Source organism: Nuphar pumila, chromosome 11, assembly GCF_984573655.1.
Source record: "Nuphar pumila chromosome 11, dmNupPumi1.hap1.1, whole genome shotgun sequence".
Taxonomy (NCBI): domain Eukaryota; kingdom Viridiplantae; phylum Streptophyta; class Magnoliopsida; order Nymphaeales; family Nymphaeaceae; genus Nuphar; species Nuphar pumila.
In genome coordinates, this window is record NC_143259.1 from 27,307,889 (window position 1) to 27,379,977 (window position 72,089).

Consider the following 72,089-nt stretch of genomic DNA (forward strand, 5'->3'; position numbering starts at 1 on the left):
GGTCTCTGATAACAGTATGGTTTTTTCCAAACCATAACCCGAATTCCAATGGTGTCAAAAAATCAAATCTTTCTCTGTTTGTCACAGACATTTTTCCACAATTTCAGCCTTTTTCCCATCTGTCTTCCATTTTCCCCATGTTTTCTACCGAAACATGTCTGTTTCCCCTAAATCTTAGAGTCGCCGGATTCCGATCCGACTTGCCGGAGTGTCACAGCTCCGACCATAGGTCAAAACCAGAAAGTGTAAAAGGAAAAAATCCTTTCCTTACTGTCCTCTGTCACCCCATAAAATTTGGGAAATTTTGTATGGAAATTTGATATCCTAAATCCCCTTTAGAATCAACATTTTAGGCAAAAATCATAAAATTTAGGGTTTTTATTTGAATTTCCATATTTAAAAATACAAAAAAATTTAGATTTTCGAGCTCCATTATGTTTCTAGGGTTATTTTAGGTGTCCATGCCAAATTTGGTTTAATTCCAAGTTCATTTGCTCCATGTGTTAGTTTATCTTTAAATTCAGAAGCGAAAATCAGGCGAAAATCAGGTTAAATTTGATATTTATGATATTTTCGCCATTTTAGAGTTTTTATCATGTACATAAGCATGTATAATCATATTAGGGTTAATTTCAATCTCCTTTGCATTTCATATTTTTCAATTTTGCAAAATTTATTTCAGAAAACCTTGGTTTCAAGGCCATAGTCTTGTTATCGGGGGTATTTTGGTCATTTTGACCTAAATTTCGAAATTTCAATTTCTAATTCTCCAAAAATTCATGCATATCATCATATTATGTTTGATTTATTTCATTTGATTTTCAAAATTCCAAAATTTATAAAAATTCTTTCAGAAAACCCTGATTTCAATGTCATTAGGGGTATTTTGGTCATTTTGACCCCAATTTCGAATTTTCAAGTTTATTTTCGAAATTTATTCATTATTTATCATGTTTATATCAAAGGGGGTATGAATTTGGGTTTATATCTGAATAATATCCGATAATTTCCCATATTTTCGGATAAATTCAGAAAAACCTACATTTTTGTGCTAACCTTGTTTTCTAGTTTTGCAGGAACATTCAAGAAGAAGTCTTAGCTTTTATTTTTTTTTATTTCAATTCAATGTAACCTCAAATGTAATAATTTGGAATAAGAGTTACTTTTCTGCTTAAAATAGGGTTGCATTGCATATAGTTTAATTTATGCAAATTTCAATATATGATGTATGATTCATGCACATTATTTCAAATTCACTATGGTTTACACGAATGGCACGTGAACAAGCTCTTATGGAGTTTATAAACTCGGTGGGATTCGTATTTATGGCCATAGTCAGAATACGAAGAAAACCAAGATTTATGATCTTCATATTAGCCACATTCAGCCTACACTCTTAGGCTAACTTCAAAATGCACTGCATTTCCCAAAGTTTTAAAAGGACTTCCCAATTCCTCAATTGAAATTCCCTTTTCAAATTCACATTCATTCTTTCATATCATTCAAATTGCATTATTTTCAAATTCATTTTCCAATTTCAATTTCAGAAAAATCAATTTTCTCAAGGATTTACCAAGTCTTTCTCAGGATTGGATTTTCCCAGAATTATAAATTTTCAAATGAGATTTCAAAGTATTTCCCATGTTCAAATCAAGATTTTCTTATGTTTTAACATTCTCAAATTTCAAAATCCCAAGTTTTCAGAAATCCATTTTCTCAGAATTCCCGTTTTCCTGAGAATTCATTTTCCATTTCAAAAGTCATTTTCCAATGAATTTCTTAGATTTTCTTAGAATTCTCAAATCCATTTCCTCAGAAAAGCAACTCAAAGCTCAAAATCGATTTTCCAAAGTTCAAGTTTTCCTGCAAATTCATTTTCCAATCAAATTTCTGATTTCCAATGAAATTCAATAATTTCCCTAGGAATTCCATTTTCAAGCATTTTCCAGTCATTTTCCAAATGCATTTCAAATTTCCAAAGCAAACATCATATTTTCTCAAACTTGCATTATTTTCAAAATTTCATAGCACAAGCCTGATTCTTTGTGCATTTTAGGAAAAATAGAGCATAATTTAGCTATTTGAGTCGAGTTAAAGCACATAATTGGTCCTTGGTTTAATTACCCCTGGTAAAGGCGCCAGGAACGGTTGAACCTTGTACCGACATGCGGATCCCATTCCACAGAATTTTCCCGCAAATTTTCAAAACGGAGGCGAGTTAATTTTAAAAAAAAACCATTTTCAAAACTTTGGTCGAGTTTGACTCGCGAAATTCGTTTCTCTCTCGCAAGGGAGGGAAATTTTTTTTTTGCGATGATAACAGGTTTGGCGACCGTGATGGGACCTGTCTTCGCCTGATCAATTATGTGCTTTAACTTAGCTCATTTATCAAAATTATGTTCTATGGAATGTCAACTTTAATTCCTGATATCATGTGAACCTAGGAGCCTAGACTTGAATCCAGCTGACATGGATTGCATGTAGACTAGGCATGGTTTAGTAGGACCATATTGAGGAGAATTATGCATGCTCACTTAGACTTAGGTCTGAAATACAACACTCCTCAATCTAGGACTTGTATGAAAACAATGTTTGCTTCTTCAAATATTTCAAAATTCTATCTCTTTAGGACTTAGAGCCCTCTGTTTGCCTGCATGTGATCATATTTCAAAAACCACCCCACCTATGTCTACCCGGTCTTCACGTTGCTGAGCTCTCTTCCAGAACCATAGTTCGAGACAGAGCCTCACAACTGAGCCACTTATTTGGGCTAACGCCCCTCTGCCACGTACCAAGGGCCATAGTCCAACGTATATCGGCAGACGCTCAAGGATGTTGGGAAAACACAAGCCTAGACCCGGAGATGAGTTTTATGCCACGTACATCGAGCCTCGGCTCGAGTATATCGGCATAGCATGATTGGGCACAATTGATCTGAGCCTAGAGTCAGGATTAGGGTCCTAAAGCTCTTTCAAAATCAATGCATTTAGAGTTGGCTTCTTAGGGATTGTTGTATGTGTATAATTGTTTGTAATTGAATGTATGATATTCATTTTCGCCTTATTTTCTCACATTTTTCCCAATTTTTCTAAAATACCGAACAATTTTCCAAAATACCTCATTTTCCATCTTTTATGAAATATCTCATTTTTCTCAAAAACCCTGGACGATTTTTTTAATTATTCACCTTTTCTTCAAAACTCCAGGTTATTTTCCATTCTTTCGTTCCTCTGGACTTCGAATTTTCAGCTTTTTATTTTATCCTGCCTGCAATTTTCAAAATTCTTGTATTTTTTCAAAAGTCTAATTTCTAATCTTCCTATCTTTCAGTCCAATGGCATCCAGTCAGCTTGATTCTGTTTTTCTTGAGGGTCACATCTCCTACGAGGTGCGACAAAGTCTTCCCGAGCATCGAGCTCTCAGCACCGGACCCTTCTTCCTCCGGTGGTACTATATTTGGTTCAAAAACTTCTCTCGTATGTTTCTGGACCACTTGAGCGATTGTGGGTTGGAACTGGCATCTGCAGTGGGGAAGTTGACAGTTAATGGCAATCTGATCCATGCACTGGCAGAGCGGTGGAATCCGCGCACTTGCACATTTTGGTTCCCATGGGGCGAGATGACCCTGTTGATGGACGAATTTTCAGAAATCATGGGACTGCCCGAGCTAGCCGGTCAATCTGGAGATCCGTTAGAGCAGCAATTTCTGATCAATGTCAAGGGTCTGGACCTTAAAGATGCTGTGGCTCGCATGACAGGACGTAAGTCGTGGCCACTGATTGAAGAAAACGGGAATGAATACGTGAGCCTGATTGAGATCTACCAACAGTATGGAGAATTCGCAGAAGTCAGCTCGTTGTCCAGGACAGCTCAAGAGAGAATTCAGCATGCGATGATTCTATGTATTGTGGGACTTGCTTTCTTTCTAGATGGACAAAATTATGTGGATGTCAAAATAGTTCAGCTTCTGAAAAGATGGGGGAGTCGACAGACCAGCCGTCTCTCGATAGCTATGACCACGCTTGCTTTCCTATACAGAGGACTGACCCACTTCACACTTGGAGAGTCCATCCTAGTCGAGGGATGTACCTATGCTCTTCAGTCTTGGCTCCTTCAGCATGTGCCAACCAGAGCTAGTTCATTCAGATACAATGACAAGAAACTTCTTCCAGTTGCGCGGTACTGATTCATGATCGATTATCTGCAGGAAGAAGAAGTGGTATGAGACTATTTTGATCGAGAATTATCGCCTCCCAGATACACCTATGCATATGGCAAGAGATTCAAGTTGCTTGGTCCATTCTTCTATGCTTACTATCATCCGGAGCGGTGTGTTCGACAGTTTTCTCAGAGACAGAAGCACATAGAGATGCGGCTGCTATCAAGAGTCATGCCAGAGTTTGACCTTACATCAGCACAGTGGTCCGAAACATACCATTCTACCAAATATGGCTGAGATTCTTTCATCATTCTCATTCTTGTCTCCAGTCCTCGTGTCTCTGCTGATCATAAAGAGTGATGGCAAATTGTCTGTCTGCCCCCTCTTTCCCAAGCTTATTATTGATGCAGTCATGTTTTCCTTTCAATAAATAAAAATCTTGCAAATTCTTCAATTCTTGGTTTGACGACCTCGCCTAGGTAACAAGGCATGATTTTCAGTTGTTTATTTTCTTTGCAAAGGAATGACAACGCAATTGTCGTAATCCCAATGACGACTCAATCCCTAGTAATGGGATATTCTTTCAATTATCTACCAAATTCTCATCAAATATTTTTCCTATATCCATTTTTATCCTAAATCTTCATCATCGAAATTTAATCATCCATCTCATTCTGTAGAGAGCATCAGTATTTCCAAGTGGTTCAGATCAGATCAAGCAAGAAGACACCATTATGTCAGTGCATCAGTGATTTTAGAAGCAGGCTAGAAGAAATGGATTCTCCAATATCTGCCAAAAGACAGAGTCTGAATGATAGGGATGACATTGATCCTGCTACATATCAGATGTTCAAGAAAATGATGATTAGGATGATGTCTGAGCAAGCTGAAGACAGTCTCAGAAAGGCTCTCATCAAGGAGAAGACATCTGCCTCCTTTTCTCAGAATATTACTGGCAAGAGTAACAAGTGATTCGGCGCGTGTTTGCCTGATATTTTATTCTCGCCGATGTCCTCTATCATCGTGGATTCAGTTTTGAATATTCCAGATGCATAGACGAAGATGAATCCAAAGAAGTCATGCGAGAGGCACACTAAGGCATTTGCGGTGGTCACGTCGGCTACCAAACTCTTATCAAGCAAATCATCTGAGCAGGATATTATTGAAAGACTATGCAGCAAGATTGCTACCATTTTGTGAAGAAGTGTACTCTATGACAGATACATGCACCTTCTATTCATGCGCCCAGAACATATCTGCAAACTGCCATCTATCTATGGCTATTTTCTATGTGGGCCTTTGATGTGGTAGGCCCCATCACTCCTGCTTCAAACGGCTACAAATATTTTCTTGCCGCAATAGAATATTTCACTAAATGGGTCGAAGCTATCACTTTGCGTACAATAGAAGGTCGACACATGGTCTTATTCATCCACAAGAATATCCTATGTCGTTTCGGCATACCGCATGATATTGTGTCAGACAATGACAGTCATTTCAGGAATGAGAGAATGAGGACATTCTGCTCAAAGTTCAAAATCAATCATAATTTCTTTGCTCCTTATTATCCTCAAGGGAATGGTCAGGCAAAGGCCACCAATAAAATTCTGATTAGAATCCTGGAGCAAACTTTGGAAACATGCCGTGATTGGCATGAGAAGATCCATGATGCATTGTGGGCATACAAAACCACCACTCGGACTCCAACTAATGCTACTCCATCAGAACTTGTCTACGGAACTGAAGTAGTATTGCCTCTACATGTTCAGAAACCTGCCCTGAAGTTTGCATTACTTCTGGAGCTGCCACTTGATCAGTATCAGCAACATCGGCTAGTATAGCTTGATTTGCTCAATGAAAGGAGACTCAAAGCAGTAGAGCACGCTCAATCATATCGGTAGAGGGTAGCCAGACAATATGCAAAATTTGTCATTGAAAGGAAATTTTGAGTCAATGATCTAGGACTCAGATCCATGGCTTATCTCAAGCACCGCCCAGGTGGCAAATGGTTGTCGAATTGGGAATGACCCTATGTTGTCGAGGAAGCATTACCCCGCAATTCATATCTGCTCATCAATGCCGACGGAGTGGAATTATCAAAACCCATCAATTTTCAACATTTGAAAATTTTCTATACTTAAATTCTCTATTCCATCCTTTGTAATTCCTCAATATATTTTCTTCAATAATGGTCAAATTATTCTTTCCCAGTTACACTGGGGCATTATTTTGAAAATTGTCTTCAAAACGTCCTGTATGCAGGCAGGATCACACAAATCTCTCATTTTGCATGCATGTGCACCCATTTACATCATTTGCATTCATTTGCATTTGCATGCATGTGCATTCATTTACATCATTTTGCATACATTTGCATTTACATGCATTCATTTGCATCAAATTCATTTTCCCTTCAGATTAAGGGATAAACCTGAGTTTCCCCTTCAGGTTAAGGGATAAACCTGAACTACCCATTCAAGATAAGGGATAAATCCTGAGACCCTGATAGTTGTCAAAGTCATCGTGAGGATGAAGACTGAAAATCTCTCATCGTGCTGGTAAATTTTCAAAATCCAGTGTTCGTGCTGGTAAATTTTCAAAAATTCAGTGTTCGTGCTGGTAAGATTTTCAAAAACCAGTGTTCGTGCTGGTAAAATTTTCTAAATCCAGTGTTTGTGCTGGTAAATCTTCAAAATCCAATGTTCGTGCTGGTAATTCTTCCAAAAACAGTATTCGTACTGATCCATTTTCAAAATCCAGTACTTATACTGGTTCATTTTCAAAATCCGGTATTCACACTGGTACATCTTTCAAAATCCAATTGTTATTGGTCGGACTTTCAAAATCCAATTTTTATTGGTCAAACTTTCTAAATCTGATTTACTGGTTAATGTTTCCAAACCTAATCCATGCTAGTCTAGTTTTTCTTCGGGATTTGAGTTCCGACTCGAATTTTCTTTCCTTCTAATTAGTCATTTCCTTCGGGATTCGAGTTCCGACTCGAATTTTCTTTTCTTCTAACCGGTCTAGTTTTTCTTCGGGATTCGAATTCCGACTCAAATTTTCTTTCCTTCTAATTAGTCTAGTTTTTCCTCGGGATTCGAGTTCCGACTTGAATTTTCTTTCCTTCTAACCGGTCTAGTTTTTCTTCAGGATTCGAGTTCCGACTTGAATTTTCTTTCCTTCCAATGGATCCAGTTTTCCTTCGAAGATTCGAGTTCCGACCTGAATTTTCTTTTCCTTCTGAATTGGTCAAGAAAATTAGAGTTCAGACTCAAATTTTCTTCCAAATCTAATTCAAATGTCTAGAATTGGTCTAGAAACTTAGAGTTTCGACTCGAATTTTCTTTCAAAACCCAATTCATTTAGTTTTTCCTTGAAGATTTGAATTCTGATTCGAATCTTCCCTTAAAACTCAGTTTAGCACCTGATTCATTCAAAGCTCATAAGTTGAATCCTTACTTCTTAGATTGTGATCCCTAGGTTAAATTCCTATGAAATTGATAGTTCGTAGGTCGAACCTCTGCTGAACCGATGTGATCCCTAGGTTAAATTCCTATGGAATTGATAGTTCTTAGGTTGAATCCCTATTGAACCCATGTCGTTACCAGTGAACCAATGTCGTTCTCAATAGAACCAATGTCGTTCTTAGGCTGAATTCCTATTGAACCCATATTTTTCCCAGTAAGCCAATTCTCAATTTTGACTTTCAGGTCAATCAATTTCCAATTTCAACCTTTGGGTCAATCAATTCCAATTTTGGCCTTCGGGTCAATCAATTTCAAAATTTCTAATTTTCAATTTCCAATTTCCAATTTCCAATTCCAATTCCAATTCCAATTCCAATTTCGGCCCTTGGGCCACCCAATTACCAATTTCAGACCTCCGGGTCAACCAATTTCCAAATTTCTAATTTCGACCTTCGGGTCAATCAATTTCCAAATTTCCAATTTCGACCTCCAGGTCAACCAATTGTCAAATTTTCAAATTCGACCTTTGGGTCAATCAATTCCAATTTCGACCTTCGGGTCAATCAATTTTCAATTTCCAAATATCAATTTCCAAATTCCAAATTTCCAATTTCAAAATTTCAATTTCCAATTTCGACCCTTTTGGTCACCCAATACCAATTCCAATCATTTCCTCTTGCGAGAGACCCTTTGTACAGGGAGAGTTCAAGGGAGCTCATTCTTTTCGCATGCTATCCTTTGTTCACCTAGCCCCTTTTCAGGGAGAGTTTGAAGGGACTCGTGTCTTTGTGAACCGTTTGCAAAACAAAATTCCAATTTCATACAAGGAACCCTTAGTTCAGGGAGATCTTCGACGGAAGTTCGCTTTCCTTGTGACCACAATTTCATACTAGGCCATTTCATCATGAAGGACCCTCTTTTTAGGGAGAGTATGATGGACTCGTTCCTTTATGACCAATTCACCGACCTCACCATTACCGGGCCCCTTTCCATAAGAGAAGCCTAATGTTAGGAAGTTTTGACGAAAGCTTAATTTCTCTTCGAAAGTTCGTTTTGCAAACACCTCCTCTTCAGGGAAAAGAGGAGTAATTCATATTTCCAATTTCTGAATCTTCTCCTTTGGGGAAAGGAGAAGAAATTTTTTGTCATAGATGTGTTGCGTTGTGCTTCAAATGCTCGCTTCCACAAAGGATTTCAAGAACATTTTGCCAATTTGTCATTAAATATTTGTTGATTTCAAAAATTTTATTGCACAAAAACATTACCTCAGAATACCTTCAATATTATTTTCGAAAGGTCAAAGCTTTTGTGAAAAAGGATTCAAAATTCAAATTCTTTCTATTGGCCAACCAAAAGGATGAAAAATAAATCCTCGATATGGCCAACAAAAGGAAATTCAATGTTGTTGTAAAGCCATAAGTGATCGGTATTGATCGCAGTCAATGACACATTTTTAAAGATCATTCTTGGAAAATAAAGCAGTCGAAATATCCTGGGTGATACAGAAAAATCCATTAAATCCCTATATCTCCTCAACCACCTAAGCTGCAATTAAATATCTGCAAAAGGGATCTCTCAATTGTCGTCAAGATGAAGGCGAATTAGGCGAGTCGACCCCAAGGGCCAAAGAAGATTTGAATCATCTCCAAGATGACAGAGTTTGTGACGGATCCTTTCAGGGAAAGTTTAGAGCACCGTCAAGATGAAGGCGACTGCGATGAGTCTCCCAACAAACCCTAAAGGATATTTAATTTTTGCTATCATCAAGAGATTTCCAACCAAAGAGCCAATAACCATCAATATAATCCCTGAGAGAAAAGAAGGATCTGAACATCTCTGAGATGAAGGAGTTTGTGACGTACCCTTCCCACAAAAAAAAAGAAGAAGAGAGAGAAAAGTCAGGACATCTCCAAAATGAAGGATGATGTAATCCCCAAAAACCCAAGAGAGATTTAATTCTGCCAAAAAAGAAAAAAAAAGTGGGCAGAAAGATCATCATGAGAAAAGAATCCCAGGATATCAGACTGCCGAATCTGTCAAGAATCTTCTTTAAAATTTGTGAAATTCTATTATCAATATTCCTTCACCAATTGCTTTCACAATATCAAGAATACTCTATTTTCTATTCATATCAAGAAAATTGATAGCCTCCTTGAAAAAAAGTCAATTGCAAGAAATTTGAATTCGAATCCTGATTCTACGGAGTTAAGCCCAGTTGGAGGTAATACTTTAGGTAGAAAAGAGGGAATATTTTCAAAACAATATGCATCATTTTAAATTATTTTGAATCAACAATAATTTTCAACATTTTGACAATATTTTCTAGCTATCCTGGCGTGAAGCGAGAGCTTGAGGTTCATCTTTGGCGCATCCTGACATCAGTTGTTATCCATTTTAAGGACTTGATAACGGGAGTTTTCAAGGTTCCTTCCCTTCTGTTGGTATAATCTGAGCGCCTGGGCTCTCAGATTCGCACACTTCCCTGTGTCCCCACTGTCCCACCATAGACAGTCCAATTTCGGCTTGAGGTTAAGCCACCAATTATTTTCTCGCAAAAGGTCACCAATTTCAAAAGTTATTTAGTCTCAGCAATGAGGCGCCCAAAATCAAACCCCTTTTTAAGCTTTAGGGTCCCCAATTTCATCCTTTTGCAAAACCCCTATTGAATTCATTGTGCGGAAATCCGAAGGTTCCATCATGGTTTCTTCCTTCGAGGAATCTATTTCATCTTCTGCCTAATCAGGATAAGGGTACAAACCTGAGCCTCCTTTGATGAGGTATTTCATTTTCCGCCCAATCAGGATAAGGGTACAAACCTGAGCCTCCTTTGATGAGGTATTTCATTTTCCTCCCAATCAGGATAAGGGTACAAACTTGAGCCTCCTTTGATGAGGTATTTTATTTTCTGCCCAATCAGGATAAGGGTACAAACCTGAGTCTTCTTTGATGAGGTATTTCATTTTCCGCCCAATCAGGATAAGGGTACAAACCTGAGCCTCCTTTGATGAGGTATTTTATTTTCCGCCCAATCAGAATAAGGGTATAAACCTGAGCCTCATTCAAAGAGGTATTTCATTTCTGCCCAATCAGGATAAAGGTACAAACCTGAGCCTACTTTGATGAGGTATTTCATTTCCCGATCAGGTTAAGGGTTAAACCTGAGCCTCATTTTGATGAGATATTTCATTTCCCGGTCAGGTTGAAGGTTAAACCTGAGCTTCGTTTCTACAAGAGGTATTTTCTGTCCCATCCAGGTTAAGGGCAAAACCTGAATCTCACTTCTTTTGAAGTAAAATTTTCTTCTTCATTCTTCATTTCATATCTACCATTTTCATCAGGGCTAATATTTTCATATCCAGTCAGATCCTTCTAACTCGAGCATTTTTATAGCCCAAATTTGGTGTGTTTTCTTTGCCACTAAGCTCGTCTTCAAGCCGGCTTAGTAGCAAAGAGGGGCATCTGTAAACACCCTAAAATTTTCACATCCATTCTCAAACAACCCTCATCGTGCAGTGCCAACCCTGTTAGGTCAGTATAGGAGTCAAACCCCGAGTCAGTTTTAGAAAATTACCATTTTACCCATTTTTCATTAGGAAAATTACCATTTTACCCTAGGTCATCCCGAACCTTAGTCAGTCGGAGTCAACAAAGCTCATTGGTTAGTTCAGAACATTTAGAATATCAGTCATTTCAAATTCATTTGAGCTCACAGTGAGAAAGTCATTTTCATTTCTGACAATTCCTGCCAAAATGGGATCATTTCTTCAGAAATGAGCTCATTTCTCACTCAAATCTAAGCCAATTGTCTCTGAGTCAGTCATTCACAGTCAGTCATATTCCCCAGAGTCTAACTTTAGCTCACCAGGAGTTCAAGCGCTCCAGTTTCAGTTCAAAACCATTTCTAAGTGTCCAGGAACCCATTTTAGTCCATTTCAGCTCTTTCAGCTGAAATTGAGTTGAGTTCAGTCAATTGAGCTAGTGTTCAAGCTTTGATTTTAGTTCATGTCAGTATTACTGACTTTTGTTCTAGCTCAAACCCAGCTCTAGTCTGTAATTCACTTCAATCCAATGACCATTTCGTACCATTTCTCTAAAAATGGCAGCTTTTCTTGAAAATTCAGTCGGAAAGGTCAGTTGAGTCAGTATCATTGTTAGCTCATTGGAGTTCTGAAACTCTAAAACCCAGCTCAATCCAGCTCATCTCAGTTCAGTCCAGCTCGAACCTTAATTTTCAGTGTCACTCTAACCTAGTAGAGTCCCGAAAACCATTTCTTCAACCATTTCGCAAATTTTATCAGTTTTAATGCTTTTTAAACTGGTACAAGTGTTAATCGGGGTCTAACATCCAAAATTCTTCATTCAGGGTCTGCATTTTACATAGCATTCATGTCATTTCTCATCATTTCATATCATTTCTCAGCATTTCATAACATTTCATCACATTTCATTCCATTTTTGAAGTCCAAAACTCAAGTTTTATAAATTTTAATCTAGATCGAGTTTTAAAAGCTTTTAGAAATCAATTTCAAACCCTGGGTTTTCAAAATTAACAATTTTACACCCGAGATTCTAAATTTGGAAATATTTTCTTGAGAAAAACAATCTGGATTTATTTCAAACTTAAATTTTCAAATTCTACACTGGATTTGCTTCGCAACGGAGTATTGAACTTCAAAATCCGAGATCGTTTCAAAAACTGCCCAAAATAGCTTGTTTCGTTTTGAAAATATTTTCTCGAGAAAAACAATCTGGATTTCTTTCAAAATTAAATTTTCAATTTCTACACTGGATTTGCTTCACAACGGGGTATTGAACTTCAAAATCTGAGCTCGTTTCAAAAATTGCCAAAAATAGCTCGTTTTGTTTGGAAATTTTCTGAAAAGACTATTTTACCCCTTTAATCGTCAAAATGAATTTCAAAAGTGGAATTTGGACCCGCTCTGAGATGGCCCATTCATTTACTTTTCTATTTTATAAAAAAAAAAGATGTTTCTTTTTATTTGTTTGTTTTTGTTTTTATTAATTTTTATTTATTTATTTTATTTTAGAGAGGTGGGACCCACAAGATGGTCACCCAAACCTCCAGCCCCTCTTTTCTTCTTCTTTCCTTTCTTCTCTTTTTCTTTCCTTTTCTTCTTTTCCTATTCTCTTTTCTTTCTTTTTCCCTTTTTCTTCCTCTTTCCTTTTCTTTTTCTTCTTTCTTTCCTTCTTCCCTTCCTTCCTTCCTTTCCCTCTTGCCCAGCCATTCACGTAAACTCATTCCCCTCTCTTTCATTATCCTCTCTAAAACCCTAAGTCCACTCTCATTAAAGACCTAAGTTTTGTTTTAACCAAAAAAAAAAAAAAAGCACAAAGAAACCTACGACTGCCTCTTCCCATCTCTCTCTCTCTCTCTCTCTCCTTTTGTTCCAGCTTTTCCCTAAGTTTTGAGCTGTGACATCAAAGAGAAGGGACTCCAATCACAACATCCATTGCTCCAGCTTCCCCTTACACAACTGCAACCACTTTGACAGCCACTCCTCTCACCACAGCCGGTGCAGCCAAGTCCTCCTCTTCAGCTCCTCCTTCAAGCATTGGCACTACCTACCATTACAGCCGGCAATCGAGTCTTCATCTTCAGCCACCACACAAGGTGACGCCCAACCGATTGCTCCAGCCTCTTCCATCACTGCAGCATCTCCAGACTTCAAGACCTCCAGCACAGCCCGTGCCACCTCCTCCAACTTTGAAGTAGCTCCAGCCGGCGCCCAACAACTAAGGCAGCCTCCACGGCTCCCACAACCCCTCTTTCAACCAGATCTAACAAGGCCTCCCTTTCCTAAGGTAAGATCCCTCATTCTATTGAATTTTTCATTACATGCTATATGTTTGTCTTCCTTTCTTTTATAGATTTTATGCTTTGGCTATCAAGAGAAAATGATTCGTCCAATCAATGGATCGGATCCTCCCGCCTCATAGCCAAAAAAAAAAAAAGGATGATTCATATGCCCTTTTCATCTTTGTTTTTTATTTTTTTTAACATTCTCATATAGGTAATATGTGCTAGGGATCATGCGTAATTCATTTAGTTGTTTGACATTGATTCCAATAGTTTCATTAATCTATGTTTTTTTTTAGTTCGTAAAGGTTGATTTGGGTGTCCAGTCCAATTATGATTTCATGCTTAAATTTTTGCTTAAAATTTCTGAGTTTTTCGTGATAGATGTATTTTTGTGTTTGTGATTCTCTGCAAAAAACCCAGATTGATTTGGGTTCTGCAACTTTATTTCAAAAATCGAACCCCAATTCGGGTTTTGAACTTCTCTGAATTTTCAATTTCTGCTTTAGCAGACAAGAACCTACGGTACCACCCTTTTGGAAGATTCGGATTGATCTCCAAAAATCACATTGGATTCATGATTGAATCTACTAATGATCTGGAAATTTTTAGGTTTTTACAAACAGTTTTGATCTCTGTAAAAAATCGGATTTCTCAGACCTCTGGGAAAATCTTGATTTTCTTTTGTCAGGGTATAGACAGACTCTAATGCACCAATTTCGCCCAATACGTAGCCCGTATGAAAAAACGTTCAACATGAAAATTGTTCCTAACCTAATGTCCTGTTATTTCCCAAAATTTGGGAATTTTTGGATCTGTTTCATTATTTTTCCCGGATTTCCACTTTCTGTCTAACAGATTCCAATGTCCAAAAATCTCAGAGATTTAGGTCTCTAATAACAGTATGGCTTTTTCCAAACCATAACCCGAATTCCAATGGTGTCAAAAGATCAAATCTTCCTCTGTTTGTCAGGGACATTTTCCCACAATTTCAGCCTTTTTCCCATCTGTCTTCCATTTTCCCCATGTTTTCTACCGAAACCTATCTGTTTCCCCTAAATCCTAGAGTCGCCGGATTCCGATCCGACTTGCCGGAGTGTCACAGCTCCGACCATAGGTCAAAACCAGAAAGTGTAAAAGAAAAAAATCCTTTCCTTACTGTCCTCTGTCACCCCATAAAATTTGGGAAATTTTGTATGGAAATTTGATATCCTAAATCCCCTTTAGAATCAACATTTTAGGCAAAAATCACAAAATTTAGGGTTTTTATTTGAATTTCTATATTTAAAAATACAAAAAAAATAGATTTTCGAGCTCCATTATGTTTCTATGGTTATTTTAGGTGTCCATGACAAATTTGGTTTAATTCCAAGTTCATTTGCTCCATGTGTTAGTTTATCTTTAAATTCAGAAGCGAAAATCAGGCGAAAATCAGGTTAAATTTGATATTTATGATATTTTCGCCATTTTAAGGTTTTTATCATGTACATAAGCATGTAGAATCATATTAGGGTTAATTTCAATCTCCTTTGCATTTCATATTTTTCAATTTTGCAAAATTTATTTCAGAAAACCCTGGTTTCAAGGCCATAGTCTTGTTATCGGGGGTATTTTAGTCATTTTGACCTAAATTTCGAAATTTCAATTTCTAATTCTCCAAAATTTCATGCATATCATCATATTTTATCATATTATGTTTGATTTATTTCATTTGATTTTCAAAATTCCAAAATTTATAAAAATTCTTTTAGAAAACCCTGATTTCAAGGTCATCAGGGGTATTTTGGTCATTTTGACCCCAATTTCGAATTTTCAAGTTTATTTTCGAAATTTATTCATTATTTATCATGTTTATATCAAAGGGGGTATGAATTTGGGTTTATATCTGAATAATATCCGATAATTTCCCATATTTTCGGATAAATTCAGAAAAACCTACATTTTTGTGCTAACCTTGTTTTCTAGTTTTGCAGGAACATTCAAGAAGAAGACTTAGCTTTCATTTTATTTTTTTCAATTCAATGTAACCTCAAATGTAATAATTTGGAATAAGAGTTACTTTTCTGCTTAAAATAGGGCTGCATTGCATATAGTTTAATTTATGCAAATTTCAATATGTGATGTATGATTCATGCACATTATTTCAAATTCACTATGGTTTACACGAATGGCACATGCACAAGCTCTTATGGAGTTTATAAACTCGGTGGGATTCGTATTTATGGCCATAGTCAGAATACGAAGAAAACCAAGATTTATGATCTTCGTATTAGCCACATTCAACCTACACTCTTAGGCTAACTTCAAAATGCACTGCATTTCCCAAAGTTTTAAAAGGACTTCCCAATTCCTCAATTGAAATTCCCTTTTCAAATTCATATTCATTCATTCATATCATTCAAATTGCATTATTTTCAAAGTCATTTTCCAATTTCAATTTCAGAAAAATCAATTTTCTCAAGGATTTACCAAGTCTTTCTCAGGATTGGATTTTCCCAGAATTCTAAATTTTCAAATGAGATTTCAAAGTCTTTTCCATGTTCAAATCAAGATTTTCCTATGTTTTAACATTCTCAAATTTCAAAATCCCAAGTTTTCAGAAATCCATTTTCTCAGAATTCTCGTTTTCCAGAGAATTCATTTTCCATTTCAAAAGTCATTTTCCAATGAATTTCTTAGATTTTCTTAGAATTCTCAAATCCATTTCCTCAGAAAAGCAACTCAAAGCTCAAAATCGATTTTCCAAAGTTCAAGTTTTCCTGCAAATTCATTTTCCAATCAAATTTCTAATTTCCAATGAAATTCCATAATTTCCCCAGGAATTCCATTTTCAAGCATTTTCCAGTCATTTTCCAAATGCATTTCAAATTTTCAAAGCAAACATCATATTTTCTCAAACTTGCATTATTTTCAAAATTTCATAGCACAAGCCTGATTCTTTGTGCATTCTAGGAAAAATATAGCATAATTTAGCTATTTGAGTCGAGTTAAAGCACATAATTGGTCCTTGGTTCAATTACCCCTGGTAAAGGCGCCTGGAACGATTGAACCTCGTACCGACAGGCGGATCCCATTCCACAGAATTTTCCCGCAAATTTTCAAAACGGAGGCGAGTTAATTTTCAAAAAAAACCATTTTCAAAACTTTGGTCGAGTTTGACTCGCGAAATTCGTTTCTCTCTCGCAAGGGAGGGAAAATTTTTTATTACGATGATAACAGTTACACACCTTGAACAATAAGTATATTCATTCCTTTACGCCCCCGCCATATAAAACACAGGCTTCTGCTTATATTATATATATGGCGCGTAAATGAGCGTTCAAATGGAGATCAACTCTAAATCGTCAATGTGATTCTCTTACCGCTCATCGATCAAGATTTTGCTTGACGAATAAAGCCCTTATGGGAAAGGCTTTGCTTTTGAGCAAAACCACTTTTTGTAAAGACTAAGTTATTTGTGTATGGCCTGGCTATGGCCCAAGGTTCCAATCAACCTTGATGGATGCGGGGTAGGCACGACGGTGTGCATCCATCCCCGAGTTAAGCGTAACAATTTCCCCACCAAAGAGAAAAGGTGCCGCTGAAATGGTTAAAAGAAATACATGCTTTCTCCATCAAAGAGAGAAAGTGCTGCTGGAATTTCTGAAGAAGCTAGAAATAGCTTAGAGCAGGGTACTTCGTCATATAGAGGAGTTGCTACCCAGTTTGTTGAACACTTTCTACAACGTAGAAATGATCATCGCATTCCTGCCGTTGGAGCAGGAGAGGTGCTGGCGGACTGGTTGATAGGAGAGCTGCCAGAACCGGTTAAATGACACAACAATGCTCGTTGTTGGAACGATGCCAGAATGGGTCGTCTCCCTGATACCTGTTAGAGCACCTTACTCGTAAGGGCCGCTGCGTCAAAGTAGTGGCTGTGCTTTGACAAGGTTATGAGCTTGTTGCGTAAAAATACGTCGAGCGACCGATCCGTTGAGATTAAGTCATATGCATGCTCATTGAGAACTGTTATACAACCAGATTCGTAAGGGCCGTAGAGCCAGAGTATGTTGTTTCCACCCAGAAGAGGTGAGATGCTCGTGATGGCTGCAGTGTCGAGAGCAGAGTTAAGCATGCATATGAATAAAACTTAAGGTTGCACATACCCCGCGGTTGATGATCGTGTTAGGGGTATCCCCTCGGTTGATGACCATGATTAGGGCATACTGAATAGGGTCAGGTACATATCTTCATAGTGCTGAGGCACATGCTGCCTAAAATGGCATGCAATATCTGACCAAGTAATCGTAAGACTGGCAGACCCCTTCAGGAATTATGCTCACTGTGGAATGACAGTGATGGTACAACCTTGAGTGACACGTATTGACTTTGGACCTGATAGAGTCCATGAGGGCCTCAATCACTAATGGGTTTTGAGGTCGTGGTTATCCTTAAGATCTAAGGATTGAACCCACTACTGCAAGTAGAGGATGCATCTGAATATGGGCTTAGTAGGGTTCTCTCGGTTGAAATACACCACCCTACTATGGATAGGGTCAACAAGCCTCTGGAGTATCTAAAATACATGAAATAATAAACCCTCAGAACGTCAAGTTGATGCCCGGACAATGCTTCGCCTGCGTACCAAGGGTGGAAGAGGTTAAATATCGAAACAATGCATTAGCTCTAGGTTCAGCGATGCTTGAATGTATGAGTGGATGGACATTGTTGAGTCAGTCCTGCATAACTTTTGTGAAGGTGTCATGATCGGTATACGACTGGACCGACTGGGCAAAGACCCATGTATCTGCACGACTAAGTGAAGCTCGAGGAGCTGTCCTTAGATGCGTGGGATATAGATGTGCCAAGTATAAAGACTTGAGCACAACATTAAGCCTGAAAGAGGCTTGCGCTAAGTCATGAAGACTTGAGCGAGAGATTCAAATTACAACCCTAAAGAGGCTTGCGCTAAGTTATGAAGACTTGAGCGGATGTTCAACTCATAGCCCTGAGGAGGCTCTTGCGTTATACGCCAAGTCGTGGTGACTTGAGCGTCATTATTATGAATTGCGACCCTGAGTGGTCAATGCATTTACTTGAGTTGAATGGAGGTATGATTGCTTACTTACCAGACCATCAGTGGTTTTGACTCCGTTTAATGAGGATTTCAGGTGTTGAACCTGCGTTGCGATATGCGGAGCAAGGCGGCATCAAGTTCTTGGGTTTCTCTATACAGAGTTATACTGTTTCTTTTTATTGAACCTATACTGTTTTTTCAACTAATGATGGTGTAATAAACATGTGGTTTTCGATAAAATGAAACACTTTGGTGGTCAATGAGTTGCTTGGCCACATACCTGTAATGTGCCTGGAGTTTTCTAAAACTGATGACTCATTATCATCTGATTCCGCTGCTGAAAGCTTTTCCAGGTTCCGCTGCAAAGAAAAAAAAAATTCATGAAAATTTTAACTTAGCTTTGTTTTGGAAATCCGGGGCGTTACAAAATTGGTATTAGAGCATGTGTCTGAGAAACCTGGTTCAAGATCCGTCATGTTCACGGTATCGCACTGTAAGTATAAATTTTATAATTTTTCTTATCTGGGTGCATCTTTGTATAGATGACAACTCACAACTCACGCGGATGCGGCTATCGTTGCGAGATCATGCACGATGAGTGGGTATGCCCGTTGGAAGTTCAAGACTGCCAGTATTATGGCGAAGATAGGCATTTCGTCAACGAATTCCAAATGATGTATACCACCGATATGGGTTGACGAGAGTTGCTTGGTCTCAGGGACGAGACCTCGCGCATTAGTGGATCACATCACACAAGTGTTGGGAGTAACCATACCCCATTGACTTTAGATGAATTGCCACATCTGGTGGAGTTTAACTTGAACTTCCTTGCGGAATTCAGTCGCTTATAAGGCTATCAACATGCGTCATATACACCTGGCTTGCACAACAGGGATGAGAGATACAACTCCTATAATCCCATTATGATTTTGGATTCCCCGAGTCATAGTGCTATTGTATGGGGGAATGGAGCAGCATCACAAACGCCGAGCCTGGATGGCCAAGGAGAAGGATACAACCCTTATTATCCTATTATGATCTCAGACTACTCGAGTCATAATGCCACGGTATGGGAAAGTGGATCGGCATCACTGATCTATCCACAGGATTTGCTCGAGAGTGTAAAAGTGCCGCCCGAGCTGACTTCGACTATGCATAAGCCGAAGCGATGTGGTAGTCGATGATATTTTGGGTTGTTTTCGTTGAAAAAGAAATCCAGTTCTTAGAAACAGGTTGTGTTTTGGAGTCAATAGACTCATGTGTATAGTTTCTCGTCGCCTATGTCTGTTAGAGTGGCGTGATGCTTGTATGTAATGGCGATGCTTGTGTAAATGAATGTATATAAGTAAATCAAGTTTTACTTCCCTATATACATCGAGAAACTAAAACACATACTTATGTGAATAGATAAATGACTCCTACGACGAGGAGAACCATGCCGAGCGAGGAATCCCATACACAAGGATTTCTGCTAGAGACACTCAACAACCTAGTAACAACCATCCGTGAAACGAGGCTAGAACTAGTCATTCCTCGAAACAAGAACCTTGGAGGAATAACTTACGAGAAGTACATCAAGCTTGATCCATCGGTCTTCGTCGATAAAGCCAATCTAGAGCTTGCAGAAAGCTGGATCGAGGAGACAGAACTTGCCTTCCTGATATTGGGAGTACTAGAGGAGAATTTTTTTTTTTGGTACGTACAGACTGAAAGATAATGCACGAAAGTGCTAAGATACCACTAAGTTGATCCAGTTCTCACAAATCGAAGTCGTCTCATGAATTGACTTTCAGAGGACTTTCATGGATAACTACTTCCCGTTGCACTCCAGAAACAAAAAGAAGATGAAGTTTTTGGAATTGGAATAGGGTGGTATGAGTCTTACTGACTATACCACCAAATTTCAAAATCTTGGGCGGTATTGCTCCCGGTTGTTCGAGACAGACCAGGAAAGGACCGAAAAGTACATAAATGGTCTACGAGAAGGGCTACAATCTCATGTAATAACAAGCATGCCCTCGACTTTTCAAGCAGCAGTAGCGGCAACTTCAAAAATCTAAGAGGATTGGGCGCGATCTAAAGTGATCGTAGCAAAAAGACCCGTAGTTGATGGTGGGAACCATAAGAGAACGTTCCCAAGTGGCCAAGGTTCATGACAACCCTTTCGAAAGACAAAATTCTAAGGTGGGAACAATACTCAATAAGTCATGAGGCCAAGGCAGAACAGGATTCCGAATAGTCAGCAGACCAACTCCAGCTGTCCGAAGTACCATGTGAACACCCTAAGAGACCATGTCCTCGTGACATTGGTGGTTGCCTTTATTGTGGCAAAGTTGGCCAATTTATAAAGGATTGCACCAAGAAGACTGCAGATGAGCAGAGGAGGAATACCGGATCTGCCAGACCCTCTCGACAAGCGTTACAACATCTATAGTTTCAACGACCACCACCTAGAATAAAACAAAGGCCTGCTATATGTGCTGTAATGACTGAACAAGTAAAAAACGATGACCTCATTGGAGGCACTATACCTATAAATGAACATGCAGCTTACGTCTTGTTTGATTGTAGTGCTATTCATACCTTTATCGTTGATGATTTCACTGAACAACTCCATGCTTCAGTGCAACCGGTTGATAAAATGATCGAGGTATACAATCCATTGGGTTCACGCATCAAATGTATCTGATGTGTGAAGGACCTGGATATAGAGATAACAAGGCAACACTTGCCTATTGATGCCATCCTAATCGATATGGTACAATATGATGTCATTCTGGAAATGAATTGGTTGGCCCAGAACAATGCTAAGATTTTATGCCGCGAGGGCAGGGTGATTTTATTCCAATCGAGATTGACTAAGGTGGAATACCGGTTATCCAAACCTATCCCGCAGAAACAACTCATATTAGCTCTTAAGTCACAAAAAATACCTTAGAAAAGGTTATGTAGCCTTCCTATTAAGCCTCTCAGTGGAAAGTTCAAATGGCCAGTCGCTTGAGAGTTTGGAAGTAGTGTGGGAGTTTCCCAATGTGTTTCCTGAGGAATTGTCAGGACTTCCGCCACTTCGTGAGGTTGAATTTGGAATTCAATCCTTACCTGAAACAACACCAATATCAAAGGCCCCCTATTGAATGGCGCCAGCAGAGCTCAGCGAGCTGAAATGTTAGTTGGAAGAACTGATGAAACACGGGTTCATCCGTCCGAGTATATCACCATGGAGAGCCCTGGTGCTATTTGTAAAGAAGGATGAATCCCTTCGGTTATGCATCGATTACCGGATGCTTAACCACACAACCGTTAAGAACAAGTACCCGTTGCCTCAGATTGAGGATTTATTCGATCAACTAAGAACAATGAGAGTATTCTCCAAGATCGACCTCAGATTTGGGTATCATCTGCTCAGAATTAAGGAGGAGAATATACCCAAAACTGTCTTTCGAACGAGATATGACCATTATGAGTTTGTAGTAATGCTCTTCGGACTCACTAATGTGCTTGCTGCTTTTATAGATCTAATGAACCAGATATTCAGACCATATTTAGACAGCTTTGTTATCGTCTTCATCGATGATATTATCGTATATTTAGAGAACGAGGAACAATACAAGAAGCACTTGAGAATCGTCTTGAAAACCCTTCAGGATAATTAAGTCTATGCCAAGTTTTCAAAATGTGAATTCTGGCTAGACAAAGTGATGTTCCTTGGCTATGTGATATCAAAAGATGGAATCACAGTGAATCCTGCGAAGGTGGAAGCTGTGATAGACTGAAAACCGCCAGAGAATATCACTAAGGTTCGTAGCTTCCTTGAACTTGTTGGATACTACCGGAAGTTCATACAAGACTTCTCCCGAATCGCCATACCCATGATGAAATTGTTGAAAAAGGGAGTCAAGTTCGAATAGAACGACCAGTGTAAGAAGTGCTTCAAGATTCTCAAACAGAAGCTTACAACAACCCTTGTCCTTACCTTACCTTCTGGCCAAGGAGGCTTCGTCGCTTATACCGATGCCTCAGGAACGAGTCTGGGTTGCGTGTTGATGCAACACATGAAAGTGATCGCTTATGCATCATGAAAATTAAGAATCTACGAGAAAAACTATCCAACCCACAACTTGGAGCTTGCCGTGGTGGTGTTCACACTTAAAATTTGGCGACACTACCTATATGAATAGAAATTTGAGGTCATGTCAGACCATAAAAGCTTAAAATACCTCTTTTCTAAAAAAAAACTCAATATGTGGTAACAGCGATGGCTGAAATTTCTCAAAGACTATAAATTCACGCTTTCCTATCACCCTGGAAAGGCGAATGTTGTAGCAAATGCCCTTAGTCGCAAGACTGTTGGCACTCTGGCCAGCCTCGCTGGACAATGGAAGTTAATGGAAGATTTCGTCAACTGGAAGCCATTTTTGGCTGATTCAGGCAGAATCCAATTGTCATGCTTGACAATCCACATCGAGATCCTTGATCGAATTGTAGCTGAATAATTCAAGGACCCCTAGTACTTGAAATTAAAAGCTCGAGCTGACAAAGATGATACCTTCTTCCATTTGAAAGAAGATGGATGAATATGGATAGAAGAGAGGATATGGGTTTCAAATAACCCTGAGTTGAGGGAAGAAATACTTCAGGAAGTGCATAATAGTTGGTACACTATCCATCCTGAAGGCACCAAAATGTTTTGAGACTTACAGAGGAAGTACTCGTGGAGGGGTATAAAAAGAGACGTGACTACATTTGTCTCGAAGTGTTTGACCTGCCAGCAGGTTAAGATCGAACATCAACGACCTGACATAAAATGCAACAGATCAAAATTCTAGAATGAAAATGGGAGGGGATTACGCTGGACTTTATCGTAGGATTACCTTGATCTAAGAGACAACACGACTCAATATGGGTGATTGTGGATAGACTCACCAAGTCTGCTCACTTTCTGCCAATCAACACTCGTTATTCAACCGAAAGATTGACAAAAATCTACATTCGAGAAATCGTCAGACTCTATAGAGTGCCGATATCGATCATATCTGATCATGACCCGAAGTTCACATATCACTTTTAGGAGCAACTGTAGAGAGCTTTGGGGATGAAACTCAAGTTCAATACCACATTCTATCCCAAACTGATGGGCAATCTGAGCGAACCATACAAACTCTTGAGGATATGCTAAGAGCATGTATGTTAGAATAGAAAGGTAATTGGGACTCTCACTTAGCGTTGGCTGAATTTGCTTATAATAATAACCACCGCGCTAGTATCGGGATGGTATCGTATGAAGCCTTATATGGACGACCCTACCGATCGCCAATCCATTGGGGTGAAGTGGGTGAGCGAACTTTGGACTCGCCCATTGTGTTGCAACACTATACTGAGCAGGTCCATATGATTAGAAAGAAGCTACTGACTGCTCAGAGTCGACAGAAGAGCTACGCAAATCAACGACGTAGGGAACTCACTTTCTTAGTTGGAGACAAGGTTTTCGCCAAGGTCTCTCCAACTAAGAGTGTATTTCGTTTTGGAAAGAAGGGGAAGCTCAACCCCAAATTCGTTGGTCCCTTCAAAGTTTTGAGTCGGATCGGAGACACTACCTACCGAGTAGCATTGCCACCGTAGTATATACAAATACATAACATATTCTATGTGTCAATGCTTAGGAAATACGTTCAGACCCTTCCCATGTCATCCAACATGAAGACATCGACATTCAAGAAGATATGACGGTGGAAGAAAGAAATATTGGAATCGTGGACCGTCGGGAACAAGTGCTCAGAATGAAGGTCATTCCACTTGTGAAGGTGAAATGACAACATCATGGGATCAATGATTGCACTTGGGAGCCCGAATCTAATATGCGGGATAAGTATCCTGAGCTACTCACTTTGTACTCTTAACTGAATTTCACAGACGAAATTCCTTTAAGGGGGTAATGATGTAAGACCCGCAATTTTTCAAACAATTCCTGAATAAAATTCATGGGGTATTCCAGGTGAAAAAATCAGTTATACTCGAAATGCGAAATGAATTGATTTCTACGAATCAGATATACTTAGGATATTCGTTGCTTCACGAATATATCTTCAAGCATTCAAGAAGTCATAACTTCCTACCTAAACGAAATCAAGAGATTTCCATGAGCTAACTTTCTTAGTTACGTCAATACGAAGAGAATGGCGTACCCAAAATTTTTAAGAAAAAAGTCACCGAAAACTCAAAATTTTTGTGGGACCCACGAAAATATTGGTGAGACCCACATAAATATTCCTCAGAAATATCTGGTGGGACCCACAAAATATCCCATGGAATTTCCATGTGGGCCCCACACCAAAAGGAACCTCTTGAAATTCTTCAGAAAGAAAGGGCAAGAAGGGAAAAGAAAGCCATAGATTTTTCTAGAAAAAAACTAGAAAAATGTAGAAAAAAGAGGTTGCTTAGGGGCTAAGCAACTTTAGCTATAAATAGCCTTGCCCCCCCCCCCCTTTGGAAAAATCGCCAACCCCCTCTCTCCCTTGCCTTCTCTCTCTCCTAAACGTCCCCCAGTGAGCCCACTTGGTCTGAACCTGGCCTGAGCCTGCCTAATCTGGTCCTAGCTCACCTGACCTGGTCCAAACCTAGTTGACTTGAACCTAGTTGGGTTTGAAGTCAAAGTCAAAGTCCATTTTGGTCTCAAACCTTGGTTTGGTTTTCTAAACCCAGACCCAACCAACTTGGGCTCAATCTAAACCTGCTGAACCCAGTTGACTTGGACCGAACCTAGTTTGGTTCAAACCACTTAGGTTGAGCAACTTAACCTACTCTTCCTCTTTCTCAACTAGGTCGACCTCATCTGACCTAGTCTGACCTCTCGAAGGAAGGTTCAAACCCCGTTTGAAGCAGTCAAAGCATTTCAGAGTCGTTTCTTTCGTGATTTGAAGTAAGTTTGCTTCGTTGATCCATCTCTCTCAAGTATTTACTTGTTTGTATATAGCATATACTTTCTGAAGTAGTATCTGATCGTAGTTCTTGGTTGAGCCCTCTAGAATACTTCAGTGTTCACGCACTCGCCTCGTAATTATTGTTAGATATATATGTTTGAATGCGCAATATATGCGTTCTTAAAAATGACATCTCGTCCTAGTTTTTGGTTGAGCCCTCTAGGACACTTCGGTGTTCACTCACTCATCTTATAACTATCGTTGGATACTGATCTTGGTGTATATCGTTTGGAAATGATCGTCGCATCTTATATCGCCAAGGCTCGTGTAATTTACCATTCACCATCACGTCGTATGATGCCAAGACTCCCTGCTTTCTGCAATTTCCAATTATGCACTTTCAATTATGCATTTAACTTACGCCGTCGTGTTGAATGACGTCAAGGCTCCTGCTTTCTGCAAATATATATGTAGAATATTTTGTTCGGTTACACATCCTGAATAATAAGTATATGCATTCCTTTACGCCGCCGCCATATAAAGCACAAGCTTCTGCTTATATTACATATATGTCACGTAAATGAGCATTCAAATAGAGATCAACTCCAAATCATTGATGCGATTCCCTTACCGCTCCTCGATCAAGATTTTGCTTGACGAATGAAGCCCCTATTGGAAAGGCTTCACTTTTTGCGCAAAACCGCTTTTCGTAAAAACTAAGTTATTTGTGTATGGCCTGGCTATGGCCCAAGGTTCCAATCAACCTTGATGGATGTGGGTTAAGCACGACGGTGTGCATCCATCCCCGAGTTAAGCGTAGCGATTTCTCCGCCAAAGAAGGAAGATGCCGCTGAAATAGTTAAAAGAAATGCATACTTTCTTCATCAAAGAGAGGAAGTGTTGCTGAAATTTCTACAGAAGCTAGAAATAGCTCAGAAAGATCATAGCAGGGTACTCCGTCATACAGAGGAGTTGCTACCCAGTTCGTTGAACGCTTTCTACAACGTAGAAAAGATCGTTACACTCCTATCGTTAGAGTAGGTGAGGTACTGGCGAAATGGTTGGCAGAAGAGCTGCCAGAATCGATTAAATGACACAACGATACCCGTTGTTGGAATGATGCCAGAATGGCTCCTCTCTCTGATACCTGTAAGGGTAGCTTACTCGTAAGGGCCATTGCACCAGAGTAGTGAGTGCGCCTTGACAAGGTTATGAGCTTATTGCGTAAAAATACGTCGAGCGGCTGATCCATTGAGATTGAGTCATATGCATCTGTGAACACCCCAAATTTTCCAAAAAAATCCAAAAATTCCTTCTTTGCCCCTGGGTCCATCTTTTGAATAATCAGGTCAATTTTTGATAAAATTTCCATTCATTTCTCGGATTTGTTAGAAACCAGGCCCAATTTTCATTTCTAACCCATTTTCTGAAGGATTTTCTAAAGAACAACGTTAAAACTCTCGAAAAACCCTTCCTTTGTAAATATTTTCAAATTTTACAAAACATTTTAAAAAAAATCCTTTTATTTTCTCGTAAGTTTCAGAGTTTTATCTTAAAAACACCAAAAAAATATGAAAAATGCCGAAAGAAAATAACAAAATCCCAAAAATCAGAAAATATGCCGTTTAAACCCCTTTTTAAAACTTGTTTTGCTAAAAAACCTCACTTGAAAAACCATTTTATGAAAAATCCCTTTTGAGGGAGCCCATTTTTGGAAATTTGGAAAATTTGCAACGGCCTCCTCCCGTTCGCAAACTCCATCTCTCTCCCGCCATCACACCCTCTTACTCCAGCCGCTCATCTCCAACAACCCTCATCCTCTCGAACCTTCCTCTCCCTCCTTAAAAGGAGGCACGCAGTGCTCCTGATCTTCATCCGTTATCACCCCTCCATTTTTCTCCTTCACGATTGCCCTTTCCTCTGAAACTTCTCTGATCGATCGAGTCTTTAGTCCCAGCAACAAAGGCAGTTACAAAGGAGCTTGGTTCATTTGAAGATCCGTCTTCACCCTTCCATGTGCTCTCCTCCTTTCCTTGGTCTCCTTCCCCACCAACTGAAGAAAATCCAATTGCAGGTAAGTAAATCATCGTTCTCTTTTGCCCTTTTATTTCGTGTAAACATTTGTTTTTCCCTTATTTACAACACTCCTCTGTTACGATTGCATTCTCATTTATTTCTTTTATTTTCATTATAAGGCATAAAGAGTGGAATCGACCTGCATATAGCAATGTCGATCCATCTACTGCCACAGTGAAGGGAATATCCAATTCCAACAATAGTTTCTCCCTTTTGATTTTTTTTTTTAAAATTACATCTAAAATTTGTTGCTATAATAGAGTTTCGGTAACTATCGTTCTTCCCCTTTGGATTTTCCCCAATTTTTCTGTTAATTTCTTTTCGTTTTCTTTTCCTCTTCTTGTTTTCTTCTTTCACTTTGTTTTTTGATTTTCTTTGATCAAAGCACACACGCAGGATCGATCTGGCAATATCAAGGGAACGATTCTATTCCCATATTTTTCTTTCTCTCGTTTCAGATTAACGTATGGCTCTCAGTCTGATTCTTAATTGTTACTTCTTCCCCTTTCTTCTGATTTAAGTTTTCAGTTTCATTATTGTTCCATCTCTTCACTTATCTTTGTTTCATTATCCCAACTCAACATGCCAAGGCATGTGCATTTAAACTAAACCCAAACGACTGAACATCAACCTTTCACAGATTTCAACATCTGTCGTGAGGTACCCTGTTCGGTTGATAAAAAAAAAAATTGGGTTCATGTTTGTCTTATCGTGAGAATGCCCCCTGCATCAATCACATTTTGGGATATTATAGCACTTAGATTTTTTTTTCTTTTCTTTTCAGCGTCATGTTGCTTCATGGAATTGGCCACCTCTTCCTGTCTTAAACTCTATTATTAACTTCAGGTAGGGTCATTGGTAATGGGAGTCATTTAAAAACACTATGATTAGCATAGTCTACGTAATTCCTTTTTTTTTATAATTTAGACATACATTGAGCCTCCCACTCATTGCGATTTGTCATTTTTTTTATTATTGCATTTTGAAACTATAGTATATTCACCCCTTGTTCATTTTCTTATTTTGGTGTTTACGTTTGATTATTTGTTCATAGTTTCATCTTCAGTTTTGATGATACCTGGTTAGATATTGTTCACTTTTTTCAATATACTTTCTTGTTAATAGTATTTCCGTTGTTCCTTGGTGTTTTATGGCATCCTCCCTCTAGCACAACCATTTCTTGTTTGAATGGCGTCTGTATCGTAATCCATTACGAATGTATGAAGTATCCTCAACGAAATAGCCTCCAGATATTGGCTTCCTGTCTTACCAGAAACGTGGAAATAGATCTACGAGGTGGTCTTTATGGAAAAGAGGGTCAGTTTTGCCTGTGCTTTGGGAAAATTGTGACTTCTAGTGATGAGAACATGATCTGGAGAGGTATAAAACAACTTGATAGGGCCCTTGGATTGTTCGCATTTGTATGGGAAGCAACAGGGGTGAAGGGGTCGTTAGGGATGCAAGGCCACATTTTTCTTGTGGATGCAGAAGAGAGGGTATTTGAGTACAGAAAGAATCCATGCTTTGTTCATAGAATTGGATTATGACTTTTATTTTATTTTTTTCTTTTTTTTTTTGAAAAAGAGAATTGGATTCTGATGAATAACGAACTTACAGTGGTTTAATTTTTTGATTGGGGTGCACTTATCAGTTTAAAATTTAGAGTAATTGAACAGTTTCAAATATTTCTCTGATATGAGCTTAGAGTAGGTCAGTCAGATGCAAAATCTTGTGTAGAAAAAGGAAGCAACATATCTACTGTCTACCAAAAGGTTTGTCTTAATTTCTTGCTACAGTCTGTTTGGTTAATCTAAGTTTCACAGATGATGGTGACAAATTATGGACACTGATATTTTTTTTTACATTGAGCTTCTTTATGAGACAATCTAGTCAATTTTTAACCCCTCTCACTACTGCTATGTTCCATGGAGTCGTGCTCCAATGATAGGCCGGTCACCTCAATATCGATGGTTGTTTATCACTAGTCGATCACCTTGAAACTAAAGATCAGTTTACTGGCTGATCGATTGAACAAGTTGAGGGGTTGATCAACTGGATTCCCCATCTGATCGAATGTGGCATTTGAAGTTAACTGATAACTGAAGTTCCTGTGTTCTCCTACATCACTTCATTATGCATATACTCTGTGTATTTTATTTCTTAAGGTTAAATTTCATATTAGGTGCCAACACCCCCCCCCCCCCATTTCAGCTCATTACTATAGTAGCCCCTCACATCCACAGTAGCTCACTAGTTTGTGGTCCACCATAGCATCTTTTCACTTCCCATTCAGCCACAGCAGTGCTAAGCACTGCTATAGCTTTCCTTACATCTACCAAGCCAATCATCGCTGTGATGATTTTTCTACATCTACAGCAACTCCCTGAGTTGATGTAGATTCACATTTAATCGCTGTGAACAACCATCAACCCCATAGTCCCACTGCACCTTAGTCATCCTAGCTATATAGCAACCACCTACAGTACCCTACCTGCCACTTTAGCCCACCACTGACCATCTCTATGGTCTTCATTATAGAGAACACCTGCAGCTCCTACAGCAGGTACACACACTCTCTGCCACACTTCACCATCACTTTGTGCTTTCACCCTCTTCTTCATCGGTACTTATGCCTAGTTGTTTGTACACAGCAACACACTGCATCCCCAATGATTATTCACTCATTCCCTACACTTACCTGCAGTAGCCCATAAAGTCACACCAGCACCTTCACTTTTCGCAGCATCATTAATTCTTACCTTCTCCGTTACTGCAATATTCTCCCTCAGCCGGCTACTCACCACATCATTTATCCCCAGCAGCACTTGCCCTTAGCCACATGCTCACCATATTACTGTTGTTACTCTCTTCTTCTGCTACATCTGTTACAGTCTAGGCCCTACGTGACAACACCATACCCAATCTACCTAATCACCCACTGTGATTCCTATAACAGCCTCTATACTGTCATTTCATCGTCAACCCCATTGTCTCATTTACATCAAACACACCACTTCACACAACCCTTTTACCACAAGCCTGTAAACACCCCAAATTTTCACTCACCTCACTAACATCGCCCTCAATCATCACATTTCAGTTCTCCGGAAGCAATAAAGGGCAAAATGGTCATTTTTTGAGATTGAACCTTGCAGAAAGTCCAAAATTTCATTCTTGAGCCTCAAAATTTCTATATTTAGGTTCAGAGACATCTTCAAACGGCAAATTTTCAAAATTCTATTCCTGACAAGAAGTTAGAATTTTCAATTCTAGATTCAGAATGACATTTCATAGAACATGTCTTTGCATAGCATTGCATGAACACTTTGCATCATTTCACTGCACAACATGTCAGTTTGAGATCGAGAACTCCTGATTTTCAAAATTGTCAATCCAGATTTGATTGTTAAACTTTTCAAAATTGATTTTCAAAACCCTGGGTATTTAAAATTACCAATTTTTCCCATTGTACCCCCAGGTCTTTGAATTACAAAAGTCTTTCTCAAGGAAAATAATCTGGATATTTGGATATTGATTTTATCTCAAAACTTTTTATAAAAAGATTTTAAATCTCTTTACAAAATTTTTGTATTTTCTTTATACATATTTTTGCCCTGAAAAACCATTTTTTTCCAAATTCTTGAAAACAAACAAAGCTTTATCTCGTAGTATAAAAAATTCCAAAAAAAGAGGTTATTTCTTATGTTTTTATTTTCCAATAAATGGAGCGGGACCCGCCTTTGAACTAGCATCATACTCAGATTCCCAGGTAAGTTTCTTATTTTCAAGCGGGACCCACCCGGAGATAGCACCAATTGGCAAATTCTTCTTTTTAATTTTTTTTTGTTATTTGTTTATTTATTTATTTTTAGTTAGTGGACCCACACACATGTGGCACCCCACTTGAAAATAGAAGATTTGCCAAAAAAAAAAACAAAAACAAAATAAAACAAAATAAAACAAAATAAAACTTTATTTTCAAAAGGATTTTAAAAGTGGATTGAGGTGGCATTTCCATAAAAGCTTCTCATTTATTTCACTATTCCTTTTCTTTTTATTTCTTTTTATTTCTTTTTATTAATTTGCTTACATATTTTTTTTTTAAGTTTTAAAGGAAACAGCTCAAAACGGCGCCACAGATACTTTCCAATTTTTTTTTCATCTTACCTAAAACTTAGGTAAATGAAACACATTTTTTTTGAAACACATAAGGAGCGCCCTTTTGAAAAATGGCTACATTGAATAATTCAGTTTAAAAAATCTTCAAAGAAAGGTAACAAAAGCTTTGAAAGGATTGCGATTTCTTTTCTTTTTGAAATGAAACTGAAAAATCTCTTTAAAAGAGGGGGGCATTGATCGACAAGAGGGGGGGAAATTGTGATTTTCTTGTCTTTTTGGGTTTTTGCAGGAGGCTTCTTCCCAGCAGCAGAGGAAGCAACAGGTTTTCAGCCTTTTCTTCAGTCCATCCTTCAGTCGCAGCCCAGCCAACGTCTCCCCATCTGCCTTCAACTCAATAGCAGGAGATCCAGCCAGCGTGTGGACCTCTCCTTCAGCCCAGCCCACGTCTTCCTCCTCTTCAGCCCAGCCCACGTCTTCTTCCTCTTCAGCCCATCCAACGTCTTCATCCTCTGCAGTGGACAACCATCGTTTTTCACCCTTTTCTTCAGTCCACTAGCAAGAGACCCAGCCATCTCAGCCTTTTCTTCAGTCCACCAGCAAGAGACCCAACCGTCTCAGCCCCTTCTTCAGTCCACCAGCAAGAGACCCAGCCCTCTCAGTCCTTCTTTAGCCCATTAGCAGAGATCCCTTGGTGCAGAAAACACAGCAGGGTCATTTACCTATTCCTTTCAGCCCGGCTGCAAAAAAAAAAAAAATTGACCCCAACTTGTTTCTTGCATTTCGTTTGGAACAAGGGATATACAAGGTATGATTCCAACGTCTTCATTGATCCAGGATAGTCATCGTGATAGGGATTTCTTCTGTATGTTTTAGGCAATCTGGTTATCATTGTTGAATATGCAATCTCTTTCTCCTCCTTGTGATGACTGTAATTTGCAGTTTATTCATCCACTCCAATTGTTGCTCCTGGAACCTGCTTGTGTAGGGCAACCTCTGAATGCTTCTAAGATGTCTGTAGAAATTAGAAGCCTATGTGATCCAATACTAATATGTAATCTAGTTATTGAAGCTTTATGATGTTTAGCAACCTTTGTTCCTGTTCATTGTTAATGCCACGTTCCATTTACTGTGTGATGAATTTTCCTTGCAATTTGCTTAATGATTTTCATTTAGACAACATCTTTATCAATTACAGCAACCCCTTCTCGTTTCCAATATCTCACCAAGACAGTCCATTTACAGTTTCATATCTTTGTTAATACTTAAAATTTTCTGCAACTAACTCGTTTTAACATAGCATACCGTATCTTGTTTTTTTTGCGTTATTTTCACTACCTTACTGTATACATTGTCCCTTTATCTTCAGCATTACAAGATAACATCATTATCTCTAAACTGCCTCTGTGTGTCCAGAATTCACGAGTCTTCACTCCTATTAGTTCATGTTGCCACTTGGTATCTCCTTTTCAAATCTGTTTAGGCCTTTATATTCTTATGGGAATCCCTTCATACAATTCATTTGTGTGTTGAATAAATATCTATGTATAATCCAGCCGTTTTCTTAAAACTATTGTGAACATAGTTGCAGCAAGTATTACTCTGTTTCAAGGAGCTATGAGAATTTTCTTTAGTGAAGCATTCATTTGAAGGCTAAATCTGGCCAATATATGCATACCCGAGAATATCTTGGATCTATGCATAGGTTGATCGGTCGAGATAATTATTCATTAAAAATCCATCACCCCTTTGCAAATAATCTGTAGCATTTGTTGAAACTGTCCCCTTTTTTGCTGCAGGTACCCAGGTTTGATAATCAGCTATATTCATGAACGAATATATCCATATCCGTTCATGATCTCTATACCATCTTTTGCACGCTTCGTTATTGATATATAGAGAAACTCCATACCCATTTTTACTGAAAATTATGTTATAATTTGAGAATTACAGCTTTGTGAAATCACCTACAGAAACTGTATACCTGTATTTTCTGATTTTACCCATTATATATGAAATTCTAATTCTTACATATATTTTCTCATTATACGTATATATATCCATATATATATATCTATGTATATCTACCCATACATATATATATACATGTATATATATATATATATATATATATATATATGTATAGAGATACCTTCATGTGCACTTGTTTTCACATGCTTTTCTTTTTCTTTTTTGTAAATACATCTTCATTATCACATATCATTTATCATAAATTCAAGCATTTAGATATAACCATGTATATCTTCATTGTATGTAATATATATACCCATTTTCTTAGTTATCGTGTACTAATTCTCATTTTGCAGGAGAATCTGGAGGATGCTAATTCTTTACATCATGTATTTTTTTTTTCCTTTATTTTGACTTATGTCAGAGATGTAACAATCAAACTTGGAATAATAATTACTTTTAGTGCTTAGATTAGGCTGCATCTCATATACTTTGATTTCAGTAATATCCTGATGCTATGATTCATATATCTCAATTTTCAAAATTCACTGTGGATGAACACGAATGACACGTGCACCAACTCTTAGAGAGTTGATGAACTCGGTGGAGTCCATATTTACGCCCCTAGTCGGAATATGGACGAGACTCAGATCCATCATCTTTCTACCAGTCACATTGAGCCTACACTCTTAGGCTATCTTAAAAATGCACATCATATTTCTAAATTTTCAAAATATTGTGAATTAACTCAAGTAAACTCTGAACATATTCATGGCCACAGTCAGAATATGTGAAGGATTTACTTTGGCTTAATCCACATTTTTCCAACAATTTTTTCAGAAATCTTTTCAAAGTGCATTCATTCATTCAAATCATCTGCATCATCTGTTTTTCTCATGATTTTCTCAAGAACTCTTCACTTCATGGAAATCGATTCCTCAAGAAACTATGAAGATTTTCGAAGTTGGATTTCCCAAATCAAAGTTTTCCCGTGATTTTCCCTGAAACTGTTATTTTCTTAAGATTCATCTTCAAAAAGGAAATTTTCATCTTTCTCAAAGAATCAAAGTCAATTTTCAGATGCTTCAAAGACAATATTCTCAGGATTTCAACTTCCTAAGTTTTGAATTTCCTTCTTCAATGAGTTTTCCTATAAATTTTCCGTCATTTTCCTAAGAAAATTCTCAAAGTCCGAGTTTTCCTGACAAGTGTTTTCTTTTCAAATATTCATCTTTTCTCAAGAATTTCTTCCATTTTCCTGAGATTCTCATTTCTTCATGGCTTTCCAAATCTTTATAAACTTTCTCAAAATTTCAAATCTTCTTCGTCTGAGTTTCCTGAGAGATTGATTTCCATCTTTTTTCTGAGAAATGCTTTTCAACTCCAAATGTTTTCTAAGCATGCATCATATTTTCCAACTTACATTTTCCAAAAATCTCATAGCACATGCCTGAATTCTCTGTGCATTTAGGATAGAACACAATTTCGATAATTTCACTAAGTCAAGCACAATTTTGGTCCTTGGTTCGATTACCCCTGTTAAAGGCGGCAGGAACGGTCGAACCTCGTACCGACAGGTCGAGCCCCATCCCATGGATTTTCCCGCAATTTTCAAAACGGAGGCGAATATTTCAAAACCATTTTCCAAAATCCGGTCAAGTTTGAATCACGAAAGCATTTCCCTCTCTCTTCCGCAAGTTAGGGAAGACGGGAAAAATTTTGCGACGATAACAAGTTTGGCGACCGTGATGGGACCTGTCTTTGTCTAACTAAAATTGTGCTTGACTTAGTTCAATTATCGAATATATGTTCACAAAATGTCAGCTCTTTTACTTTTTATATCATGTGAACCTAGGAGCCAAGATTCTGACCTAGCTGACATTGACTGCATATAGCTTAGGCATGGTTTGGTAGGACCAGATTGAGGAGATATTTTCATGTTCACATAGACTTAGGTCTAAATATAACTCTCCTCAATTTAGGATCTGAATGTGAACAATGTATGCTTCTTCAAAGTTTTTAAAATCTATCTCTCTAGGACTTAGAGCCATCTATTTCTTGCATGTGATCATTTTTTTCAAAACCTCCATTACCTATTATTACCCGACCATCACGTTGCTGGGCTCTCTTCCAGAACCCTAGTTCGGGATAGAGCCTCACAACTGGGCCAATTATTTGGGTTAATACCCCCCTACCACGTACCGCGGGCCACAGCCCGAAGTATATCAGTAGGCGCTCAAGGATGTTGGAAAACCTTACCTTAGAAGCAAAGTTGAAATTATATGCCACGTACCTCGGTTTTCGATTCAGGTATATCGACATAACTGGATTGGACAAAGATGATCTGAACCCAGAGTTAGGATTAGGGTCCTACAACTGTTTTCAAAATAATGCATCTAAAGTCAGCCTTTTAGGGAGTGCTGCATGTGCATAAATGTTTGTGCAGGATGTGATTGTTTGTATGTTACCTCTATTTCCTTACATTTTCCCAAAATATTTTCAAATATCCATATTTCTCACATTTTTTTTATTTCCTCAAACCCTTGATGATTTTCTCAAATATCCCATTTCTTTCAAAACCCCAGGTGGTTTTCCATTCTACCATTCTACTGGATCTCGAATTTCTAGCTACATTTTATATCCCGCCTGTAAAATTTTCAAAATTTTCTATATTTTCCTAAGTTTGATTCCGAGTATTGCTCTGTTTTCAGTTCGATGGCATTCAGTCAAGTCGATCCTATCTTTTCTGAAGGTCACATCTCCTACGAGGTGTGACAAGGTCGTCCTGAACATCGAGCCCTTAGCACCGGAACTTTCATTCTCCGGTGGTACTATTCCTGGCTCAAAAGCTTTTCCCGAATGTTCCTGGACCATTTAAGCGAGTGCGGATTAGAATTGGCGTCAGCAGCCGGAAAGCAGACCATCAACGGCAACCTGATCCACGCAATGGCAGAACGATGGAATCCTCGGACGTGTACTTTTTGGTTCCCGTGGGGAGAGATGACCGTTTTAATGGATGAATTTTCAGAAATCATGGGATTACCAGAACCAGCTGGTCAACCAGAAGATCCGTTAGAGCATCAATTCCTGATCAATGTCAAGGGTTTGGATCCTCGAGACTCCTTAGCTCGTATGACAGGCCGCCGATCTTGGCCCCTGATCCAGTTGGACGAAAATGAATATGTCAATCTGCTCGAGTTGTACCGCCAGTACGTGACCTTCATCGAAGTCAGCTCGCTATCAAGGACAACTAGAGAAAGGATTCAGAATGCAATGGTTCTATGCACCGTAGGATTAACCCTCTAACCAGATAGATAAAACTACATGGACATCAGAATAATCCAGCTTATGAGAAGATGGGGAAGTCGACAAACCAATCGGCTCTCCATAGCCATGGCAGCACTTGCTTTCCTGTATCTGGGTTTGACCTGTTTATCACTTGGAGAATCCATTCTCGTCGAAGGGTGTATCTACGCACTTCAATCCTGGTTCTTTCGGCATGTTTCAGCCCGAGCAAGCTCTTTTAGATATAATGGTCAAGAACTTCTTCCTGTGGTACAATACCGATCCATGATTGACAACATTCAAGAAGATGACGTTGTCTGGGACTATTTTGATCGACAATTGTCTCCTCCCAGATACACATACGCTTATGGCAAGCGGTTCAAATTGCTGGGACCATTCTTCTGCACTTACTACCAACCGGAGCGGTGTGTTCGACAGTTCTCCCAGAGACAACAGTACGTTGAAGCCCGACTGTTATCAAGAGCTATGGTGGAATTCAATCTCACTTCCGCACAATGGTCCAGGGCATATCATTCTGCCCGCTACGGCTGAGATTCTTTTGTTTCTCTTAAACTCTTTCCTGGTCCTAGAGTGTCTGCCGACTATCGTGAATGGTGGAAAATTGTCTGTCCTCCACCTCTTTGTTAAGATCAATAAAATCATATTTTTTTCTCATTTCAATAAAATTTTCTATCTCTCTATTATGGTTTGACGACCTCGCCTAGGTAACAAGGCATATTTTTCATTGTTTATTTCTCTTTCAAAGAAGGACAACACAATTGTCGTGATTTCTGCGATGATTTAGTCTCTAGTAATGGGATAACTTTTTCAAATTGTCTACCATATTTACAGCAAATATTTCTTCCAAAAGCCAATTCCTTCAGAATCTAATCAGGTCTTTGCCTTGCAGAGAGCATCCGCAACATTTGATGGTTCGAACAAGGTCAGGAAAAAGAACCACATCACCTCAGCACTCCTCAGCCATAGAAGGAGAAATGGATCATCCCGTGAATCAAGATCAGCAACAAGAGGATGATGGCATTGACCCGCAAATGTATGTCATGTTCCGAAAGATGATGAACAAAATAATGAATGAACAGGCTGAGACTAGTGTAGAGAAGAATCCATTCAGAGAGAAGTTCCACGGACACAAGAATAAGAAGACTTCCAAGAAGCAAGTTCAGCCAGAAGAAATTTCAGATGAATCAGAATCAGCGTAAGACACTGAGGAAGAATATGAGGTGCCTTCGGCATTTCAGAAACGTGACCGAGAACAAAGGAAGAGCCGCAAATCAAAGAGTCAGGTCACAGAAGAACCCATGCAGTCACAATTCAGGGAAATGGCCAGAGTAGTTAAAGATCTCTAAGCCCGCGACAAGGGCAAGAAAGTCTTCACCAGTGAGGACTTCTATGACGGCTTAGAAGGGGATGATGATTTGGAGAACCTTCCCCGAAAATTCATCAAGTTTGATGGTTCCGGCGACCCGAAAGCCCATCTCGCCACTTTCTTCGCAGAGTGCTCAAGATTCAAGAAAGATAACAGAGCACTATTCATATGTTTCCCTCGCAGCTTGGAAGGAGTTGCAGCTAAATGGTATGCTGAGCATATCAATCCCATCGAGCTCAAGGAGTTCGATAAAGTGGTGAATTTATTTATTGAACGCTTCTTGTTCAACACAGAGGCACTTCCTACACTAAGCCATCTCCGCAATTTGAGGCAGAACGAGAATGAGAAAGCACGAGATTTCATTCACAGATGGAGGTCAGCCTATAATAAAATGAGAGATCCTATTTCAGAAAGGCACGCCCTGTCCTTAATCCTCAACAACTTTTCTCAACCATTAAGAGGATTAATCTCTACTGCACCGTCTCGGACCTTCATTGAATTAACTGAGTGAGCAGAATGGCTCAAGCTGAGCGTAGAGAACGGAGTCTATAAAAGCTTCACATTTTCCAAGAACAACCCTCAAGGTTAGTAGAAGAAGAAAGCTCACTTCACCTTCTCTGCCAACAACAACAACAACAGAAATCAGTATAAAGGGCAGAAGAAAATTACTGTTACGGTGCAGGCAATTCCAACAATAAAGGAGATCAGAAAATGAAGCCTGCTCCTTAATACAATAAGCCTTCTCAGCATGATCAAGGGCCGAAACTGCGTGAAAAAGCCAAACATGAAGGATGGAGTTATGACCGAAAATTCACTCCTCTCGACCAATCACTCGAAGATGTGCTCGAGTATATGCTGTCGAAGGAAATGGTCAAATTGCCTAGGCTGGCTGATCCCCCTGTGCCTATGGGGAAATGGAAAGACCAATTCTGTAAGTTCCACAGAACAGTGGGACACAACACTGAGAACTGCTTTGTTCTTAAAAACATTGTGCAGGATCTTATTGACAAGAATTTATTGGTAGAAGGAGAAGAAGAAGAGAAAATGGATATTCTCAAGCAACCTTTTCCTTCACACACTACAGCAGTAGTATCTGAACAACCGTTCCTACCTCATGAACACATCAAGCCATGTTCTGTTGAGGATCTCCAAGTTCAACATCAGGTGTTAGTGCTACGACAAGCAAAACCATCTTCTAAGAAAATGAACCTAATCTTAGCATTCGGCAAGATGAAAGTTTCTGAAGCACCTGTAAAGTCAGTCCCCAAGTCAAAGGGAATTCCTGACTTCCTCAATCAAATCATCAAACCCAAGCTGGAGAATTCAAGTCAGAAGCCTCTGACCGCTCTGTCCAATGTTTCAATTTTGGACTTAGCCAAGAATTCTAGCAAGCATCAACAAGTACTGAATGATCTGCTCAGGAAGATTAAAGTTAAGCCCAATACCACTCCTGAAGACATGGCACAAATAGTGAATTCGGCCATGACCAATGCGCCAATCACTTTCTCGGATGAGGACCTTCCAAAGCCTCATTCCTTTCAGAATAATGGTCTCTACATCGTCGTTCGGGTAAGGGGAATGACAGTACCCCATGTGCTAGTTGATGGAGGCAGCAACCTCAATATATGCCCCGAAATGACTGCAAAGGCACTAGAGATCAAGGAAGAAGAATACATCCTGGATCCCATCACTATCTACGGATTTGACAACCATGGTCAAACGGCCAAGGGCAAGATATTTCTGGAAGTGTTCATCAACTATTATGTGCATTCAGTGCTTTTTTATGTGGTCAATGTGCCACCCACCTACAATCTGCTGCTTGGAAGAATGTGGATCCATAATGCAAATGCGGTACCTTCCACTCTTCATCAATGCGTAAAGTGGTCCAAAGGTGGAATGATTACAACTGTATTGGGAGAGTTCCCAGAAGAAAGGCTCCCACAACCCATGATCCCTCGACCATCATTCACTGCAGATATTTCTAGCATCAGAGAGAGTGAAGAGGTCAATCTCGGAGAAAGTCGGCAAATACTCCAGACATCCTCAGAATTAGCTCTGCACACTGTAGCCATGACCCGATGGAGAGGTCCCAAATTCTTTAAGGTTGGAGGACGGGTCAATTACAACACTATCAAAGATCATCCATTGTTCCCATAGTTCATGAAAGCAAGAAAGAGATTTGATTTACTTCTGAAGCATGGTTATCAACCCTTTAAAGGACTGGGCAAAAATGAAGATGGCCGCATCGAGCCAATGATCCAAAAGCATTGTCCCAATAGAGCAGAACTGGGATTTTCTGGCGGAAGCTCACCAAAGAAGACTGTTTTTGTTAAAAGGGCACATTGAGAATCGTTGTTGCATTTCCTTTCTATTCCTTTCAAAATAAATGTCTCAGTGTTTTGATCAAGTCATATCAATAAAATGTCAAGTTTCTTTGTCTATCTGGGTGCCATCTATCTTCCTTCTCTGTATCCTCATTTTATAATTCAATGTCATTTTATGCATGTTTCTTTTCAAATGATTGTTTGTCGTATGATTGACGAGTTTTCCTGAATCCAATTTTGTATACAAAATTTCAGAAATGTCTTCCGGAGCAATCAAGAAACTCGTTCTCAATCCAAAGGCTTTCCAGAAGTCGGCAGCGATTCACCGAGTCAAAGCGAGCACGGAAGATAGCAAGGTTGCAAAGCAGTCAAATGATTATGCAGAATTTGATCAGTCTCTTCAGGAATTACCAGAATTCGCCTCAGTTCAGAAGTAGGATGAACCCTATGTTCTAGTTCATGATCCTACTGAAGATGTCAATATCGGTTCAGAGGACAATCCCAAGATTCTCAAGATCGGTACCAGTCTAAATCTGAAAGAGAAAAAAAGGCTTACAAATTTTCTCAAGCAACATGAAGAAGTGTTCGCATGGACATATGAAGATATGCCAGGCTTAGATCCCAAATTGGTCGAACACCGACTCGTTTTGAAGCCAGATGTTAAGCCAGTTAAGCAAAAGCTAAGAAAAATGGATCCCAGAATAGAACAACAAGTCAAGGAAGGACTCGAAGATTTGCTCAAAGCAGGATTTATCCGAACTATTGACTACCCAGATTGGTTAGCCAATATTGTCGTTGTTCCAAAGAAAAGTGGCAAAGTGAGGATTTGCATAGACTTCAGAGACCTCAACAAGGCAACTCCGAAAGATGATTATCTACTCCCAAGCATTGATCTTCTGATTGATAGCACGGCAGGACATGCCATGTTCTCCTTTATGGATGGATATTCCGGCTATAATCAGATTAAGTTAGCTGCCCGCGACCAATCAAAAACTTCCTTCACTACGCCTTGGGGCACTTTCTGCTATACAGTTATGCCTTTTGGGCTCAAGAATGCTGGAGCAACATATCAACGAGCAATGGTCGTTATCTTTCACGATCAGATACGCAAAATCATGGATGCGTATGTTGATGATATCCTCATGAAATCTAAAGAGGAAGAAGATCACCTCGAAGCTCTTGACCAAGTCTTTAAGCGACTCATTCTTTACAAGTTAAGGCTTAACCCGCAAAAGTGTGTCTTTGGAATTGAATCAGGCAAATTATTGGGTTTTCTGGTCAGTAAAAAAGGAATTGAAGTTGACCCAGCCAAAGCAAAGGCTATCATTGATATGCCACCCCCAAAGAATCTCAAAGAATTGCGTAGCCTTCAGGGACGCATGCAATCAATTCGACAATTTATTTCCAACCTGGCAATGAGATTTGAACCTTTCAATCATTTGCTCAGAAAAGGAGTGAAATTCGAATGGGGACCAGAGTGTCAGCAATCGTTCAATCGAATCAAGAAGTATCTTCTCAATCCTTCAATCCTGAAGCTGCCAGAATTGGGAAAACCTCTTCTGTTATACATCTCAGTAAATCAAGTCGCATGCGGCGGATTCTTGGCGCAATACAAAGAAGGCAGCCTGATAGAGCACACCATCTATTATGTGAGTAAGACTTTCATAAATTATGAAAAGAAATACTCTCAAATAAAGAAGACCTACCTAGCTCTGGTATGGATGTGTCAGAAGCTAAGATACTACCTGCTGGCATCTGAAGTCAAAATTTTATCCAAACTCAATCCTCTCAAGTACATCTTGGAACAACCCTTCCTCAGCGGACGGGTCGCCAAATGACAAGTCTTACTGATGCAGTATGACTTAGAATATGTCTCACAGCAATCAATCAAAGGTCAAGCAATTGCAAATCAATTGGCAAATTTTCCTCTGGCAGAAGAGGTGAAAGCCGAAGATTTCCCAGATGAGCAAATATGCAATATCCAGCAATCTCCAGTATGGAATTTATTTTTTGATGGTTCCAAGAATATGGCTGGAATAGGCATCGGAATCTTGTTAATCACTCCAGAGAATGAGATGATTCCATTTTCTCTCAAGTTAAATTTTCAATGTACCCACAATATGGCTGAGTATGAAGCCCTGATTCAAGGTCTAAAGATTCTATTAGACTTTAATGTCAAGAGAGTTCACGCTTACGGTGACTCATTACTCGTTGTCAATCAAGTCCGAGCCGAATGGCAAGTGAAAGATCAGAAGCTATTTCCTTATCCGAAAATCGTTTCAGCTCTTGTCAGCAATTTTGAAGAATTTCAGCTATTCCATATCAAGAGAGATTTTAATCAAGTGGCCGATAGCCTAGCCAGTTTAGGCTCCATAATGGCATTTAAGAATGGAGAATCTTGTCGCTCTTTTGAAATTGACAAACTTGACCAACCTGCCTTCCTTCCAACAGAACATGTAAACCAGGTTGAGCAAAAGAAGAGGCCTTGGTATTACAACATCAAAAATTTCATAGAAACCAGAGGATTTCCCCCAGAACTCTCGAAGAAAGAGCAACGAGCAATCCAGCGTATGTCTACTCGATACTTCATTTTGGCAAATGTCCTCTATCGTCATGGATTCAGTTCAGAATATTTCAGATGTTTAGATGAAGACGAAGCCAAAGAAGTTGTACGAGAAGCACACGAAGGCATTTGTAGTGGTCATGTCAACTACCAAACCCTTGTTAAACAAATCATCAGAGCAGATTATTATTGGAAGACTATGCAACAAGACTGTTATCATTATGTGAAGAAGTGTGTGCAATGCCAGATACATGCACCTTCTATTCATGCTTCAGCAACATATCTGCAATCCGTTATCTCTCCATGGCCATTCTCTATGTGGGCCTTCGATGTCGTAGGTCCCATCACTCCCTCTACTTCAAATGGCCACAAATACTTGCCGTAACAGAATATTTCACCAAGTGGGTAGAAGCTATCACTCTTCGCACAGTAGAAGGACGACACGTGGTCTCTTTCATTCACAAGAGCATCCTTTGCTGTTTCGGCATCCCACATGACATCGTGTCATGGCAGTCATTTTAAGAATGAAAAGATGACATTCTGCTCAAAATTTAAGATCTATCATCATTTTTCCGCTCCATATTATCATCAAGGGAATGGTCAGGCAGAGGCCACCAACAAAATCTTAATTCGTATCTTGGAGCGAACTGTGGAAACAGGCCGTGACTGGCACGAGAAGATCCACGATGCACTATGGGCCTATCGGACCACCATCCGCACTCCAACAAATGCTACTCCATCAGAATTAGTTTATGGAACAAAAGTAGTATTGTCGCTACATGTTCAGAAGCCCGCTTTGAAATTTGCATCACTACTAGAATTACCTCTTGATCAATACCAGCAGCAACGACTGGTACAACTAGACTTACTCGACGAGAGAAGGCTAAAGCAGCAGAACATGCTCAATCCTATCGCCAGAGAGTAGCCAAGAAGTATGCGAAGTCTGTCATCGAAAGAAGATTCAAAGTCAATGATTTAGTACTTCGATCCACAACTTATCTCAAGCATCATCCCGGCGGAAAATGGTCGTCAAACTGGGAAGGTCCATATGTCGTCAAAGAAGCATTACCCCGCAACTCATATCGGCTCATCAATGTCGATGGGGTAGAATTGCCGGATCCCATTAATGCTCGACACTTGAAAAAGTTTTATACTTGAAGCAGTTATTTCTCCTTTGTAATCCTCCTAATTTTTTCAAATAATGATCAAACTTTCTTTTCCCAGTTACACTTGGGCATTTTTAAAATTTTGTTCTGTATGCAGACAGGATAAACAAATTCCTCATTTCACGCACTTGTGCATTCATGTGCATCAATTCACATTCATTTGCATTCAACTGCATTAACAACAATCTGGTCAGTATTGGAATTTCAACAAACCGTCCCATCACAATTTCTAATGATTCCAAGTTGAAAGATAATCACCAGTACTGAACCAAAACCCAATGCTCGAACTGGTATTATTTCAAAATCCAGTGCTCAAACTATTACATTTTCAAAATCCAACTTTTAAGTCGGTCTTTGAAAACCGAGTTCCGACTCGGGTTTTTTCAAATTATTTTCCTTTGAAGATCCGAGTTCCGACTCGGGTCTGTTTCAAATCATTTTCTTTGAAAAAACGAGTCCCGACTCAAGTTTCCCTTTAAATTATTTTTCCTTTTGGAAAACCGAGTTCCGACTCGTGATCTCTCTACTTTATTCGATCTCCAACTCGAGCCATTTATTCTCCTTTGTTAATCCAAGTCATTTCGATCCTCATGATCTGTCAATTACTCAAAATTGATATTTTGTCCACCAATTTTCAATTCGAATCTTCGAATCACCCAATTTCCAAATTCAAATTCCAATTCTCAATTCCAATTACCAAATTCTCAATTTTGACCTCCGGGTCACCTAATTTCCGATTTTGACCTCCGAGTTACTCAATTCTCAATTTCGACCTTCGGGTCACACAATGCCGACCTTTTGGTCAACCAATTCTCAATTTCGACCGTTAGGTCATCCAATTTTGACCTCCGGGTCCTTCAAACAATCAATTTTCCAATTTCCAATTTCGACCTTTGGGTCAATCAATTTCAATATCCAATTTCAATCATTTTCTCTTGCGAGAGACCCCTTTTAGGGAGAGTATGAGGGAGCTCGTTCTTTTCGCATGCTATCCAATTCGTTCACTTAGCCCCTTTTCAGGGAGAGTTTGAAGGGATTCGCGTCTTTGTGAACCGTTTGCAAAATAATTTCCAATTTCACACAAGGAACCCTTATAAAGGGAGAGACTCGACGGAGACTCGCTTTTCTTGTGACTCCCCAATTTCATACTAGGCCATTTTCATCATGAAGGACCCTCTTTCCAGGGAGAGTGTGATGGACTCGATCCTTTCATGACCCAATTTTCAGACCTCACTATTATCGGCCCCTTTCCATAAGAGAAGCCTAATATTAGGAAGCTTTGACGAAAGCTTAATTTCTATTCAAAAGTTCGTTTTGCAAACACCTCCTCTTCAGGGAAGAGAGGAGTATTTCCCATTTCCCATTCAGGTAAGGGCTAAGCCTGAGTCTCTCTTTTTGGGAAAAAAGAGAGGAGAATTTTCGTCACGGATGTGTTGAGTCGAACCTCAAACGCTCTCTTTTACCAAGAATTTCAAGAAAATTTTATCAATTTGTCAATCAAATTATTTATTGATTTCAAAAACTTTATTATACAAATCTCTATCTCAGTTTACCTTCAGCATTACTTCCAAAAGAGAGAAGCTTTTTGCGAAAAGAGATTCAAACTTCAAATTCTTTCTATTGGCCAACCAAAAGGATGAAGGATAAATCCTCGATATGGCCAGCAAAAGAAAATTCAATGTTATTGCAAAGCCATAAATGATTGATATTGCTCGCAGTTATGGCACATCTTTAAATATTATTCTTGTAAAGACAAGGCAGTGGAAGTATCCTGAGCGCTAGGAAAAGAGAGAATTCATCCAAGACCTATCTCCTCAGAATCACCTAAGCTGCAATTAAATATCTGCAAAAGGGATCTCTCACTTGTTGTCAAGATGAAGGCGAATTAAGCGAGTAGACCCTCATGGCCAAAGAAGATTTGAAACATCTCCAAGATGATAGAGTTTGTGACGGATCCTTCCAGGGAAAGTCCAAAGCACTGTCGAGATGAAGGCAGATGCAATGAACCTTCCGACAATCCCTAAAAGATATTTAATTTCCGCTATCATCCAAAGATCTCTAACCCATGAGCCAATATCGTCAAAGAAGGATCGAAACATCTCCAAGTTGAAGGAGTTTGTGACGTACCCTTTCAAAAAGAAAGAGAGAGAGGAAAAAGAAAAAAAGAAAAAGTCAGAACATCTCCAAAATGAAGGAGAATGCAGCAAAAAACTCAAGAGAGCCAAAAGAGTGCAAAAAGATTATCATGAGAGAAGCTCCCAAGATATCAAACTGTCAAATCTATCAAGAATCTTCTTTAAATTTGTGAAATTCTATTATCAATACCCTTTCATCAATTGCTTTCATAATATCAAATTCTCTTTTCTGTTCATATCAAGGAAATTGATAGCTTCCTTGAAGAAGGTCAACCACAAGTAATTTGGATTCCAAATCTCGATTCTACGAAGTCAATCTCGTTCGGAGGTAATGCTTCAGGTAAAAAAAAAAGAATACCTTTGCAATGATATGCATCATTTTTTTTTAATATTTTGAATCAACAACAAGATTTTCAACATTCTGATGATATTTTCTAGCTATCTTGACGTGAAGTGAGAGCTTGATGTCCGTTTTTTATACATCCTGACACCAATTTTAAATCCCTCTTAAGGACTTGATTCCTTTCCTTCTTTGAGAGCGTGAGCTCTCAGACTCACACACTTTTCTGTGTTCCCACTGTCCCACCATAGACAGTCCCATTTCGGTTCGAGGTCGAACCACCAATCATTTTCTCGCAAAAGGCAATTTCGAAAGCTATTTAGTCTCAGCAATGAGACGCCCAAAATCAACCCCTTTTTCAAGCTTTAGGGACCCCATTTTCCTTCTTTTTGCAAAACCCCTGTCGGATTTATTGTGCAATATCCGAAGGTTTCATCATACTATTTCATTTTTCCGCCCGATCAGGATAAGGGTATAAACCTTAGCCTCATTCAAAGAGGTATTCCATTTTCTGCCCGATCAGGATAAGGGTATAAACCTGAGCCTCACTCAAAGAGGTATTTCATTCTCTGCTCGATCAGGTTAAGGGTACAAACCTGAGTCTCATTTCGATGAGATATTTCATTCCCCAATCAGGTTAAGGGTCAAACTTGAGCTTCGTTCCATACGAAGCATTTTCTGTCCCATCCAGGTTAAGGGCAAAAACCTGATCTATTCCTCTTCATTCTCCATTTCATATCTACCGTCTTCACCGGGCTAATATCTATATACCCAGTCAGATCCTTCTAACTGGGGCATTTTTTTTATAGCCCAAATTTGGAGTGTTTTTCTTTGCCACTAAGCTCGGCCACAAGCCGGCTTAGTAGCAAAGAGGGGCATCAAAAACCTGTTATCGTCGCAAAATTTTTCCCATCTTCTCTTTCTTGCGGGAGAGAGAGGGAAATGCTTTCGCGATTCAAACTTGACCGGATTTTGGAAAATGGTTTTGAAATACTCGTCTCCGTTTTGAAAATTGCGGGAAAATCCATGGGACGGGGCTCGACCTGTCGGTACGAGGTTCGACCGTTCCTGCCGCCTTTAACAGGGGTAATCGAACCAAGGACCAAAATTGTGCTTGACTTAGTGAAATTATCGAAATTGTGTTCTATCCTAAATGCACAGAGAATTCAGGCATGTGCTATGAGATTTTTGGAAAATGTAAGTTGAAAAATATGATGCATGCTTAGAAAACATTTGAAGTTGAAAAGCATTTCTCAGGAAAAAGATGGAAATCAATCTCTCAAGAAACTCAGACGAAGAAGATTTGAAATTTCGAGAAAGTTTATAAAGATTTGGAAAACCATGAAGAAATGAGAATCTCGGGAAAATGGAAGAAATTCTTGAGAAAAGATGAATATTTGAAAAGAAAACACTTGTCAGGAAAACTCGAACTTTGAGAATTTTCTTAGGAAAATGATGGAAAATTTATAGAAAAACTCATTGAAGAAGGAAATTTAAAACTTAGGAAGCTGAAATCCTGAGAATATTGTCTTTGAAGCATCTAAAAATCGACTTTGATTCTTTGAGAAAGATGAAAATTTCCTTTTTGAAGATGAATCTTAAGAAAATAACAGTTTCAGGGAAAATCACGGGAAAACTTTGATTTGGGAAATCCAACTTCGAAAATCTTCATAGTTTCTTGAGGAATCGATTTCCATGAAGTGAAGAGTTCTTGAGAAAATCATGAGAAAAACAGATGATGCAGATGATTTGAATGAATGAATGCACTTTGAAAAGATTTCTGAAAAATTTGTTGGAAAAATATGGATTAAGCCAAAGTAAATCCTTCACATATTCTGACTGTGGCCATGAATATGTTCAAAGTTTACTTGAGTTAATTCACAATATTTTGAAAATTTAGAAATATGATGTGCATTTTTAAGATAGCCTAAGAGTGTAGGCTCAATGTGACTGGTAGAAAGATGATGGATCTGAGTCTCGTCCATATTCCGACTAGGGCCGTAAATTTGGACTCCACCGAGTTCATCAACTCTCTAAGAGTTGGTGCACGTGTCATTCGTGTTCATCCACAGTGAATTTTGAAAATTGAGATATATGAATCATAGCATCAGGATATTACTGAAATCAAAGTATATGAGATGCAGCCTAATCTAAGCAGTAAAAGTAAATATTATTCCAAGTTTGATTGTTACATCTCTGACATAAGTCAAAATAAAGGAAATAAAAAAAATACATGATGTAAAGAATTAGCATCCTCCAGATTCTCCTGCAAAATGAGAATTAGTACACGATAACCAAGGAAATGGGTATGTATATTATATACAATGAAGATATACATGGTTATATCTAAATGCTTGAATTTATGATAAATGATATGTGATAATGAAGATGTATTTACAAAAAAGAAAAAGAAAAAGAAAAATATATGTGAAAACAAGTGCACATGAAGGTATCTCTATACATATAAGCATATATATATATATATATACGTATAATGAGAAAATATATGTAAGAATTAGAATTTCATATATAATGGGTAAAATCAGAAAATACAGGTATATACAGTTTCTGTAGGTGATTTCACAAAGCTGTAATTCTCAAATTATAACATAATTTTCAGTAAAAATGGGTATGGAGCTTCTCTATATATCAATAACGAAGCGTGCAAAATATGGTATAGAGATCATGAACGGATATGGATATATCCGTTCATGAATATAGCCGATTATCAAACCTGGGTACCTGCAGCAGAAAAGGGGACAGTTTCAACAAATGCTACAGATTATTTGCAAAGGGGTGATGGATTTTCAATGAATAATTATCTCAACCGATCAACCTATGCATAGATCCAAGATATTCTCGGGTATGCATATATTGGCCAGATTTAGCCTTCAAATGAATGCTTCACTAAAGAAAATTTTCACAGCTCCTTGAAACAGAGTAATACTTGTTGCAACTATGTTCACAATAGTTTTAAGAAAACGGCTGGATTATACATAGATATTTATTCAACACACAAATGAATTGTATGAAGGGATTCCCATAAGCATATAAAGGCCTAAACAGATTTGAAAAGGAGATACCAAGTGGCAACATGAACTAATAGGAGTGAAGACTCCTGAATGCTGGACACACAGAGGCAGTTTAGAGATAATGATGTTATCTTGTAATGCTGAAGATAAAGGGACAATGTATACAGTAAGGTAGTGAAATAAACACAAAAAAAACAAGATAAGGTATGCTATGTTAAAACGAGTTAGTTGCAGAAAATTTTAAGTATTAACAGAGATATGAAACTGCAAATGGACTGTCTTGGTGAGATATTGGAAACAAGAAGGGGTTGCTGTAACTGATAAAGATGTTGTCTAAATGAAAATCATTAAGCAAATTGCAAGGAAAATTCATCACATAGTAAATGGAACGTGGCATTAACAATGAACAGGAACAAAGGCTGCTAAACATCATAAAGCTTCAATAACTAGATTACATATTAGTATTGGATCACATAGGCTTCTAATTTCTACAGACATCTCAAAAGCATTCAGAGGTTGCCCCACACAAGCAGGTTCCAGGAGCAACAATTGGAGTGGATGAATAAACTGCAAATTACAGTCATCACAAGGAGGAGAAAGAGATTGCATATTCAACAATGATAACCAGATTGCCTAAAACATACAGAAGAAATCCCTATCACGATGACTATCCTGGATCAATGAAGGCGTTGGAAACATACCTTGTATATTCCCTGTTCCAAACGAAATGCAAGAAACAAGTTGGGGTCAATTTTTTTTTTTTTTTGCAGCCGGGCTGAAAGGAATAGGTAAATGACCCTGCTATGTTTTCTGCACCAAGGGATCTCTGCTGATGGGCTGAGACGGCTGGGCCTCTTGCTGGTGGACTGAAGAAGGGGCTGAGACAGCTGGGTCTCTTGCTGGTGGACTGAAGAAAAGGGTGAAAAACGATGGTTGTCCACTACAGAGGATGAAGACGTTGGATGGGCTGAAGAGGAGGAAGACGTGGGCTGGGCTGAAGAGGAGGAAGACGTGGGCTGGGCTGAAGGAGAGGTCCACACGCTGGCTGGATCTCCTGCTATTGAGTTGAAGGCAGATGGGGAGACGATGGCTGGGCTGCGGCTGAAGGATGGACTGAAGAAATGGCTGAAAACATGCTGCTTCCTCTGCTGTTGGGAAGAAGCCTCCCGCGAAAACCCAAAAAGACAAGAAAATCACAATTTTTTCCCCCTCTTGTCAATCAATGGCCCCCTCTTTTAAAGAGATTTTTCAGTTTCATTTCAAAAAGGAAAGAAATCGCAATCCTTTCAAAGCTTCCGTTACCTTTCTTTGAAGATTTTTGAAACTGAAATATTCAACGTAGCCGTTTTTCAAAAGGGCGCTCCTTATGTGTTTCAAAAAAATGTGTTTCATTTACCTAAGTTTTAGGTAAGATGAAAAAAAAAATTGGAAAGTATCTGTGGCACCGTTTTGAGCTATTTCCTTTAAAACTTAAAAAAAAATTATGTAAGCAAATTAATAAAAAGAAATAAAAAGAAAAGGAATAGTGAAATAAATGAGAGGCTTTTATGGAAATGCTACCTCAATCCACTTTTAAAATCCTTTTGAAAATAAAGTTTTATTTTGTTTTATTTTGTTTTTTTTGGCAAATCTTCTATTTTCAAGTGGGGTGCCACATGTGTGTGGGCCCACTAACTAAAAATAAATAAATAAACAAATAACAAAAAAAAAGTAAAAAGAAGAATTTGCCAATTGGTGCTATCTTTGGGTGGGTCCCGCTTGAAAATAAGAAACTTACCTAAGAATCTGAGTATGATGCTAGTTCAAAGGCGGGTCCCGCTCCATTTATTGGAAAATAAAAACATAAGAAATAACCTTTTTTTTTTGGAATTTTTTATACTAGGAGATAAAGCTTTGTTTGTTTTCAAGAATTTAGAAAAAAATGGTTTTTCAGGGCAAAAATATGGATAAAGAAAATACAAAAATTTTGTAAGAGATTTAAAATCTTTTTATAAAAAGTTTTGAGATAAAATCAATATCCAAATATCCAGATTATTTTCCTTGAGAAAGACTTTTGTAATTCAAAGTCCTGGGGGTACAATGGAAAAAATTGGTTATTTTAAATACCTAGGGCTTTGAAAATCAATTTTGAAAAGTTTAACAATCAAATCTGGATTGACAATTTTGAAAATCAGGAGTTCTGGATCTCAAATTGACATGCTGTGCAGTGAAATGATGCAAAGTGTTCATGCAATGCTATGCAAAGACATGTTTTATGAAATGTCATTCTGAATCTAGAATTGGAAATTCTACCTTCTTGTTAGGAATAGAATTTTGAAAATTTGCCGTTTAAAGATGTTACTGAACCTAAATATAAAAATTTTGAGGCTCAAGAATGAAATTTTGGACTTTCTGCAAGGTTCAATCTCAGAAAATGAATATTTTGCCCTTTATTGCTTCTGGAGAACTGAAATGTGATGATTGAGGGCGATGTCAGTGAGGTGAGTGAAAATTTGGGGTGTTTACAAAGCCTCCACCATACCTCATTGTCCAACTGTGCTTACCTGCCATACCTTCACACTATCATCCACTTCCACCAGCCATCTATTGCATGTCATGATATTTAGCATCATTTCCTGCAACCTGCTAATAGCAGCATCCTCCCTTTTATCATCCATCTCCCTACTGTTAAATAATACCCACACCACCTATAGCAATGTAACATATATCATTACCCTATATATGCATTTATAGTACAACCACTATTTGCATACACTCTACACCCCTCAATCACGTTGTTACATCCTTGTAGATACTACCTGTTATTTGCAATTCTTGCAGTTTTAGCCCAGCCATCCGTTCTCTGCTGTCCTAATACTATCACCCACCCAGGCACTTCATCCCCAAACATCATCATTATATCATTTTTGCCAGTTCTCCATCAAATTTCTGCACTTTCATTGTTAGGCATGCATTCTAAGCACTTTCTCATAGATATAGTGTACCCATAGGCATTTCTAACCTACATTCTCTCATTGGCATAGCACATCATGTAAGCATTCTAAATGCCTATTTTACCATTTAAGTATAATCTTGTCCATCTCATTTTTCAAGATAGTATTTTGTTTACTTTTATATATATTTCACTTTCACTAACTCTATTTTGCAGGAAATGTATAGAAAGTGTTATTTCCTCCCTTATCTTAGAAGTTGTGATTCAATTCAAGTTGTAATAGCTGAATGTCTAAATTTCCAGTCTTAGATAGAATGAATGAGCATATAAATATCATTTGTTTCATTATTTATCTTTATTTCAAAAATTCACAAATGGGAACACGAATGGCACGTGCACCATTTTATAAGAGGTGATTAAATCCTAAGTTGATGATTTACATCAATGGCCATAGTCAGGATGTGAACAAAACTTAGGATTTTCATCTTTTATAGAATAACATTGGATCCACACTGGATCTCTTTCTAAAAATCATCATATTTCTCAATATTTTCTTCTTTTATCAGAGTTTAATTTAAAATTAACTCAAAATATATATCAATGGCCATAGTCAGGATATATTGAGAGTTAATTTTATTTTAAACTTTATAAAAGCACAAAAAATGTGTTTTATTCTTCATCTAAATTTAAATATGATTATTAAATGATACATTCAATGACCATAGTCAGGGATGTATCATATTTTCAATCTTATTTTAATTCACTTAAAGAATGAAATAAGATTTTCAAAATCCAATTTCACATTCTTTAGATGCATTCATCATTGAATTGCATCATATTTTCAGAATTCCCTTTCAAAACTCCAAGTGGTTTTGAATATCCTCTTTAAATCAATCCTTATTTATATATTCAGATTCAAATTCAATTCTATTTCATCTCAAGGATCAATTTCAAAGCCCAATTTGACTTTGGAATTCCAAAATCATTTTGTATTCAAAACTTCAAATTTCCAATTCAAATCAAAATTCGAAGTTCAAATCAACTTTTCAAGATTCAAATTCAAGTTCAAATCAATATCGTGAAATCAATTTCAAAGTCCTATTTAAAACTTTGAAATTTTTTTATTCATCTTCTGATTTCAAAATTCAAATTTATTCTTTATCTTCAAAGTGCTTCTCAAATCAAAATCAAAGTTTTGAGATTAATTCTGAATCTCAAAATTTGACTCTTTTAAATTCAATCTGGGTTTTCAAAACCCAAACCCATCATCAAAAGTCCCATTTGGACTCTCAAAATCCAAATCCAAAGTTAGAACCCAATCCCAACTTGGATCCAGATTTCCAAAATGCAATCTCCACATTTAGAATTTCAGACTTCAGGATCCAGATTTCTGATCCAACTCCACCATGGATCTCAGATTTCAGATCCAAATTCCATCTTGGATTCCAGATCTTGGGTCAAATTCCATTTAGAATCCAGAATCCAACTTCATCTCAGATCTTGGATTTCAGATCCAATTCCCATTCAGGATTCTAGATCCAGGTTTCAACTTCATTTTGGATCTTAGACTTCAGATCCATTTCCATTTAGGATCCAGAATTTAATTCCATCTTGGATCTCACACTTCAGATCCAAATTCTATTTTAGGAACCAGAATCCAATTCCATTTTGGATCTCAGACTTCAGATCCAATTCCATTTAAGATTCTAGATTTCAAACTTCAATTTTTGGATCTCAAACTTCAGATCAAATTCTATTTAAGATTCTAGATTTTAAACTTCATTTTTTGGATCTCAGACTTCGGATCCAATTCCATTTAGGGTTCCAGAATTCAACTTCATTTTGAATCTCAGACTTCGGATCCAATTTCATTCTCAATTCCAGATTTCAAACCCAATTCTATCTGGATTTCCAGATTTCAAAACCAAATCCATTTTCAAATCCCATCTGGATTTCTTTTTCTATTTTTAAATTCCATTTTGGATTTCTTAAACTTTAAATATGGAATTCAATTCCACTTTAAATTTCATCTCCTCTCCTAAATCCAGGTCTAAAATTCAGTTTCAAAGTCCAAATTCTGACTTTGAAGCTTCTATTCTTTTCCTTTTATCTCAAAACTTCAGAACCATTCTTTTCAAAGTCTAGATTTATTCTCCCAAAACTCTGATTATTTTCAAAAACTTAGAACTTCAAAATATCTTTCCTGATCCATCTCAAGTTCTAAGTTAGATTCAACTACTTCTTCACTCCATTATCAAGTCCATCTCAGAAAAATTTGGAAAATTTCAAACCATCTTTCAAAAAGAGCATACATCTTTGCATTGCACAAGCATGATTTTTTATGCATTTAGACTTAGAATAAATTCTTAGGTAATATTAAGGCAGAACAAAAGGCATAAATTCGATCCGTGGTTTGATTACCCCTGGTAAAGGCGTCAGGAACTGTCGAACCTCGTACCGACGAGCGAGCCCCGTCTCCTAATTTTTTACCGCAATATTTCAAAACGGAGGCGAGTAATTTTTCTAAATATTTTCAAATTAAGGTCAAGTGAGACCTTCACAGAAGATTTTCTCTCTCTCTTCTTTCTTTTCTTTTCTCTTCTCTCTTCTTTTCTATATTTCATTTCTCTCTTCAAAAATGAGGAAATAGGGATTAGAAAGAAAAAGAGAAGGAAGAGAGAGAAGGAAGCCAGAGAGGAAAAATTTAGCGATGATCACAGTTTTGGCGATCGAGATGGGACACGTCTTCATCCGGTTGAATCTATGCCTTTTCTTTGCTTTGATATTATCTAAGTCTTTATTCTTCGAATGTCAGCTTCATTTCCATGCAAACCTTAGGAGCCTAGACTCTGTCCCAAGTTGACATCATTGCATATAAGATTTAAGTATGGTTTGGTAGGACCATATTGAGGAGATTATTCCATGTTCACATTAGACTTAGGTTTGAAATACAACTCTCCTCAATTCCAGGGATTGAGTATAAACAAAGTATGCAAGTGTATGCTTCTCTTCATTTTTATCTATATCTTTAGGACTTGCATTAGAGCTGTCTGATTTCCTGCATGCTGGACATGTTTTTGAAAAAAATCCTACCTATATTGTCTCGGTCTTCACGCTGTTGGGCTGTCTCACTGAACCATAGTTCAGGAGAGAGCCTCACAACTGGACCACTTATTTGGATTTGCGCCCCCTACCACGTACCTAAGGGCCATAGTCCGAGGTATATCGGTAGGTGCTCAAGGATGTTGGGAAGCCATTACCTTAGAACTGAAGAAATATTCTATGCGATGTACTTCGAGCTTCAGCTTGAGTATATCGGCGTATCTTGATTGGAATTCAGATGATCTGAACCTTAAAGTTAGAATTAAGATCCGACAAGCCTTTTTCAAATCTTGCATTTAGGGGCAGCTTCTAGGGAGTGTTGTTCTGTGCATCATTGCTTGTATAAATTGATTCTTTTGTAGATATTATCTTGAAAAAAATTCTTATTTTTCAAAACCCTGGATATTTAAAAATTCTTTTATTTTCTCAAATCCAGGATTGTATATTTCTCATTTCTTTATTCTTTCATTTCTTAAAACCCTGGACATGTCTTTTTAGTTTTTCCTATCTTTTCTAAAAAGTCCGGGCATATTTTTTCTTCTTTTCTTCGGATTAATTTCTTTTGATCCTGCCTGTATTTTTTTTTCAAAATATTCAGGTTTGTCATCCATTTTCAAAAATATGTCTTCCCATCCAAGATCTCTTTTTATCAAGCGATCCCTTCTCAGAACCTTTTAAATATCTCCTTCATTGTCTCTTTTTCCAAAAAATCCTCGAATTTTAATCCTTTCTTCTCTCTATAGAAAACATCGATATTTCATCATGGTTCAGACGAGAGCAGGAAGGAGGGCAGCTCAACAACATAATGACAGCGAAGTGGAAGAAATGAACTCTTCCAGGTTGTCCCGAAAACATGATTTTGATGAAGATGATGTTGACCCGACGATGTATAAGATCTTTCAAAAGATGATGACAAAAATGATGTTTGCGCAACCTGGGGCAAGTTCAAAAAAGACATCCTCTAAAACCAAGGTCAAGAGGAAGCCAATAAAGAAACATGTCAGGATCAACAAAAAGAAAATTCAGCAGGACAGCACCTCAGGGTTTCAGAATCAACAAAAGAGGATTCTAAGGAAGAACAGTTCGTGTTTATCCCAAAACATCTGCGACAGCCCAAGAAGATGACAGAAGAGCCTGAATCTGTCAACAAGCCTAAAGATGGGGTCCCGGCAGAAGATTCAGTTCAAGTATTAACTAAGAACGTCAAAGAGCTGCAGATTCAAGATAAAGGAAATAGGGTATATACCAGACAAGACTTCTACCTCGGTTTAGATGGGGACAACAACCTGGAATACCTCCCCCGAAAGTTTATTAAGTTCGATGGGTCTGGCAACCCAAAGGCCATCTCGCCATGTTTTTCGCAAAATGTGCGAGATTCAGTGAAGACAATCGGGCCCTCTTCTTGTGTTTTCCTTGTAGTTTGGACGGCGTGGTAGCTAAATGGTATGCAGAGCATATCAACCCCGTCGAGCTGCAAAATTTTGATAAGGTTGTTAATCTGTTCATGGAACAATTCATGTTCAACACTGAGGCACTGCCAACCCTCAATCACTTATATAACCTGAAACAAGAAGATAAGGAGAAGGCTGTGGATTTCATCCGAAGGTGGAGAGATACCTGCAACAAGATGAGAACCCCCATTTCAGAGGAGCACGCACTCCAAGTTACCCTGAACAATTTTTCTGAGCCTCTTAGAAGCCTCATTTCCACTTACCCATCAAAATCATTCATAGAGCTTATTGAATGAGTTGAGTGGCTCGAGATGGGGATGGACAACGGGAATGATGAAGGCATCACTCTCATCAAAAGTTGTCAAGACCTCAAAAAGAAGGTGAATTATACATTCTCAGCTAACTCTGGGGGCAATAGCAGCAAGGATAGCACGAACAAGCAGATGGGGCAGCGAGAGGAACCCTTCAAGAAGAATGACAAGCTAGTTCTAGCCAAGCAGAAGGAGAAGATAAAACATGAAGGTTGGGGTTATGACCGCCAATTCACTGCTCTGGAACAGTCCCTCGAGCAAGTTCTGGAGTATTTGTTGAGCAAAGATATGATTAAACTTCCGAGAGTTGCTGATCCCTCGGTTTCCTTGGGAAAATGGAAGGACAAGTTCTGCAAGTTTCACCGAGCAGTGGGGCACGATACCGAGCACTGCTTCATCCTAAAGAACATCATCCAGGATTGCATTGATAAAAACCTTCTGATAGAGGACGAAGATGAAGAGCAGCCCGCCGTCCTGACCAAGCCTTTCCCAGATCATTCAAAAAACTGACAATGATAGAGTCTTTTTCTGCTTTCCTCCATTGTCTTTACCAACCATCTTGTAAGGGCAAGTCAGCCCGAGTCTTTTTGTGATCTTTTGGTAAAAAATGCTTGTAAATATTTCAGTCTTTGTTGTAAGTTTTTGCTTATAAATGAGAATGTCGATTTCCTTCATATCTTTGTGTTCAATTCTCATTTCTTTTGCCATATTGGGGCATCTTTCGTTAAAAATAACATTTTACACTTCAAAAATATTCTTTTTCCATCAGATTCCTATTCTTTTCAGGATGAGGGCAAATCCCGACATCATCCACGAGAGAAATGATATTGCCTATGAGGGGTTTTCAAAATCCTAAAAATCTGAAAAAAAAATTGCAAAATTTTCATTATAATCACCAAAAATTCAAAATTTTACCCAATCTTCTTCCAAATCAACTAATGTGTTGATCTTCTGGTTTTAAAACCATCATCTTCCAAAAATCAACCCTTGTGCTGATATCCTTTTCTAAAAATGGTTTTGAACCACCATCTCAAATCAATCCATGTTGATCTTTTCCTTTCAAAATTGGTTTTAAACCATAATCTTCCAAAAATCAAGCCTTGTGTTGATATCCTTTTCTAAAAATGGTTTTGAACCACCATCTTAAATCAACCCTGGTGTTGATCTTTTCTTTTCAAAAATTAGTTTTGAACCGTCATCTTCAAAAATCAACCCTTGTATTGATATCCTTTTCAAAATCGGTTTTAAAACTATTGTTTTCAAAGAATCGACTCTCATGATAATCTCTCTTCAAAATCAACCCTCGTGTTGATTCTTCTCCAAAAAGATTAGCTCTCGTATTTATCATTCTTCAAAATCAACCTCACGGTTGATCCTCTTTCCAAAAATGATTCTCTCATAAACATTCTCGTCTCATTTTAAAGATCCCACATGCAGGCAGGATCAAACAAGTTCTTTTTCTCAATCAACTCTTTTCATTTGTCGTTTTTTATTAGTCTTATCATTTTTTGTTCGTCTTTATCGATTTTGTCAATTTTATCGATTCTTCATTAATTTTATTAATTTTTCTTGTCAATTTTATTCTTTTGCCCTTTCAAGTTAAGGGATAAACTGGATGCCTCTTTCCCATGAGGTATTCCTTTTTTCTTCTGAATTTCCCACTCAGGTTAAGGGACAAACCTGAATTTCCCTTTCAGGTTAAGGGATAAACCTGAATCATATTCCCTAATTTCTTTAATTTTCATCAATTTTTTAATTTTCTTTTTATCTTTTCCTTTTAAGATTCGGGTTCCGACTTGGCTCTTCCTTTTATCTTCTCTTTTTGAAGTTTCATGTTCTGACTCGGGCTTCCTTTTGGTTCTAATTGGACCAATTGTTTTCTTTTATCTTTTATCTTTTCCTTTTAAGATTCGGGTTCCGACTCGGGTCTTCCTTTTTATCTTTTCTTTTGAAGTTTCGAGTTCTGACTCGAGCTTCCCTTTGGTTCTAATGCTCGCATTGGACCAATCGTTTTCTTTTATCTTTTTCTTTAAAGATTCAGGTTCTGACTCGGGTCTTCCTTTTTATCTTTTTTTTTGAAGTTTCGAGTTCCGACTCAAGCTTCCCTTTGGTGCTAATGTTTGCATTGGACCAATCGCTTTCTTTTATCTTTTATCTTTAAAGATTCGAGTTCCGACTCGGGCCTTCCTTTTATCTTTTCTTTTAAAGTTTCGAGTTCCAACTCGGGCTTCCCTTTGATTCTAATTGGACCAATCATTTTCTTTTATCTTTTTCGGGTTCCGACTTGGGTCTTCCTTTTATCTTTTTTTTTGAAGTTCCGGGTTCCGACTGGGACTTCCTTTTGGATCCAATGCTCGTGTTGGAACCAATCGTTGCGTCGAAAATTTGAGTTTTGCAAACTCAATTTTCTCTTTTATCTTTTATCTTGAAGATCCGAGTTTCAACGCTAGTCTTCCCCTTTTTTGTTTCGTTTAAAGTTCCGGGTTCCTACTCAGACTTCCTTTTGGATCCAATGCTCGTGTTGGAACCAATCGTTGCGTCAAAAATTCGAGTTTTTCAAACTCAATTTTCTCTTTTATCTTTTATCTTGAAGATCCGGGTTCTGACTCGGGTTTTCCTCTTTATATGTTTCATCTTCTTGAATATCTGAATTCAAGTTTATTCTCTTTAAAATTTCTTTATTCCCCTTCAGGTTAAGGGATAAACCTGAGTTTCCCGTTCAGGATAAGGGATAATCCTGAAACCATTTATAGAAGCAGCTCAGTCTTCTATAATGGTCCTTCCAAATCCAGTCTAACACTGGTCCTTCATCAAATCCAATTCCCACATTGGTCCTTCCAAATCCAGTTTAACACTGGTCCTTCATCAAATCCAATTCTCACATCGGTCCTTCCAAATCCAGTCTAACACTGGTCCTCCATCAAAATCCTTCCAAATTCCAATTTTCATAAATTGGTCCTTCAAAATTCCAGTTTTACACTGGTCCTTCAAAATTCCAATGTTTACATTGGTCCTTTCAAATTCCAATTTCATAAATTGGTCCTTCAAAATTCCAGTTTACATTGGTCCTTCAAAATTCCAAAGTTTATATTGGTCCTTCCAAAATTGCAATTTCTCAAATTGGTCCTTCAAAATCCCAGTTTTACACTGGTCCTTTAAAATTCCAATGTTTACGTTGGTACTTCCAAAATCCAATTTCTCAACTTGGTCCTTCAAAATTCCAGTTTTACACTGGTCCTTCAAAAATCCCAAGTGGTCCTTCAAAATTCCAATGTTTACATTGGTTTCTTCCAAATTCCAATTTCATAAATTGGTCCTTCAAAATTCCACTTTTACACTAGTCCTTCAAAATTCCAATGTTTACATTGGTCCTTCCAAATTCCAATTTTTCAAATTGGTCATTCAAAATTCCAGTTTTACATTGGTCCTTTAAAATTCGAATGTTTACAATGGTCCTTCCAAATTCAAATTTTCATGAATTGGTCCTTCAAATTCTAGTTTTACACCAAATCCTTCAAATTTCCATTTTTTCTCAAATTCATCCTCCAGTTTAACCAAAGTCCTTTAACAAAATCTTTTTTACCAAAAATTCCTTTACCAAGATCCTTCTCAAATTCAAGTTCAACATTTGGTCTTTTAGCAAATTCTTTTACCTAGGTCCTTCAACCAAATTCTTTACTTAACTTCATTTTTTTTTTAAATTGGTCTCGTAAAATCCAATTTTACTGATCAAAATTGCCAAAAAACTAAAAAATTTAGCCCTAGGTCTTATCAAAATCCATATTGAGTGGTTATTTCACCAAGGATTCTCGAAAATCTTGCCAATCTGCTAAAATATGTGTTGATTCCACTATTTTATTTGCACAAAAGAATTGCCTCAGATTACCTCTAGTATTCTTTTCGACAGGGGGAAACTTTTTGCGAAAAAGAGTAAAATTCAAATCTTCTCTCTATTGATCAACCAAGAGGATATAAGAAGTATCCTTGGTATGATTAGCAAAAGAAATATTCAATGATGTTGAAAAGCTGAAAGCGAACCGATATTGATCATAGCTATGGCGCATGTTTTAAGTTGATTTTCTGGCAATCAGGCAGTGAAAATATCCTGAGCGATAAAAAGAATCCACTCAATCCATATCTCCTCGTTCATTCATTTAAGCTTCAATCAAATATCCGCAAAGGGGATCTCTCAATTGTCGTCAAGATGAAGACGAATATGCAAGTTCGACCCCCGGGGCTAAAGAAGATTTGGATCATCTCCGAGATGAAGGAGTTTGTGACGGATCCTTCCAGAAAACGTTCAGATCATCATCAAGATGAAGGCGACTGCGCTGAACCTCCCGACAATCCCTAAAAGATATTTGATTGCCGCTATCATCTAGAGATTTTTACCAATGAGTCAATATCACCACTATAATTCCTGAGAAAAAGAAGGATCAAAGCATCTCCAAGATGAAGGAGTTTGTGACGTACCCTTCCCCGAAGAAAAAAAAAAGCGAGGACATCTCCAAAATGAAGGATGATGTAATGAACTTCTCCCGAAAACTCAAGAAAGCTTAATGACTCAAAAAGAGTGCCAAAAAGATCATTATGGAAAAAGCCCCAGGATATCAAAGTACCGAGATTGCCAGGAATCATCTTTTCTCATGCAAAATCCTTTCATCAATATATTTTCGCTGCTTACTTTTATGAAATTAAGAGTATCTCTTCTCTATTCATATCAAGAAAATAGATAGCTTCCTTGAAGAAACTCAACAACTTTAAAATTTGAATCTGACTCTGAAATCCAAGGAGTTAAACTCATGTTGGAGGAAATACTCTAGGTAAAAAGAGGGAATATCTTTCGCACATACATGCACGCTTTCAAGCATTTGAATCAATTGCAGTTTCATCTCATTGGCAAAATTTTCTAAAAATCAAATAAAATGTGCAATATCTATTTTGATGCAACCTAGCATTGTTTGTAGTTTTCAAAAAGAGTTGCCTCGGTGAGGTATTTCTCCCAGTCCCATCATGGTTCTTCCCATCGAGGAATCCATGCTTTGTATATCCATTCGAATAAAAGAATTATACTTAAACCTCGTCTCACGAGGTATTTTTTCAAAAATGTCCCATCCAGGCTAAGGGCTAAGTCTGTGTCTTTTCAAAAATTCTCATTTTTGTCTCGACCATGAAACTTCTTCAAAATCTCTCATTTTTTCATTTCAAGATAGTCATCTCAAAATCCCACCACAATTTCCTCATTTTTTCTGTCCAAATTACTTTCTTCTCAAGGATTTCGTTTTTCTTCCCAAAACCTTTCAGGGTAAGGTACAAAACCTGAAAAATAAAGTTTTTTAAAACCAATTCTTCTATACCTAGTTCATACATTCTCACTGGGGCATTTTTTTAAAAGAAAATTTGGCGTGTTTTCTTTGCCGCTAAGCTCGGCTTACAACCGGCTTAGCAACAAAGAGGGGCATCTGTGAACACCCCAAATTTTCCAAAAAAATCCAAAAATTTCTTCTTTGCCCCTGGGTCCATCTTTTGAATAATCAGGTCAATTTTTGATAAAATTTCCATTCATTTCTCGGATTTGTTGGAAACCAGACCCAATTTTCATTTCTAACCCATTTTCTAAAGGATTTTCCAAAGAACAACGTTAAAACTCTCGAAAAACCCTTCCTTTGTAAATATTTTCAAATTTTACAAAATATTTTAAAAAAAAATCCTTTTATTTTCTCGTAAGTTTCAGAGTTTTATCTTAAAAACACCAAAAAATGTGGAAAATGCCGAAAGAAAATAACAAAATTCCAAAAATCAGAAAATATGCCGTTTAAACCCCTTTTTAAAACTTGTTTTGCCAAAATACCTCACTTGAAAAACCATTTTATGAAAAATCCCTTTTGAGGGAGCCCCTTTTTGGAAATTTGGAAAATTTGCAACGGCCTCCTCCCGTTCGCAAACTCCATCTCTCTCCCACCATCGCATCTTCCTCTAGTCGCTCATCTCCAACAACCCTCATCCTCTCGAACCTTCCTCTCCCTCCTTAAATGGAGGCACGCAGGGCTCCCGATCTTCATCCGTTATCACCCCTCCATTCTTCTCCTTCATGATCGCCCTTTCCTTTGAAACTTCTTATCTGATCGATCGAGTCTTTAGTCCCAGCAACAAAGGCAGTTACAAAGGAGCTTGGTTCGTCTGAAGATCCGTCTTCACCCTTCCATGTGCTCTCCTCCTTTCCTTGGTCTCCTTCCCCACCAACTAAAGGAAATCCAATTGCAGGTAAGTAAATCATCGTCCTCTTTTGCCCTTTTATTTCCTGTAAACATTTGTTTTTCCCTTATTTACAACACTCCTCTGTTACGATTGCATTCTCCCTTATTTCTTTTATTTTCATTATAAGGCATAAAGAGTGGAATCGACCTGCATATAGCAGTGTCGATCCATCTGCTGCCATAATGAAGGGAATATCCAATTCCAACAATAGTTTCTCCCTTTTGATTTTTTTTTTGAAATTACATCTAAAATTTGTTGCTATAATAGAGTTTCGGTAACTATCGTTCTTCCCCTTTGGGTTTTCCCTGAATTTTCTGTTAATTTCTTTTCGTTTTCTTTTCCTCTTCTTGTTTTCTTCTTTCACTTTGTTTTCTGATTTTCTTTGATCCAAGCACACACGCAGAATCAATCTGTTTATAACGAGATCAATCTGTATGCTGGCAATATCAAGGGAACAATTCTATTCCCATATTTTTCTTTCTCTTGTTTCAGATTAACGTATGACTCTCAGTCTGATTCTTAATTGTTACTTCTTCCCCTTTCTTCTGATTTATGTTTTCAGTTTCATTATTGTTCCATCTCTTCACTTATCTTTGTTTCATCATCCCAACTCAACATGCCATGGCATGTGCATTTAAACTAAACCCAAACGACTGAACATCAGCCTTTCACAGACTTCAACATCTGTCGTGAGGTACCCTTCGGTTGATAAAAAAAAAAAAACTGGGTTCATGTTTGTCTTATTGTGAGAATGTTTCCTGCATCAATCACGTTTTGGGATATTATAGCACTTAGATTTTTTTTTTCTTTTCAGCGTCATGTTGCTTCATGGAATTGGCCACCTCTTCCTGTCTTAAACTCTATTATTAAGTTCAGGTAGGGTCATCGGTAATGGGAGTCGTTTAAAAACACTATGATCAACATAGTCTACGTAATTCCTTTTTTTTTATAATTTAGACATACATTGAGCCTCCCACTCATTGAGATTTGTCATTTTTTTTATTATTGCATTTTGAAACTGTAGTATATTCACCCTCTGTTCATTTTCTTATTTTGGTGTTTATGTTTGATTATTTGTTCATAGTTTCATCTTCAGTTTTGATGATACCTGGTTAGATATTGTTCACTTTATTCAATATACTTTCCTGTTAATAGTATTTCTGTTCCTTGGTGTTTTATGGCATCCTCCCTCTAGCACAACCATTTCTTGTCTGAATGGCGTCTGTATCGTAATCCATTACGAATGTATAAAGTATCCCCAACGAGATAGCCACAAGGTATTGGCTTCCTGTCTTACCAGAAACGTGCAAATAGATCTACGAGGTGGTCTTTATGGAAAAGAGGGTCAGTTTTGCCTGTGCTTTGGGAAAATTGTGACTTCTAGTGATGAGAACATTATCTGGAGAGGTATAAAACAGCTTGATAGGGCCCTTGGATTGTTCACATTTGTATGGGAAGCAGCAGGGATGAAAGGCCACATTTTTCATGTGGATGTAGAAGAGAGGGTATTTGAGTACAGAAAGAATCCATGCTTTGTTCATAGAATTGGATTATGACTTTTTTTTTGGAAAAGAGAATTGGATTCTGATGAATAATGAACTTACAGTGGTTTAATTTTCTGATTGGGGTGCACTTATCAGTTTAAAATTTAGAGTATTTGAACAATTTCAAATATTTCTCTGGTATGAGCTTAGAGTAGGTCATTCAGATGCAAAATCTTGTGTAGAAAAAGGAAGCATCATATCTACTATCTACCAAAAGGTTTGTCTTAATTTCTTGCTACAGTCTGTTTGGTTAATCCAAGTTTCACAGATGATGGTGACAAATTATGGACATTGATTTTTTTTTTACATTGAGCTTCTTTATGAGACAATCTAGTAAATTTTTAACCCCTCTCACTACTGCTATGTTCCATGGAGTCTTGCTCCAATGACAGGCCGATCACCTCAATATCGATGGCTGTTTATCACTAGTCGATCACCTTGAAACTAAAGATCAGTTTACTGGCTGATTGATTGAACATGTTGAGGGGTTGATCAACTGGATTCCCCATCTGATCGAATGTGGCATTTGAAGTTAACTGATAACCAAAGTTCCTATGTTCTCCTACATCACTTCATTATGCATATATCCTGTGTATTTTATTTCTTAAGGTTAAATTTCATATTAGGTGCCAACACAACCCCCCCACATTTCAGCTCATTACTACAGTAGCCCCTCACATCCACAGTAGCTCACTAGTTTGTGGCCCGCCATAGCATCTTTTCACTTCCCATTCAGCCACAACAGTGCTAAGCACTGCTATAGCTTTCCTTACATCTACCAAGCCAATCATCACTGTGATGATTTTTCTACATCTACAACAACTCCCTGAGTTGCTGTAGATTCACATTTAATCGCTGTGAACCACCATCAACCCCATAGTCCCACTGCACCTTAGTCATCCTAGCTATATAGCAACCACCTACAGTACCGTATCTGCCACTTTAGCCCACCACTGACCATCTCTATGGTCTTCATTACAGAGAACACCTGCAGCTCCTACAGTAGGTACACACACTCTCTGCCACACTTCACCATCACTTTGTGCTTTCACCCTCTTATTCATCGGTACTTATGCCTAGTTGTTTGTACACAGCAACACACTGCATCCCCACTGATTATTCACTCATTCCCTGCACTTACCTGTGGTAGCCCATAAAGTCACACCAGCGCCTTCACTTTTCGCAGCATCATTAATACTTACCTTCTCCGTTACTGCAATATTATCCCTCAGTCGGCTACTCACCACATCATTTATCCCCAGCAACACTTTCCCTTAGCCACATGCTCACCATATTATTGTTGTTACTCTCTTCTTCTGCTACATCTGTTACAGTCTAGGCCCTACCTGACAACACCATACCCATTCTACCTAATCACCCACTGTGATTCCTATAGCAGCCTCTATACTGTCATTTAATCTTCAACCCCATTGTCTCATTTACATCAAGCACACCACTTCACACAACCCTTTTACCACAACAAAGCCTCCACCATACCTCATTGTCCAGCTGTGCTTACTTTCCATACCTTCACACCATCATCCACTTCCACCAGCCATCTATTGCATGTAATGATATTTAGCATAATTTCCTGCAACCTGCTAATAGAAGCATCCCCCCTTTTATCATCCATCTCCCTGTTGTTAAATAATACCCACACCACCTATAACAATGTAACATATATCATTACCCTATATATGCATTTACAGTACAACCACTATTTGCATACACTCTGCACCCCTCAATCACGTTGTTACATCCTCATAGATACTACCTGTTATTTGCAATTCTAGCAGTTTTAGCCCAGCCATCCGTTCTCTGTTGTCCTAATACTATCACCCACCCAGGCACTTCATCCCCAAACATCATCATTATATCATTTTTGCCAGTTCTCTATCAAATTTCTGCACTTTCATTGTTAGGCATGCATTCTAAGCACTTTCTTATAGATATAGTGTACCCATAGGCATTTCTAATCTACATTCTCTCATTGGCATAGCACATCATGTAAGCATTCTAAATGCCTATTTTACCATTTAAGTATAATCTTGTCCATCTCATTTTTCAAGATAGTATTTTGTTTACTTTTATATATATTTCACTTTCACTAACTCTATTTTGCAGGAAATGTATAGAAAGTGTTATTTCCTCCCTTATCTTAGAAGTTGTGATTAAATTCAAGTTGTAATAGCTGAATGTCTAAATTTCCAGTCTTAGATAGAATGAATGAGCATATAAATATCATTTGTTTCATTATTTTCCTTTATTTCAAAAATTCACAAATGGGAACATGAATGACACGTGCACCAATGGCCATATTCAGGATGTGAACAAAACTTAGGATTTTCATCTTTTATAGAATAACATTGGATCCACACTAGATCTCTTTCTAAAAATCATCATATTTCTCAATATTTTCTTCTTTTATTAGAGTTTAATTTAAAATTAACTCAAAATATATATCAATGGCCATAGTCAGGATATATTGAGAGTTAATTTCATTTTAAACTTTATAAAAGCACCAAAAATGTGTTTTATTCTTCATCTGAATTTAAATATGATTATTATATGATACATTCAATGACCATAGTCAGGGATGTATCATATTTTTAATCTTATTTTAATTCACTTTAAGAATGAAATAAGATTTTCAAAATCCAATTTCACATTCTTTAGATTCATTCATCATAGAATTGCATCATATTTTCATAATTCTCTTTCAAAACTCCAAGTGGTTTTGAATATCCTCTTCAAATCAATCATTATTTATATATTCATATTCAAATTCAATTCTATCTCATCTCAAGGATCAATTTCAAAGCCCAATTTGACTTTGGAATTCCAAAATCATTTTGTATTCAAAACTTCAAATTTCCAATTCAAATCAAAATTCGAAGTTCAAATCAATGTTTCAAGATTCAAATTCAAGTTCAAATCAATATCTCGAACTCAATTTCATAGTCCAATTTAAAACTTTGAAATTTTTTGATTCATCTTCTGATTTCAAAATTCAAATTTATTCTTTATCTTCAAAATGCTTCTCAAATCAAAATCAAAGTTTTGAGATTAATTCTGAATCTCAAAATTTGACTCTTTTTAAATTCAATCTGGGTTTTCAAAACCCAGACCCATCTTCAAAAGTCCCATTTGGGCTCTCAAAATCCAAATCCAAAGTTAGAACCCAATCCCAACTTGGATCCAGATTTCCAAAATGCAATCTCCACATTTAGAATTTCAGACTTCAGGATCCAAATTTCAGATCCAACTCCACCATGGATCTCAGATTTCAGATCTAAATTCCATCTTGGATTCCAGATCTTGGGTCAAATTCCATTTAGAATCCAGAATCCAACTTCATCTCAGATCTCAGATTTCGGATCTAATTCCCATTCAGGATTCTAGATGTAGGTTTCAACTTTATTTTGGATCTCAGATTTCAGATCCAATTTCATTTAGGATCCAGAATTCAATTCCATCTTGGATCTCAGACTTTAGATCCAAATTCTATTTTAGGAAGCAGAATCCAATTTGATTTTGGATCTCAGACTTCAGATCCAATTCCATTTAAGATTCTAGATTTCAAACTTCAATTTTTGGATCTCAGACTTCAGATCCAATTCCATTTAAGATTCTAGATTTCAAACTTCAATTTTGGGATCTCAGACTTCGGATCCAATTCTATTTAGGGTTATAGAATTCAACTTCATTTTGGATCTGAGACTTCGGATCCAATTCCATTCTCAATTCCAGATTTCAAACCCAATTCTATTTGGATTTCCAGATTTCAAAACCAAATCCATTTTCAGATCCCATCTGGACTTCTTTTTCTATTTTTAAATTCCATTTTGGATTTCTCAAATCCAAATTCCATCCTGATTTCTCAAACTTTAAATATGGAATTCAATTCCACTTCAAATTTCATCTCCTCTCCTAAATCTAGGTCTAAAATTCAGTTTCAAAGTCCAAATTCTGACTTTGAAACTTTCTTTCTTTTCCTTTTATCTCAAAACTTTAAACCATTCTTTTCAAAGTCTAGATTTATTCTCGCAAAACTCTGATTATTTTAAAAAACTTAGAACTTCAAAATATCTTTCCTGATCCATCTCAAGTTCTGAGTTAGATTCAACCACTTTTTCACTCCATTATCAAGTCCATCTCAGAAAAATTGGAAAATTTCAAACCATCTTTCAAAAAGAGCATACATCTTTGCATTGCACAAGCATGATTCTTTGTGCATTTATACTTAGAATAAATTCTTAGGTAATATTAAGGCAGAGCAAAAGGCATAAATTCGATCTTTGGTTTGATTACCCCTAGTAAAGGTGCCAGGAACGGTCGAACCTCGTACCGACGAGCGAGCCCGTACTCCTAATTTTTTCCCACAATATTTCAAAACGGAGGCGGGTAATTTTTCTAAATATTTTCAAATTAAGGTCAAGTGAGACCTTCGCAGAAGATTGTCTCTCTCTCTTCTTTCTTTTCTTTTCTTTTCTTTTCTCTTCTCTCTTCTTTTCTGTCTTTCATTTCTCTCTTCAAAAAGGAGGAAATAGGGATTAGAAAGGAAAAGAGAAGGAAGCCAGAGAGAAAAAGTTTTGCGATGATCACAGTTTTGGCGACCGAGATGGGACACGTCTTCGTCTGGTTGAACCTATGCCTTTGCTTTGCTTTGATATTATCTAAGTCTTTATTTTTCGAATGTCAGCTTCATTTTCATGCAAACCTTAGGGGCCTAGACTCTGTCTCAAGTTGACATCATTGCATATAGGATTTAAGTATGGTTTGGTAGGACCATATTGAGGAGATTATTCCATGTTCACATTAGACTTAGGTCTGAAATACAACTCTCCTCAATTCCAGGGATTGAATATAAACAATGTATGCAAGTGTATGCTTCTCTTCATTTTTATCTATCTCTTTAGGACTTGCATTAGAGTTGTCTGATTTCCTGCATGCTGAACATGTTTTTGAAAAAAATCCTACCTATATTGTCCATGTCTTCACGTTGCTGGGCTGTCTCACTGAACCATAGTTCGGTAGAGAGCCTCAAAACTGGACCACTTATTTGGGTTCGCGCCCCCTACCACGTACCTAAGGGCCATAGTCCGAGGTATATCGGTAGGTGCTCAAGGATGTTGGGAAGCCATTACCTTAGAACCGAAGAAATATTCTATGCCACGTACTTCATGTTTCGGCTTGAGTATATCGGCGTATCTTGATTGGAATCTGATGATCTGAACCTTAGAGTTAGGATTAAGATCCTACAACCCTTTTTCAAATCTTGCATTTAGGATCAGCTTCTAGGGAGTGTTGTTCTGTGCATCATTGCTTGTATAAATTGATTCTTTTGTAGATATTATCTTGAAAAAAATTCTTATTTTTCAAAACCCTAGATTTTTAAAAATTCTTTTATTTTCTCAAATCCAGGATTGCATATTTCTCATTTCTTTATTCTTTCATTTCTTAAAACCCTGGACATGTCTTTTTAGTTTTTCCTATCTTTTCAAAAAAGTCTGGGCATATTTTTTCTTCTGATTAATTTCTTTTGATTCTGCCTGTAATTTTTTTTTCAAAATATTCAGATCTTGTCATCCATTTTCAAAAATATGTCTTCCCATCCAAGATCTCTCTTTATCAAGAGATCCCTTTTCAGAACCTTTTAAATATCTCCTTCATTGTCTCTTTTTCCAAAAAATCCTTAAATTTTAATCCTTTCTTAACACTACAGAAAACATAGACATTTCATCATGGTTCAGACGAGAGCAGAAAGGAGGGCAGCTCAGCAGCATAATGACAGCGAAGTGGAAGAAATGAACTCTTCCAGGTTGTCCCAAAAACATGATTTTGATGAAGATGATGTTGACCCGGCGATGTATAAGATCTTTCAAAAGATGATGACAAAAATGATGTCTGAGCAAGCTGGGGCAAGTTCAAAAAAGACATCCTCTAAAACCAAGGTCAAGAGGAAGCCAATAAAGAAACATGTCAGGATAAAAAAAAAGAAAATTCAGCAGGACAGCACCTCAGGGTTTCAGAATCAACAGAAGAGGATTCTAAGGAAGAACAGTTCGTGTTCATCCCAAAACATCTGTGACAGCCCAAGAAGATGACAGAAGAGCCTGAATCTGTCAACAAGCCTAAAGATGGGGTCCGGGCAGAAGATTCAGTTCAAGTATTAACTAAGATGGTCAAAGAGCTGCAGATCTGAGATAAAGAAAAGAGGGTATATACCAGACAGGACTTCTACCTCGGTTTAGATGGGGACAACAACCTGGAAGACCTCCCCCGAAAGTTTATTAAGTTCGATGGGTCTGGCAACCCAAAGGCTCATCTCACAATGTTTTTCACAGAATGTGCCCGATTCAGTGAAGACAATCGGGCCCTCTTCTTGTGTTTTCCTCGCAGTTTGGAGGGTGTGGCAGCTAAATGGTACGCAGAGCATATCAACCCCGTCGAGCTGCAAAATTTTTATATGGTTGTTAATTTGTTCTTGGAACAGTTCATGTTCAACACTGAGGCACTGCCAACCCTCAATCACCTATATAACCTGAAACAAGAAGATAAGGAGAAGGTTGTGGATTTCATTCGAAGGTGGAGAAATACCTGCAACAAGATGAGAACCCCCATTTCAGAGGAGCACGCACTCCAAGTTACCTTGAACAATTTTTATGAGCCTCTC